The sequence below is a fragment of the Felis catus genome, chromosome C1 (genome assembly GCF_018350175.1).
Source record: "Felis catus isolate Fca126 chromosome C1, F.catus_Fca126_mat1.0, whole genome shotgun sequence".
In the NCBI taxonomy this organism is placed as follows: Eukaryota; Metazoa; Chordata; class Mammalia; order Carnivora; family Felidae; genus Felis; species Felis catus.
The window spans coordinates 176,243,155-176,315,243 of NC_058375.1; the positions used below are offsets into that span (position 1 = coordinate 176,243,155).

General features: G+C 36.5%; 1 protein-coding gene across 2 annotated transcripts; it reads left to right on the top strand.

Moving 5' to 3' along the window:
• Positions 1-21,199: 21,199 nt before the first annotated feature.
• Positions 21,200-52,101, top strand: WDR75 (WD repeat domain 75). Of its 2 annotated transcripts, XM_006935420.4 has the most exons (22): positions 21,200-21,495; positions 27,531-27,660; positions 27,874-28,035; positions 30,421-30,486; positions 31,362-31,452; positions 34,624-34,748; positions 36,313-36,383; positions 37,371-37,490; positions 37,999-38,087; positions 40,001-40,159; positions 40,960-41,019; positions 41,105-41,220; positions 42,260-42,435; positions 43,582-43,739; positions 44,125-44,305; positions 45,135-45,229; positions 46,043-46,138; positions 46,681-46,850; positions 47,385-47,444; positions 50,321-50,467; positions 50,789-50,880; positions 51,764-52,101. In XM_006935420.4, the coding sequence occupies exons 3-22, from the start codon at positions 28,024-28,026 to the stop codon at positions 51,966-51,968; spliced, it is 2,289 nt and encodes a 762-aa protein (XP_006935482.2). In that variant the 5' UTR covers positions 21,200-21,495; positions 27,531-27,660; positions 27,874-28,023; the 3' UTR covers positions 51,969-52,101. The 2 variants fall into 2 exon arrangements, with proteins under 2 accessions (XP_006935482.2, XP_003991012.2); XM_003990963.6 differs by lacking the exons at positions 21,200-21,495; positions 27,874-28,035 and adding an exon at positions 21,810-21,939.
• Positions 52,102-72,089: the final 19,988 nt, after the last annotated feature.

A 72,089-nucleotide genomic window follows, 5' to 3' on the forward strand; every position in this document is an offset into this window, starting at 1 on the left:
ACACATTGAAAGTGATGTCCACCTTCCTCAAAACTTAGTTTTGTAAACTATTGTTACTTGGCATTGTATTTATGTGATCATGATCTAACATTTTAATCGCAAAAGATAAGACTGTTTTTGAAAAATCCAAAAGCCTCCAAGAGCTCAGCAGCTGTGGATGATTAAGAATGTAAATAGGCTCAAGAGACTGATTCCATTTCCAGGTTCTCTGTTTATGAATCACCTACCCAGAGACATAATTTTAATGGCAACAGAATTTCTTTCTAAAGCAACAAATAAATTCACTTTTGGAAACACTGCAGCAAGACACTTCTTTAACTAGTACTGTTGTACTGAACAAAATCAGACTCCATTTTCTTTGCTTTAAGACATTTGTAACAGTTGGCATGTCAGAAAATGAGAGATTCTCTGTTTTTCATTTTCTAGGAAAAGAAAAATATTAAGGTTGTATTTCCAGTCACACTTAAACTTCAGATCTTGTTATGGCAGATGAAAGATCTTTCACTGAGGATGGGTACGGTATTTTTGATGGTGAAACTAGAGTGCATTACTTAAGGCTGATCAAGCCAAGATTCAGTTGAGTGGTTCTATTAACCTGGGCTGTTAACCTGTTAATCTTGACCCTGATTCATGTGCTTGATTTACAGTTCAAGATGAAATCCACTCTGACGTCTGTGTTGTAAAAAACTGTGCTGTGTTCGTCAGCCAGTTATTTAGCACAAGAGGCCCACTCCAGGTCAGAAAGCCATTATTCTTTCTGAGTGAAAGACAATGGGAAGCAAATGCAAATCTAAAGAGAAATAATACTAAGTTATCTGAAGTAAGAGGCTATACCTGAAGCTGAAGCTAAAGGTAATTAAATCTCATTGACATTAATACCCTGCTCATTACAAACCACAGAACTTGGATATATGCAGTTTTGCTTTTTGCCTCTCCGATGGTGTGATGTTGAAAATGTGTCGATAGCATTGCTATGTAAACAGACTTGGAATACTACATTCAGACTTTTAAAAACATCTGTGTCTATCAAAACATCAAGTTATACACCTTAAATATATATAATTTTTGTTAATTATATCCTAATAAAGGTGTTTTAAAAAAAATTTCTGTGACTCCTAATTCTTAATTCTGGTTTGAAGACCACAGCATATAAATTATAAAAAAGAAAGCAACACAGAGAATAAAACTCAGGGAATACAGTGACCTTTGATGGTCATTCTTTAATTGGAATATAATATAAATGTATCAAATAAATACATTTTACAGCTGAAACTTACACAATGTTATGTCAATTAAATCTCAAAAAAATTTAAAAAATAAATTGGAATATAATAAAAATTTAAATACCATGATTCATACATACTAGTTTATCTTTTTATCACTAGCCTTACTTTAAATACCCTTACATTTTATTGATTTCCATAAATCCACTCAATGCTGGGACATATGCCCTAGTCAATCAGAAATGCAAGTCTAATTGCTCAATTAGCATTGTCCTACAACATTGTGTAAGGAATTCAAAGAAACGAGGAATTTTTTTTTTTTACTTCTCCTCAATATGTTGTCTGACAAGTCCTAGAAATAAGAGTTAGATTCTACTTCTAACTGGGAGGTGAGGTGAGAAACCTTAAGAAATTATGAAAATTCAGATTGAAATTACCACTTAAATCCTTACTTTTCAGATTTACTTCATCTGAAAAACAGAACGTGGATGGAACTAGAGTGTGTTATGCTAAGAGAAGTCAGCCAGAGAAAGACAGATACTGTATGATTTCACTCATATGTGGAATTTAAGAAAGAAAACAGATGAACATAGGGGAAGGGAAGGAAAAATAAAATAAAAACAGAGAGGGAGGCAAACCATAAATACAGAGAACACACTGAAGGTTGCTGGAGGGGAGGTGGATGGGGAGATGGGTTGAATGGGGGATGGGCATTGAGGACTGAACTTGGGATGAGCACTGGGTGTTATATGTAAGTGATGAATCACTGGGTTCTACTCCTGAAACCAATACTACATCATATGTTAACTGACTTAAATTTAAACAAATAAAATTCAAAAATAAAAAGAGAATTATCTTAATGCAAAAAATAAAAAGCACAATCTTTATAACACCCCTTTATAAGGCTGAATTTATTTGTGACAAAATTATTAGTGAATTATTTTTTTCAAGTGGCTTTCATGAATGAAATTACTGAAGCTTTACAATTTATTCATGAAATCACTCGAGCAGACGAGAAAACCTGAAGAATATCATGTTAGTTTTCTATCCACTCCCTAACTGCACTTTGCTGAGAACTTTAAAATGGAAAGCTAAGTACTAGGAATTTGTTTGTTTTAGAATTATAATTCAGGCTGAAAAAATAAAGGAGTTAAATGTCAGCATTAAATGGAAGAAAGCAATATGAATGCTTTTTTCTTCATTTAGAAGTATGTTTTATTCTGATCCAATAGAAAGATGGGATATATAAAATACTCTGAAACATCCAACAACATTTTTTTAAACATCCACATTTGCCCCAGCAAATAGCATCAGTCATTTCCATGTAAATAAGACCATGGTAGCAGGACCAAAAGATGTATGGTTTGAGAATAAAACAAATACTAAAATCAAAAGTAGAAAAATTTAACTTATTTTTATAAAATAGGATTGTCAAAAAAACCTACAGCTAATGAAACCCTTTCATCAGTGATCCTAAAAACTAGAGTAAACAACATGGAATTTATTTTTTGAACATGAATTTCTCCACATATACTTTGAACTTGGGTTTTACTTTCTAAGGAAAATATTGTCCATTCTTTGTGAGGAAAACTCTGTTTGTTACATTTAATACATAAATTAAATGATTCCTGTTATATGTAACATATACAAGAGCTATCTTTTAGCTAAGTTGCCCATTAATAAAGGCCATATTACCAATATCAATTACCAATACAGCATTATAATTACACATCTGCATAATTTTTCACTTAAACTTTGCTTCTTAATCTAGTAGCTAAATATCATGAACTTGAATGATTAAATATAAAGACAAATTCAAGGAGACTTTTGGGTTTATGTAACAAAATTATATGAATTACATGGAATTGCATAAATTTTACTCAATTGATGTATTTTACTGATGCGTGTAGAAGGTAACTCACTAACTTTAAGAACATCGGCTCATTATGATATCTATCTAAACTTTTACTATACAGAAAAAGGTCACATACTACCACCCTGAAGTAACATAAATCAAAACATTATTATGAATCAAGAACATATTATAAATTATGTATCAAAAATTTAAAACTATAATCACTAGTTTTTAATTTAAAAAAAGATTTTACATTTATATTTCCAAACTGTTCGACCTAATTCTGGCCTCACCCTGTCTTTCCATTCTCATCACCTAATTACCACATCCCCCACCCCAGTATCTGAAGAAAACCGTAACAGAGTCCAGGTTCCACAAACCCACCCTATAATGCTCACATCATTCTGCTGCTAGAAAATCTGCCTTCCCTTTCACTGCTAAGAGAAATTCTCCTCCATCATTCAATGCCTAGCTCCAATATTATCTCCTCTGTAAAGTCTTCTTTAGTTCCCCAGAATTGTGGGTTGGCTCTTCTGTGCTGCCAGAGACTTTTAATTGTGCATCTTTCTTTAACACCAGGATCTGTCTTTAAGGCTAGCATGGTACCTGGGGTAGGCCCTTAACAAATATCTTTGAAAAAACAAAAGGAGAAAGGGGAAGAGGAAGGAAATAAGATACAAAGAAAGTGAAGAAAAGTCAGATACTACTTCCAGTAACTCTACTTTTGGGTTTTTTTTTTTGTTTTTGTTTTGTTTTGTTTTGTTTTCTGGAAATTTTTGGAATCACCAAGTGTGTGACTTGAACTCTATGAACTATTATCAACATAATTCAGTTTGGGAAGACTTTCAAATATGGTACATTAATATCTCAAAACATAGTAATAAGGTACATAGGTGTTGCAAAACATCTGCCTTTATTACTGCTAATCTTTAGGAAAATCGCAGTTTAGAGTTATTATTTAAATCACAGTATCAGTAAGATCTAGTTTGGTTTGTACTGTTAGAGTGAATAGCTTCCTAATTAAAGAAGAGTTAAACAAAGCTTACAGAGAAGGAAATAGAATCATACGGTTATTAAAGAAGGACTTTAAAGCAGATTCTAACATTTATTTGGGGCAATTGTTTCCCAGGAATGAATTTCTACACACTAATAGGGTCAAAGACACTACATGATTCCCTAGAGGCCCTTTTCTATTCAAAAGAGCTTTCAAAATAAAGTAGGGGTAGAATAAGAGGCAAGGAAACTATTCCTTCGTGCACCAAATGCATTCTCAGAGTACTAACATCTGTTTCAGTTTACATACTTTGAGAATGACTTTATACATGGAATTAAACTTAGGCAACATGCCTAAGAAGCCTGTCTGCAAAAGAACTACATGTACCATCAACAGCTGGAATTTGTATAGGTCCACATTCTACACAGTCTAATATCCTGGGAGTCACCAATGACTCCAGTCTCAAAACCTAAAGGTCAAAGAACAGTCCCTAATGCTCATGAAAATTTTATAGTAGAGAGGGATAAGAAAGTAAAGGAATTTGATTCTAAAACAACATGGCATGTTAGATTTTAAAGAGATGTTTTTGTAAATAAAGAAAAAGATACAAAAAGCTTTTTGAATTTTTTTAAAATTAAGAAATGCTTATTCAATAACATTTCCCTTGTCTTATTAGGCATTAAAAATCTTTTTCCTGTGCTAATAGGACAATTATAATTTCTCATAGACTGAAGTAGAATACAAAACCTGTAAAATTAATGATGTTCCTTTGCTGCCACCATGTGGTACATCTGTATCTTTGCAGTCATAGTTTGAAGTTTGTAAATAATAACTTTTATACCTAGTTCTGAAGTCTTCATCATCAGCTCAAACCGCTGGTATGCAAATATTATCAAAGTTTTAGGAACATAGGGTCGGTTCACAGATAATTTACATACTAATTTATCATCAACCAATAAGTAGGAACTATTTTCTCACAATGTAGGAAGCACTGAATTATGATACCTGGCAGAACAGTATATTGTCTTGATCACAAAAAAGCACACATCTGTTAACATCAAAAAACACTGACAAACCTCTGAAAACTATCAATCATTGGTGAAAGAAACTGAAGACAATATAAACAAATGGGGAAACATTTCATACTCATGGATTAGAAGAGTATAGTTAAACTGTCCATACTATCCAAAGTAATCCACAGATTTATTCCATCCCTTATCAAAATACCAACCACATATTTCACAGTACTACAACAAACAATACTAAAATTTGTATGGAACCACAAAAGACCCAAATAGCCAAAGCAATCTTGAGAAAGAAGAAGAAAACTGTATCACAATCCCAGATTTCAAAATATACTATAAAGCAGGAGTAATCAAAGCAGTATGGTACTGGCACAAAAATAAACATACAGACAAATGAAACAGAACAGAGACCCCAGGAATAAATCCACACTTGTATAGTCAATTTGACAAACGAGGCAAGAATATATAATGAAGAAAAGACAGTCTCTTCAATAAATGGTGCTGGGAAAACTGGATAGATATATGCAAAAGAATGAAAGTGAACCATTTTCTAATACCATACAAAAAATAAACTCAAAATGGATTAAAGACCTAAATGTGAGACCTGAAGCCATAAAAATCCTGGAAGAGAATGTAGGCGGTAATTTCTTTGACACTGCCTGTAGCAACATTTTTCTAAATATATCTTCTAGGTCAAGGGAAACAAAAGCAAACATTAACTATTGGGACTACACCAAAATAAAAAGGTTTTGCACAGCAAATGAAACCATCAACAAAACAAAAAGGCAACCTACTGAATTGCAGAAGATATATTCAAATGATATATCCAATCAGGGGTTAATATCCAAAATATATAAAGAGGTTATACAACTCAATACTTAAAAAAAAAAAAAGCAATCTGATTAAAAAATGAGTAAAGGGTGTGAATATTTTTCCAAAGACATACAGATAGCCAACAGACACATGAAAAGATACTCAACATCACCAATCATCACAGGCAAATCAAAACCACAATGAGATGTCATCTAACACCTCTCAGAATGGCTATTAACAAAAAGATAAGAAATAACAAGTATTGGCAAGAATGTGGAGAAAAAGGAACCCTTGAGCACTGTTGGTGGGAATGTAAATTAGTACAGCCACTGTGAAAATCAGTATGGAGGTTCCCCCAAAATATATATATGATCCAGTAATTTCGCTATTGGGCATTTACCCAAAGAAAATGAAAATGCTAATTCAAAAAGATATATGCACCCTTATGTTTATTGCAGCATTATTTGTAATAGCCAAGACAAGGAAGCAACTAAGTATTCATCAATAGATAAATGGATAAAGAAGATGTGGTGTGTATGAACGTATATATATGTATATATGTATGTGTATATATACATATGTATACACATATACATGTGTGTGTATGTATGTATATATATATATATATATATATATATATATATGAATATTACCCAGCCATAAAAAAGTATAAGATCTTGCCATTTGCAATGACGAGAATGGAACTAGAGTGTATCATGCTAAGCGAAATAAGTCAATCAAATACCATATGATTTCACTCATGTGGAATTTAGGCAACAAAACAGATGGACATACGAGAAGGGGGAAAAAAAGAGAGAGAGAAGCAGACCAAAACAGACTCTTAACGACAGAGAACAAACAGGGTTGGTGGAAGGAGGCTGGGGGGAGGAGGGTGGGTTAAATGGGTGATGGGCATTAAGGAGGGTACTTGTTATGATGAACACTGGGTATCATGTGTAGGTGATGAATCACTACATTCTACTCTTGGACCCAATATTATACTATATGTTGACTAACTAGAATTTAAATAAAAATTTGGAAGCAAAAAGAGAGAGAGAGAGAGAAGAGAGAGAGAGAGCAAACCAAGAAACAGACTCTTAGCTATAGAGAACAAACTGATGGTTACCAGAAGGAAGGTGGGTCAGGGATTGGGTTAAATAAGTGATGGTGATTATGGAGTGCACTTTGATGAGCACCGAGGGATGTGTGGAAGTATTAAAACACTATATTGTACACCTGAAACTAATATTACACTGTATACCAACTAACTGGAATTTAAATCAAAACTTAAAAATAGGGACACCTGGGTGGCTCAATTGGTTAAGCATCCAGCTTCCACTCAGGTCATGATTTCATGGTTCGCGAGTTTGAGCCCCACATCAAGGTCTCTGCTGTCAGCACAGAGCTTGCTTCAGATCCTCTGTCCCCACCTCTGTCTGCCCCTTCCCCCCAAAAAATAAACATTTAAAAAAAGCTTAAAAGTTAAAATTAAAAATGTAAAAGAATACTAAGTTTGGCAATAGGTATTCTATTTCTTGTCATGTTTTGAAAGTACTAATATACTTTACTTAAATATAAAAACAACTCATCTCTAACCTTATAGTAAGCCCATAGACCAAATTAAGATATTCTTCTCTGATATCTCTTCTACACACAAATGACCTCACTATAACTTGCAGCTTCAAAATCCAAATCCCTGTGGCCTTCAATTTCAACTTTTGTATCCCAAATTCCTATGTGGGAGAATCTGATTGGCTCCTTAGCTCAGATACCCTCTCCAATTGTCTGTGTCTTAAAGGGATATCTCTGAGGCAGTAGTTTCCAAAGAGGGTCACTTATAAGATGATGCCTGGGGGTATGAGATTTAAAAATTATAACTTCAATTTACCTTTATTATTTATCTCATCCTCATCTCATCTGGCAAGAAGCTTCCCTGCTTAAAAGCCAAATGTCCCACAAGAGACAATATTTCTTGCACCAAACCCATACGCATTACTTCAGAGTTCACAGGAGGGACATGCTCAGTTACAAGATTGAACACACTCAGAGGAGCATAAAGCGTCCTCATCAGGTATGTATGGCTCATTTATGGTTCCTCCTTAACCAGATGCAATTTATTAATCAGGGGTCATTTTACCATAAGTAATATTGCCTGTAATATAATTGATATCCTATCTTTATATGGTTTCCAGTAGGACAGAGATAGCAAGTTAACTAAAGGTCACATTACTACGGTAGAAGAAGTCAAGGTTTTATTAATCCTTTGCCCACACTCCTCACAATGGGTCCTTTAATGTACTTAACTGGGATTGACAGATTTGATCTGAAGCTCCTCTCAAACAAGGAAACCACAGGCCAGAGAGTGGAATTAGGCACCCTCCTCTCTCCTGCACCACACCCACCTCCTAAATCTCCTGTCCAAAAATGCTCAGGGGACATATTGATTGCCCAGATATATCTCAATGTGCATGGGACTCTTAAGACCCATAGGAAAGAAATTTATCCCTATCTACATACAAATTGATTAAGATATAGATACTCATCTGATGGAATGACTAAAAAGAAGGGGTATAGAACAAAAAAAGGCCACATTATAAGGAGATTCAATTGCACCCCTGAGAGAAAAGATCCCCAGGACTAATAAATATTTTAGGACCTGAGAGTCAGGAGATCATTGGTTTCCAGTACTGTTTCAAACTGTTCTTAACTGCATGCCTATTCATCCTCCAAAAGTGCTTGTGTAGTAAAACGAAAGGATACATTGCTGCAGGTTCATATAATGCTCTTAGGGATGACTGAAAGCATAGAAGACTGTTCCCTACTGGTTGGAGACACAGGCAAACATCAATAGAGCAGCTATATTGCTGGCAGAGGCTCCAGTCATAGGAATCCCAACACCTGTATATACCTTGACAAAAAGTAACCTCACCAAGAACACACAAACTAGTGATACCAAAACATTCCATAAAGGGAAGGAAAACCTGGAAAAGAGGACACTTCCTTTGTGTGAATATATACACTTGAGGACTGTATTTTATAGAGATGACTATTATGTCTCCTGTCTTTTCTACAATATGATGGTACCGCTTCTTCCTTTGAAAAGTCAGTCAACTTCCCCTTTAGTTTAAACTAGGCAGCCTTGTGACTGCTTGCAAGTCTCCAACTCTAATAATGGATTCAATCTATTTCCTTGAAGTTCTAACAGTTTTTGCCTCACATATTTTGATGCTCTGGTGTTAGGCACATACACATTAAAGACTGTTGTCTTCTGGGAGAATTGACCCATTTATCATGATGTAATGCCCCTTTCTTGCTTGTAATTTTCCTTGCTCTGAAGTCTGCTTTGTCTGAAATTAATATAGTTCCTCCAGCTTTCTTCAAAAAGGTGTTAGCATAGCATATCTTTCTTTACTTTTAATCTGTGTCTTTACATTTAAAATAAATCTCTTGGGGCGCCTGGGTGGCGCAGTTGGTTGAGCGTCCGACTTCAGCCAGGTCACGATCTCGCGGTCCGTGAGTTCGAGCCCCGCGTCAGGCTCTGGGCTGATGGCTCAGAGCCTGGAGCCTGTTTCCAATTCTGTGTCTCCCTCTCTCTCTGCCCCTCCCCCATTCATGCTCTGTCTCTCTCTGTCCCCCCCCAAAAAAATGAATAAACTTTGAAAAAAAAATTTAAAATAAATCTCTTATAGAAAACATATAGGTGGGTCTTCTTTTTTTAATCCACTCTGATATTCTGTTTTTAATTGGTGTATTTAGACCATTGATGTTTAAAGTGATTATTGTTATAGCTGAATTAATAGCTACCATAAATTTTTCAGTTTTCTATGTTTCCCTTGTTCTGTTTCTTTTTCTTCCATTTTCTGCCTTCTCGTTTCAATTAAACATTTTAACTGTCTTAGCGTATCAATTCTATATATGTGTATGTATATACGTATATATATATATTACCATTTTAGTGGCTGTCCTTGAGTTTGCAATATACATTTATGACTAATATATGTCCACCTTCAAATAACACAATACCCGTTCACAGGTAGTGCAAATACTTTAAAACAGAATATCCCTAATACCTCCTGCCCTTTCTACCCTCGTGCCATTGTTGTCATTTATTTCATTTATTCATATGTTATAATCATCCAATAATTGTTGCTATTACTATGTTGAACTGTTGTCTGTTAATAAGAAAAATGAAAGATTTTCTATTTCCTTAATTTTTTCCTCCTCTAACACTCCTTTTCTTTACTTAGAGCTGAGTCTGACTATCTCATTGTCCTACTTTCTAAAGAACTTCTTTTAACATTTCTTGCAGGACAGGTCTATTGGAGATAAATTTCCTCAGTTTTTGTCTGAGAAAGTCTTTCTTCTTCACTTTTGAAAGATAATTTCACTGAATAGGAACTCTAAGCTAGTGATTTTTGCTTTCAACATTTTATATATTCCACTCCACTCTCTTCTTGCTTTCATCATTTCTCAAGAGAAGTCCAATGTAATTCTTATCCTTTGTTCTATAGCTAATGTGGTGTGCGTTTTTTTCCCCTTTGGCTTCTTTCAATATCTTCTCTCTGTCCTTAATTTTCCACAGTTTGAAATGATATGTTTAGGCATAAATTTTTGGTACTTATCCAGTCTGGTATCCTTCCAGCTCCCTGGATCTCTTATTTGGTGTTGATCATTAATTCTGAAAAACTTCTCAATCATTATTACTCCAAATAGTTCTTCTTTTTCTATGGCTCTTTCTTCTCCTTCTGGTATTACCATTATACACACAGTTATACCTTTCGTAACTGCATCACAGTTCTTAGATATTCTATTCTATCTTTGCATTATTTTTTCTCTTTACATTTCATCATTGGAAATTTCTACTGACATTTCTTCAAGCTCACTGATTCTTTCTTCAGCAGTGTCCAATCTATTAATGATCATATCAGACATTCTTCACTTCTATTACAGTATTTTTTTTTATTGCTAGAATTTCCTTCTGATTCTTTCTCAGAGTTTCTAGCTGTCTGTTTACACTACATATGTGTCCTTGCATGTTATCCACTTTTTCCATTACAGCCCTTAGCATATAGTTGTTTTAATTTCCAGTCTGATAATTCCAACATCTCTGCTCTCTCTGTGTCTGTTTTTAATGCTTCCACCATTCCTTCAAACTAATTTTTGTCTTTTAATATGCCTCATAATTTTGTTGAAAGACATGATGCACTGGGTAAAAGAAACTGAGGTAAATAGGCTTAAAAAGGTTTTGTGTTTATCTAGCTAGGAGTTTGGCTGTAGTTATTGTTTATAGTAGCTTTAGTTAAGCCGTGTTTATGGCTTTGGTAGCTTTAGCTTTTATTTAGCTTTAGGTGTCAGAGGCTAACATATCCTATGGTATTCTTATTTTTGTCTCCCTTCCTGTATTTGGGTTTCCCTTTGTCTTCAGACTTCCCTAGAGATTTATCCTTATACAGGATCTGAGTCATGCAGTTACTTCAGTTATATACCCATTTTATTATACAGGAGAGCTACTGATGTGGTGGTAAAGTGTGAGGGAAGGGAAGTTTCTACAGTGATATGATCAGATCCCAGTCTTTTAGTGAATCTATTCCCCTACATTGTAACCTTCAGGAGTGCTTCTCAGATTTTTCCATCTTAAGTGAGACAAGAAGGCTAGACAGAATAGAGTTGAGTAGTTCCCTTCCCCCTGGTCAGTGGGAATCCAGTAAAATCCCAATCAGTTAGGCTCTGGTAAGATAGCTATCAAGGGCAGGACTTGTCAAGAAGGAGAGAACGCTCTGGGCCTATTTTAAAAAAGTGTCCTGGACACATGAAGGACTTTTCTTCTCCCATCTTCACTGTAAGAATCTGGTAGAGTTCCTGAAGGCAAAACACATGAAAGTGTGAGGTATTTCTAAGACTACACTCCCATGTGTTTTTTTTTTTTTTAACTCTTAAACTTGTCCACACTGATCCTCCAATAATCTGTCAATTACAGTTCAAATTTTTTTTCTAGTACTGGCTCCAGCAGTGATTACTGCTCTTGGGCATCTGTTCTAGTAAGTCATGATTCTCTCTATCTACCTATATTCAGTTTTGAGAGCAGGGGCAGTACTTTTTCCTGTAACCTCAATTCTTTGAAGGATCTAAGAAGAGTTGCTGAGTTTTGGTTTGTTCAGCTTTTTCTTACTGTGAGGATGAAAGTAATGACTTCTAAGCTCCTTACATGTTGAATTATGACTACTTTGACACAGCAGTGGGGATCCTTAGGACTTCTGATACTAGGTCATAAAAAGTCATGAAGCTATTGATGATTTCCTTGAGATTCTCTCTGCAGGATGTCAGCCATCATGTAAAAATTTCACTACCCTGACACTGCACATTGGAGAGGCCAGGTTATCTAGATTGATAACCCCAGCTAAATTTGCAGCTGACAGCCAGCATCAACTTGCCAACTATGAGTAAGTCATTATGGATGTCCAGTCAAATCAACCCTTCAAAAGACTGCAGCCCAGCAATGTAAGATTACAGCTGCATAACAGACACCAAGTGAAAAGTGCCTAGTCAAGCCTTTCCTGAATTCGCCACCCACCAAATCTGTGAGCAAAATTAAACCGTTTGTTTTATGCCACTATGTTTTGGGGTAATTTGTTACATAGTAGTAATATGAGAACAGACTTTTGAAATACTATTATACATGTGACAATTTATCTTCAGTGTGTCATACTCTTTTACCATGGAATTGATGAAGAGCAAATTAACTAAATGACTTCAATTTTTATGGAGTTTGTTCAAAGAAACTCTAAGTTTGGTCTAAAACTACTTACAACAACCCAACCCCTAATTAATCCCTGGGTCTCTGAATGAATGTATACCAACATGAAATAAGCCACAGAAAATATATAGCCCCTCTAAAGAGCAGTCTGCTAAATGCCCACCTCAGATGTAGCAATGGAGAACAATGAACAAGGTAGATCTTACCATACGCAGAACCAGAGACTATAAGAATTAGTTCGAACCTCACTCAGGTCAAGAAACTTGAATCAAGTATAAACCAAGCATATAGGAATAAGGGAGAAGTTTACAAGTATGGGGGCGTTCTGAGAAACGCAGTGCCTAGGATGTGTGTGTCAGATAAACCTCAAGGTTACTTAAGAGTTCTTAATAAAACAAAACAAAAAAATTGTTATAGCTATACCTTTTGAAAGACTTGACTGATTCTAGAAACTTGTCACTGAATAAGAAATGTACCTAAAGGGTCTGTTGACTGAAATATCAAGAGTTTGTAGGTATTCAGTCATGAGACCAGAAATAACAAGTAAGACCCAGCCTAGAGAGACAATGACAATTACATTATGACTTGTTCCTGAAAGTGAATTAAGATGTCATTAATTATAAGATTCCATTGACTGTAAGACATATCTCAATCAGAGATCTGAAAATGTTTCTTAAACTTCATGAAATATTTCAATGGTTTCAGATACAGAGTTACTATCCATAATCTAATTTAAGCAACTGGTTTCTCTCACAGTCTCAAAGGGAGGGGTTGGAGAAAGACCTGTAGTACTATCCTTGTTGTTTGGCTCAATCTAACTCTGATAAATATTAATTTTCTGCCTTTCTGCTGTCTTCTCTCATTAACCACTTAGAGTAATGAATCCAGCTTTTCCATGTCTTTCCCTCTCAGCATTCAGTTGACCTCAATTTTATCTGCGTTAATCTTTTTCTTACAGAACCTTGCTTAAGGCTGCAAAATACAGGCAATACTCTCCTACCGCTTGACTTAGTATTAGTGCCTTGGTAAATACATAGTCTGATTCTCAAGTAAGAGTTTAACCAAATTTAAAAATGCTCTGAAGTTTATTGTCCACTGTGAAATATCTACTGATCACTGTAGCATTAGTTTTATAAAACTATTATTATTGGATAAAAGCTCCTCTACTAGAGAAACTCTAACTGCACCATTTTATCCCTGATTATAAACGCTTGACTCTTACTTCCTTTTTTTCAGTAAGTTCTTTGAAGTAATAACTTTATTTCCTAACACCCTCCAAAGATGACCAATGACTTTGTTTTGTTTGTATTATTATGAACTCATGACTTCAACCATAACATGTTTCAATCCATTGCAATTATTATTTTTGATACTCAAATTGTCCCAACTCAGTGAGACCCTCTTCAAGTTGTTCCTGAGTCCATTTAACTCAACCTCAGTAGTCTTTGATAGTTCTCTTGCTTTCTGGTATGATAAGAAATCTTGTACATCTCTGTCAGCCATTTCTTTAAGGAGCTTTGTTTCCTTTTAGTAGAAAATGGAAGTTATAAGCCACATCCAGGCTTAGTAACAAAATGCATTTTTTAAAGTTTATTTATTTTTGAGAGAGAGGAGAGGGGAGGGGCAAAGACAGAATGCCAGGCAGGCTCTGCTCTGTCAGCACAGAGCCCAATGCAGGGCTTGACCTCATGAACCCATGAGATCATGTCCTGAGACGAAATCAGGTGCCCAGCCCAACAAAATATGTTTTTAAAAACAAAATAAGTTGTAAGCCCATAATGATGCTTCCAATTCAAATTTAGATCTATCTTCAGATGTTTCTAATAGACACTCAAGGTAAATAACCAGTAAGCAAGGTCTAGACTGTCTCCAAACACGGCAGTACTTTTGTCTTTTAGCATTAGGATCAACTGGGAAGCTTCTATAACCCTAATGCCCAAAAAGAAAGATCTCAAGTCAATAACCTAACTTTACACCTTAAGGAACTATAAAAAAAGAAAAGAAAAGAAAAGAAAAGAAAAGAAAAGAAAAGAAAAGAAAAGAAAAGAAAAGAAAGCTAAATTCAAAGACAGTTGGGAAAAGTTATAATAAAGATAGAATAGAGAGAAAAATCAATGAAACCAAAATTAGTTTCTTTAGAAATATCAACAAAATGTTTCATTGACAAATGTTTAGGCAGACTAAAGAGAGAGAGAGAGAGAGAGAGAGAGAGAGAGAGACATGATGCAAATAACTAAGATCAGAAATAAAAGTGGGGACATTACCACCAGTCTTACAGAAATAAAAAAAAAATTAGAATGGTATGAAGAATTATAAGCAAATAAACTAGGTAACCTAGATGAAATGAGGAAATTCCTGCCAAGTTATGAATTACCAAAACTAACAGAAAAATAAATAGAATATTTCAATAGACCTATAACAAGTAGAGACTGAATCAGCAATCACAAACTTCCCAACAAAGAAAAGTGCAGGGTCAAATTATTTTACTGGTGAATTCTACCAAATATTTAAAAAAATTAAAACAAACCCTTCATAGCTGCCCAGAAAAAAATAGAAGATAAGGAAACAATTCCTAACTCATTCTATTAGGCCAACATTACTCTAATTCGAGAGCCAAAAACACCACAGAAAAGAAAACTATAGGCCAATATTTCTCATTAATGTAGTCATAAACACTCAGCAAACTAGAAATAGAAGGGAATTTCCTCAATAAGATAAAAGGAATTTATGAAAAACCCACAGCTAACATGATGCTCAATAGTGAAAGACTGAAAACCTTCCCCCTCAGATCAGGAATAAGACAAGGATGCCCACTTTGACCACTGCTATTCAGCATTGTATTAGAAGTTCTAGTCAGAACAATCAGGTGAGAAAAAGAAACAAAAAGCATGCAAACTAGAAAAGATGACACGATATAATAAATTTTTAAAAATCCTAAAGAATACACAACAAAAAACTATTAGATCTATAAATGAATTCAGCAAAGTTGCAGGATACAATATCAACACACAAAAATCCATTTTATTTCTATACACTAGCAATTGAGGGGGAATAAGAAGTGACTTAAAGGTAAAAAGTTTCCTTTTGGAGTGACAAAAACATTCTTGATACAGTGATAGTTCTGTAACATTGTGAATATACTAAATGTCACTAATAAAAACTTTATACTATGTGTATTTCACCACACTTAAAAAAAAAAAAAAAAAAAAAAACCAACTCTGATGTCCAGGTGACACTGCAGACCAATTTCATCAGAATCTATGGAGGTTTCATTATTTTCTAAAGCACTCCAGGTACTTCTTATGTATAGCTTATATATAGTAATGAGAATTTAGTAAGAGATTAGTATAAATAGCTAGACTATCCCTTGGGGATATAACAGGCATAAAGTATTAACGCCAGGTACTTAAGTATAGAATTTTGTGTAAGTTCATTTTTATGGGGATAGGGCTTCAGAGTCTACTGAAGAGCTCATTTTGCATAGCTGTCATTAAAATGTGCAATTATTTTAGCTTTATGAAGTTTTTCCCTATTGCTTTGTCTCTTAAATTGAGATCTGAGAGTTAAATTAGAATCTTCAAATTTTGAGATGTCATTTTGATAATCTGAGAAAAAAAAATTATCAGTATAACAACAAAAGTTGTCTTTTACAGTGAAACTCCCCAGTTGAATTATATCTTAATTCTGTAAAAAAATAGAATATTATCTATGTTTCTAGTCTTCATAGACACCCCCATTCTCCCTTCCTTCCTCCTAAACCGAGAGTCAGCATCACTCTTCTGAAAAGGACCAAACAGTAAATACTTTAGGTTTTTCATGACATACAATTTCTGTCACAACTACTCACCTTTGAAACTGTAGTGCAAGAGCAGCCATAGACAATATATTAACAAGGAGGCACGCCTGTGTTCCCAAAACTTTATTTTCAAGAGAGATGACAAGCCACATTTGGCCTACAGGCCACAGTTGGTTGAATGCCATCCTAAATGGTTATTCCATATCTTCTCTCTCCTCAAACCTCCAACAACTCCTTCCCAATCCTTATCTCAATTGATTGTCTTATTTGCTGTTTCACTGAAAAAATAGAAAGCAAACAAAAGAAAATTTTCAAATTCTCCCATAAATACATCTTCCCATCTACCTTCATCTTTATTTCTTTTCATTTCTATGGTTGAAGTGTCAGTGCTCCTGGCAAAGGCCAATCCCTCTACTTAAACACTAGATTCCATCCTTTCTCACCTATTTAAGAAGTGTTCCTGCAATTATTTGCTTACTTTCTTTGATTGTCAGTTTTTCTCTTTCTCCTATGTCTTTTCTATCAGCCTACTATCTGCTATATCTTTACCTTAGAAACAAAGAGAAAAAAAAAAGTGTCTCTTGACCTCACTTTCCCTCTAGCTATTATCATGTTTCTTCCTTTCTCTATACACCAAAACTCCTAGAAGTCCTACTATCTTTAATTTCACTTCTCTTTTCTCTCCTGAACCCACTCAAATCAGATTTTCATTCCCAGCACTCCCATCAAGACTACTCTTATCAACACCCCCAGTGATTTCCATATTGCTAAGTGCAACAGTCAATTCTTTGTCTTCTAGCTATTTAACCTATCAGTCACAGTTGACAAAAAGATCAGTTCTAACTCTTTCTTCATTTGGCTTTCACGGCATCATACCTTCCTGGTTTTGTTCTTAAACTAGCCAATCTTTTTCATTTCCTCTTCATCTTCCTGATCCGTAAATATTAAAGTACCTCGGACTCAGTCCTTGGACCTCTTCCATTTTCTACCTACACACACTCCATTGGTGACCTCAGCCATCCTCATTGCCCCTCCATATAACCTATATCCAAATGACTCCCAAATTTATATCTCTGCACTAAATTCCAACGGGATATTCAGCTGCCTACTCAACATCTCCATTTCAATGTCTTATAAAAAACTCATACCTAGTTCCACACCCCCGCCCCGCCCCCCACCCCAGCAAAAAAAAAAAAAAAAAAAAAAAAAAATCTGTTCTCTCACAGTCTTTCCTTCACAGAACATGGTGATCTCAATATTCAAAATTCTCAGTTCTAACCTCTGGAGTCATCTGTTCTCCCATAGTCTTACATACAACATTTCATCCATCAGAAAACACTATTTGTTTTACCTTCAAAATATACCCAGAATGCAAACATTTCTCACCACTCTTACTGCCCGAGTCTAAGCCACCATTATCTCTCAACTGCACTATTTCAAGACACTCCTAGTAGGGCTTCAAGCTTCAAACCTTTTTTCCATACTGTGGGAGATGCAGGAGAGAAGCATCAAAGGAAAAGACTTCAAATGGGAAGGGCTGGAGAAGGTGCAAGGCCTTAGGACATGTTTACATAGCACTGCAGCTGGCTTACAAGGAACGCCTAGAGCCATTAACAGTGTCCAAGGCCAGATCCTCCTTCACACCTGACCCTTCCTAGTGTTATAGAAACCAATTAACTCAAAATTCAACCTTGAAAAGCTAAACCATTAGATTGATCAACACACTTGCTTAGCTGACTTTATGCATGTAGTCTTTAGCAATTATCCTAATAAAAAGAAGCTTCATTCTAGAGTTGGGCCAGCCTCATTCCGACTCGAGTATGAGGACCTTCACTTAAATGCACTTTGTTTGCAGACTCATCTTTTGCGACTCCGGCCATACTCCCTGCAACATCTCACCAGTCTCTATGTACAAGAATCAGAGTAATTCTATTAAGAAGTTAACCTAGAGAATTTCAGCTCCTGTCAAACTGGAATTACGGTACTCTACTCTATCTCTCCCACTAACTACAGCTAAAAATTCTAAACAAAATACAAAATAAACTAACAGCTGCCTCTGCAAGGTAAACACAAGTGGTAGGGTAGGAAGATGGAAGACTCCAAGGAAGACCTAGTAGCAAGTGACAAGAAATGAAGCAGCTCTCTCTTTCTCCTACCCCCATTTGGGAGTAATGTCCCCTATGAGATGGAGCTCTTTTAATTCTCCTGGATCCACCCCAGATGAGATCCAATAATAAAAGTACAGTTACTCAGCAGCAATGACAATGATGGAGAGAGGGAGATGGCCATATGGCCCCACATATCCTTTGCCCTCACCACCTAACTTCATTACAAGGCCTCACTGTGGAAAAGTATGCAATAAGGTGGGAGGAAAAAGCCTGTGCTTTCTAATCAGAACACCAAGAAAGAAAATCAAGGAAGCCCAAAAATATAGAATATCACAGAAGCAAGAGTTGGAGAGAGGTAACTTTTAAATCATTAATACTGGGCTCACTTCTGAGCTGTGCATGCATGAGACTACGCAGAATTAACATGGCCAAGGCTTGAAGGATTTTAATAGGATCCAGGATCTCTTAACATTACGTCTGAGATAAAATATGAAATTATTCAACACACAAAACCAAAACCAGAAAAATCTCAATAACTCTTAAAGGAAAGGCAATTAACAGGCACCAACACCAAGATGACCCAAATGTTGAAATTATTAGAAAAGACTTTAATTCAGTAATTATAACAATACTCCAAAAAGTAGGCAAAATGCTCTTAAAAGAAATGGAAAGATAGAAATTTTCATGGAAAAAATAGAGGCTGTAAAAAAGAATCAAATGTAAATTAATTCAGAATGGATCACAGACCTAAATATTAACTATAAAACATAAAATTCCTTGTATAAAACATAAGAGAAAATCGTCATGAGTGTGGAATAGGTAAGAAGGTCTTGGGTCCAACAATAAAAGTACGATCCAGAAAAGAAAAAAAACTGATAAACTGCACTTCATGCAAATTTAAAACTTTAGTACCACGAGAGACACTATTAACAGAATGAAAAGACAAGCCGTAGTTCAGAAGAAAATATTCACAATTCACATATTTGACAAGGAAAGTGTATCCAAAATAAATAATCTCAAAACTCAACAGTAAGAAAACAACCACCCAATAAAGCAATGAGTAAAAGATAAAACCCCACATTACAATCTAAATTTCAAATAATGGATTACCTAGCCCTGGCTACCTTTCAATTGTTGCTAATTGCCTAACACCATTTCATCAGTCCTTTTCCCTCATGAGTTCTTAAGAAAACATACTATCTTATAACTCTCTCTTTATGTACCCCCCCAACTTGAGACTACAAAGCAAAGTTAAATGTCTCCCCTTTTTTGGCTGCCATTAGTTATTCCCCCTAGCTTCCCCAATAACACATATCTCAGTTCCACAAAATATTCCTTCAAAATAAAAATGTAGATATCCTTCAATCCTACAATACTTATTCTAGGAATCTCTCCTATAGCAATGCTGTCACAAATTCATGTTCTCTATAGCACTATTTGCCACTTTACAAAATGGAAATGACTAAATATCCACCTTTGGGAAAATGCCTTAATCAATGATGGCACATTTACTCTGTGGAATACTATGCAGTCACTAAAAAGGAGATAAAATCTGTATGCAGTGAAAAGCCTAGAGAGAGGGAAAAAAGAATTATGTAGTGGCTTGTACTGAAGAATAATGTGAAAGTATATGGATACCTAGAAAAATATCAAGAAGCATACACACCAAACTTTTAGCAGTGGAGAGAGATTCATGGGTGGGAGTGATCCTAATCATATTTCTGTACTGAATTATTTTACAGCAAATCTGTATTAACAATGAATTTTTAAAGTACTTTTTAACCTGCATAACTTTAACAAACATATTCATCAGGTTAAACCTAAACCTCCTCAGAGAAAACCATTTTCTCTCATATTAAAGTCTTATTTTCTTTAGCACACAATCTGTCATTAATTTGTAAAACAATTTTATTGTCCCTCCCGTGGAAGGTTAACAGGACAGGGGTCCCATCTGTTTTGCACCGTCCCTCACAATAATTATTATTTGTCTCCAGAAAACTGATAAATTGTAACCTGTCAAGAGGTAACACGTACAGGGCAGACCTGTTCCTGCTAAAATTAAGCTGTCAGGGGGCACCTGGGTGGCTCAGTCGGTCGAATGACTTTGGCTCAGGTCATGATCTCTGGGTTTGAGCCCCATGCCTTGCTCTGCGCTGACAGTGCAGAGCCTGGAACCTGCTTCAAATTCTCTCTCTCTCTCTCTCTCTCTCTGTCCCTCCCCCCGCTCACAATCTCTCTCTCTCTCAAAAATAAGACATTTTTGAAAAAAGACATTTAAAAAAATAAATAAAATTAAGCTGTCAGTGGCTCTTCACTTAGTAGTGGTACAGTGCCGGCAAGGGGATTGATAAATGTGTACTTAATGAGTGAATAAAGGTAAGTATACACCTAATAGACCTGGACCACGAAGAGGATGTACATAGCGTTATAAAAAGGAATGGTGATAGAGGCCTAACCATGCTCCGAGTTCGGGGCCTCCTAACCTACAGGCAAGGTGGACTAATGGAAAAACTAAAACCAAAGCAACAGGCACAAAAAAAAAAAAAAAAAAAAAAAAAAAAAAAAAAAACCCGTAGCCAAACAGGGAGCAGCGGCGTCGGAACTTGGGCCGGAGTGGGAGGGAATGTCAGATCGGTGCGAGCAGCTCCACCGAACAGAAAAACGGATGCACCAGAATTCCGGAGCAGGAGCCAGGTGTCCAAAGGAAAAGGCAAGGCCTTCGGAGTTGCGGAGATTTTGTAGAGACCTATGCTATGCTCGGCGGAAAAGGAGAAAATGACGGCTAATGAAAGGGACAAACAGCTATGCAAATAGTAGAAAGCTACCTTTCCACCCAAGAACTAAGCTGAGCGGTGAAACCAGGTGGCACTTATATGTTGGCGTCATCTCGCAGCGCCCGAATCACTACCGAGAAAGGAAAGGCCTTGGTGAGTGGGAAAGGGAGGCCGTCTGGAGGTCACGTGATACACAATAGGCCACTCTTCCCTTCTGGCGAACGAAGTTGTAGGTAGAATCAAATTAACAGGCTAGAGAGAAACTTATTTGTACTAAGAGTTCAAAGATGTCTAATATAAATTCATTGTCTCACCTTTCCTACCTGTGTTGTAATTTAAAGTTGCCCCCAAAAAAGATGGCGGCACAGGCGCTGGGTCCTACCATAGAGACTGAGGCCTAGAGAAGCCCGTGCACGCCTTTTGTGGGCTGAGATTCGTGCCCTAGCGCCCGGCCTCCGTCAAGGAAGTTCGGGGCTTGCGGGCGGTCGTGAGTTCCTGCGTCTGCGCAAAGATGGTGGAGGAGGAGAGTGTCCGCGTGGTTCGTTGCGGCGGCAGCGAGTTGAACTTTAGGAGAGCTGTGTTCTCTGCGGATTCTAAGTATGGGGACACCGCGCACTGTCAGCCGGGCTGAGGGCCGTGAGTCCCCGGGGAAGGGGAGGAAAGAACTGTCAGGCCAGTCCGGACTCGCCAACCGGCGGTTCTGGGCTCTGGGAAGGGGGCGCGTGCGGGAGTCCCCAGGCCACGCGTAAGGGAACCGTTGCCTGAGTGCTGCTTAGAGGAGTGAGAAACCACTTAGTCCCGTGGCACTGCAGGCTGAGGCTTCTTTACAGGACAGTTTACCTGCAGGTGGTTGAGGGACCGGGGGCGGGCCCACGTGCCTGGAATCAGCTCCGCCGTGGGGCGGCGAGAAAGTCCGGGCAAAGATCTGTACATCACTGCCCTTGCAGTACTGCGAGGAGTGTTTTTTCGGAAAGAGTCGTGACTTTGAATTACTGAAAGATCAAAGATTTCCATTTTCTCCACACTCTTCTTTCCCCTAAAGATGTATTTTGGCAACCTTATTGCAACTATGCGTGATACTGATGTTAGAGTCTGTGCGGAATGATTACGTATGAAAGCCCTGGTCTCTATTCTCGGGAGTTCAGTATAGCTGGAAAACCAAACTACTCCCTGGGTTCAAACCCGGTTCTTACATTTTGTGACCTTTGCAAGTTCTTTATCTTTGCCTCAGTAGTCTCATCCTAAAACAGGAATAATATTTTGTAATCCAATTCCTAGGGTTGTTGAGAGGGTTAAGTGCTTTAATACATATAAATCAGGTAAAACAAGCCTGGTACTTAACGGCTCAGTGTGTGTCAGCTGTCATTGTTCTATTGTCAGTATAATTTACAAATGACATCTCGTAGAAAGAGGTTTTCACATCATTTAAGGACAGCGTGACCCTTAGTTAATTACCCCTTTCTGTCTTAGAAGAGTAACGGTAATATCTTATGAAAGTTTGTATCCCCCACAGTGTCTTGCTTATGGGTGTATGATAGTTGTTGAATGCATGCATGACTGAAGGAGTTTTCATAAATAGCAGTAGAGGCAAGAAAAAAAAAAGAAGAATCCTTGGTCTTTACATGAAAGAGAGCTTTGTTGATATTCGTCTTATAAATCAGGAAGAAACTGAGATTTCAAGGTGTCAAAGTTCTGCTTACAGCTAGGAATCCAGTTTCTTTTTCCAGTGTAGTGCTTCTACAACTTAGGATGAGATGCAGTGTTTCATTTACCAAGTCCTACAATTCGTTTTTAAGTATTGTCAGCTACGTATTATTTATAACAAGCTGACATGACAAAAATTAAGATAATTTTAATATTGATCCTATTTTCAAGATTTTACAGTCTGGTGAGGAAAAAAATAATTAGTAGCAGATGTTGCATACTGTGGTTCCTTGGGAGTTACTAAAGAGAGAGTACTTCAGACTGGTGAGGATGGACAGGTTGCTGAGGAAATGACATTTAGGCTAGGCCTAAATAGGTGAATGGTATTTTGACTAGAGGATATGGATGGAAGGCATTCCAGATAGTGGGCACGGTATAAGCAAGAAGAGTAGAAACCTAAATATATTGAACAGACTGTGGTACAGTTAGCTCATATGACTAGTATATGAAGAGAGCTAGTGAGGTTGAAAAAGGAACGTGAAGCCAGTTCTTGGCTGTTTGGTCCAAAGAGACTATTTTTTTTATTCCCTGGATGGAGGGCGGTGGAAGGTAACATGATTGTGTTTCTTCAAGAATGTTAATCCGAAGACTATGCATAAAACTAAGTAATAAGTGGTGGAGAGTGGCAAGATCAGAGGTATGTTGACTTAGCATACTTGAGGTACACAGATGGCATAGAGAAGGGAGTTATATAGTGAAAGTTTCCCTTCAGTAGTAGGACCTTGCAAGACTAACAGGAGTTTGTTCCACCACTGATATTGGGGGAAGGCATCCAGGCGAAGTGCGCAGCTTGAAGTTGCTGGGGTAGGGTGGGAGGGGTAGGTAGTGTGATGTGTGTAAAGTCAGTATAGTTTGTAGCATAAAGTATAGGGAAGTGGTGGGAGAAGAATCTGGAAGAGTACAGACCATGGCTTAAAAGGCTAATGCAGGCATTCAGACAAGAAATTACTTTGGCCTAAACCAAGATAATATTGAAGATGAAGAGAATAGACAATTTTGGAGTGAATCAGCACTTAGAATTAACGAGATAGCGAGTTCACTTTGGGACCTGTTGAGTTTAAAGTACCTATGAAATGACCAGGTGGACCTAATAAGTAGGTAGAAAATCAGTACTGAAGTTTGGGGAAGTTGGTGAAGATTTAGATGTGGAGTGTTTGGGTTTTGTTTGTGTCTATATAAAAAGTAGTAATTAAAATCAGCTCTCTAGCAAATGAACAGGGTCATAATGAACTCATCAAGGTTTTGGATGTTATCTAAAAGGTACTACAGGTGTTGGCTAATTTATACAAAAAGGAATAAGGTAATTTTGTATTTTGCTTCAAGGAGGTCATCAAGAAAGCTGAGATAGTAAATAAGACTAGAATTGTGGAGTTTCATCTGTTTCCTCTTGTTCATTGGGTCCTCTTGGAACTAAGACAAAAACTCTGTTCTGCCTACTTGAGGGGGTTGTTATAAGAGGCAAGTCGAGAGGTGGGTATATGTGAGAGTAGCTTGTATTCCTGTCTCGTTATTACTGACTCCCAGTCCAGCACTGTTTATATTACATCCTTTTAGCTCCTACAGTTACATGGTGCTAAGCATTAGGTTGCTAAGGTATAGAAAATTTAAAAAGTAGGTCATTCTTGTCTTTTACATTCCTAAATTCCCACAAAGCTTGTGTCCAACTCTTACTCTTTTGCATACCATTCTGTATATTGCTGTAATAATTTTCCTTAAGTGTTACTATCATAACTCTCACCCTTATTCCTAGTCTTGCTCAGAACCCTATTAATCTTCTGTTGCCTTCCTTATCTACAGCTCTTTTCTCTGGCTTTCATGACTTTCCCTGATCTAGCTTGACTCTCCTTACCCAATTATTTCCTGACATAACCCATCATATACACTTTGCTTGTTAGGTCATTTCCTATCTCTTGTAGGTACTGTGTTAATTATTTCCCAGCTTATGTTTATGTTGGTATTCTTTTCCATTCCCAGCTCTTAAATTATGCATCCTTTGGAGCCTCATTTAAATTCTGGTTCCTGTTTGAAAGCATCCCTAACTTCTTCATTTCAGTAAAGTTGATTGAATCATATGTGGCAGGCATTGTGGTCTATGCTTTACATGCATTTCTGTCTGCAGGATTTTAGGTATTCTGATTTTATGAAAGCATTTGAGTGCTCTAAGCATACTGTGTGTTTTAAGGGTGCATTTGCATGTGTTGTTTCCTTTAGTCCTCATAATAACCCTGTGAGAAACCATTACCTGCCTTTTACAGCAGAGAACAGTGATGTTTTAGAGAATTAAATTCTCCCAGCATTCAGCCCATATGTGGTAAAGCTGGCATTCAAACCCATTTGTTTGACTTCTTAAAACTGTGTCCTTTTTCTACCTACTATATTTCTATTGTTATTTATAATAAGTAAACACACCTTTCCTCCCCTCAAAGAGCTTACAGTCTAGTAGGGGAAGGCTTCAATATGCTGTGTGGTCAGTGCTCTTATAGCGCTAAGCCTACCATCTTGTATAAGCACATTAAGAGTGGTGCTGCTCTATGGGGCGCCTGGGTGGCGCAGTCGGTTAAGCGTCCGACTTCAGCCAGGTCACGATCTCGCGGTCCATGAGTTCGAGCCCCGCGTCGGGCTCTGGGCTATGGCTCAGAGCCTGGAGCCTGTTTCCGATTCTGTGTCTCCCTCTCTCTCTGCCCCTCCCCCGTTCATGCTCTGTCTCTCTCTGTCCCAAAAAATAAATAAACGTTGAAAAAAAAAATTTAAAAAAAAAAGAGTGGTGCTGCTCTAGAATGAGAAAATGCAGGAAGGCTTCACGTGTGCTGAATCTGTCTTAAGGAAGTAGTCAGAAAGAAAGAGTAGTCTGTGTAGACAGCGATGTATACAAAAGCAGGGAGAGAGTGTTTCTTTTGGGGGCTTGCTTTCAAATATAAAGCCATTCTCTGTGGAGGAGCAAGGAGAGAGGAAATTCCTTTTCTCCGGGGAAGCATATCAGAATCAGGGAGTTTTCCTGGCACATAGTACCCTTCACCCACCACCATCTCAGGGAATGCCTAGCCAACCTTTTGGTATAATGGGGTGTGTCTGTAGGGAGTGGGAGGGTAGTGGAGTTGTAAACCACTTGACTAGAGGACAGTTTTAAAATGACAAAGTAGCTCCACTTAGATCAGGTCAAATCACCAAAGGCCTTAGGAGTTTAGATCATATCCCAAAGGCAGTGGGAAAACATTGACAAACTGTAATTTAATTTATCTTTAAAGAAGTAATGTCAAATTTGTAAAGTTAATCTGGTGTGAGTGGGAAAGATGAATTGAAGGGCCACACCTGGAGGCTGTAAGAAGCCCTTAGGTCCAGGCTGGTGATGTTAAGACTCTGAATTAAGGTACTCATGGGAATGAAGAGGAGGATCCAGCCAGAGGGGTAACCATATGTCTCAGATGTTTTGTTGCTTGAACTTGCTTAATCTTTTAGACAGTGAAACAAGTCATTTCATGATTGCCTCCTGACACTTGGAATAATGCATCCTGATTTCAGAGAGGTGAACATGTGAAAAAGCGGGTGTCTTAGAATTGATAAAATAGGGTAGTCGTGATCCTGGTCAGCATTAGAAGATTTACTCTTTTGTTATCTTGTAATTTTTTTTATTGGTTCATTTTATCCAGATAGTTTACAAAATCTCTGAGAATTGAGTGGGTTCTGTTCAACAAACTGGATTGGACATTGGGAATCAAAGATAAATTAAGGCATTTGCCCGATGGGAGCTTATGGCCTAATAAGGAAGGAGGATATATTTGTAAACAAGTAATGGCAACACAGTGTGAAAAGTAGTAGGATCAAGTCATGTACAGGTTGCTTTGGGAACACAGAGAAGAGATCTGGCCTGGGGATTCTGTGGTTTGTACCTTCTGTGCTGCATGGAAAAACACCCTATTAGACATGTATAATGTTCTATGTAATAGGCACAGAACATTTTTTATTTTGTAGAGACTAGAAGGTTTGTACTACTATACTACGAGCTCTGTTCTGTGGTTATATCCGTAATGAAAATTGTCAAATATTGCCCCCACTTAACTACTTTTAATAATTTAGTAGCCTCTCCTATTTTGAAGAAAGCCACAAATCCAGAAAGACAAAAACAAAACCAACATTTCGGCAACAAGTGAAAGAACTGTCACAAAGTCTTTGTACTTTGCTATAAAAGAGGCCTTGCCAACTAGAGAGAGCTTTGACTTAGCGTTTGTAAGGTGGTGTCCCCAGTGAACAATGGAGAGCAGGGGGGACATGGGAAGATGCTGTTAGAGTAATGGTGCGTGGTAAGTGAGAACATAGCACACAATTTTTGGTATGTAGTTCTTGAAACTGTTGTTTTTTTTTTTTTTTTTTTGAAACTGTTGGTTTTAAAAGAAACCTCTATTACAAGTGAAAAAGATTTTTCATGAACTTTAAAAAAAAGACTATGCTGTATACAGAATACATGAAATTTATTTTTTTATTTCCAGGTATATCTTCTGTGTCTCTGGTGACTTTGTTAAAGTTCATAGCACAGCTACAGAAGAATGTGTACACATATTGCAAGGGCACAGAAATCTGGTGACTGGAATCCAACTCAACCCCAACAATCATCTACAGGTGTCAAATGATTTATAATTAAATGTAATATTGGCTTTGTTGTTACCAGAAAATTATGATTTGATTTTAGCTGGGAAACTTACCAAGTTACAATTAGAAAAATACATGCATCCCTTGCTTTTCAAAAGTTCATATTGTGCTACTTTGTTTTTATAAAAAAAACAAACAAAAAAAGATGAAAATCAAAAATAGCATTCCGTGTTTATTTTGCAGCAGGGTGATGTAGAGGCAGCACGCACCCCTGGCAGTGAGAGTGGCCCCACCAGGCTCCTTCCCCAGGAACTGCTCAGCATCAAGCTACCAAGCTTTAAGCTATGATCATCTGTGCTTTATCTCAATATATGTTGTACATCCATTAGCAAGATGAATCCCAAGGTATCAGAAGAGCCTAAGAGAGGTTATTCTTTGGATGTGGGAATGCTCAAAATTGTTTGTATAAATTAATGGTAATTGCTTCTTTGTTTTACACCATTTCCACCTTTCTATGAAAGGTTTCATAGAAATACTCTACTTTCAGGTAGCAGCCGAAACCTATATGCTGATTTTTTTGATTCAGGGTACTTTTTAACATTTTTGGTTATTAAAATAGGGTCACAGCCTAGATCTACATTGCCCATGCTGTATTCTGTAAAACCATTTATTCCAGAGAATGCTAATAGATGTTGCTTGAAAGAAAACATTCTTGGCTGTGTGAGTTACTGAAATTGAAGGTTAGGCACAGTTAGATAATTTCTTGGTTGTAGATCTTTTCAAATCCTTTTATATGCATTACAAATATCCAAAAAGGGTGCATACTGTTTGGTGTTTCTCAAGCTTAAATGTCCTTAACCCCTTTGGTTTCTGGAACCCATTTTTCAAAATGCTGGCTAAGAGGTATTGATGTTTTAGATCTTTTCCTTTACAGATGAGGCTCTTTAGTGTTGGTGCAGATGTTATCGTAAGGCCAGTGCTGGACAAGAAGGATTAGTCAGTGGATGGACCAGTTAATTTCAGGGCAAACTTGGGAATCTAATTTAGTCCAGACCTTCCCACTCACCCCACAAAGCAGCTCAGAATTCAGAAATAATGTCATTTTAATTCTGTTCTTAAATTTCAGCAACCACTAAAGACATCTCAAAAATGGTTGACTCGTGCTCTAGTTTGTTTTGTTTTTTTAATTATTTATTTTAGAGAGAGAGAGAAAGAGCATGAATGGGGAAGGGGCAGTGAGAGGGAGAGGGAGAGAGAAAATCCCAAGCAGGGTCCACACCGTCAGTGTAGAGCTCGATGCAGGGCTCAGTCTCTCAAATGATGAGATTGTGACCTGAGCTGAAATCAAGAGTTGGATGCTTAACTGACTGAGCTACCCAGGCACCCCTCTCTTGCTCTAGTTTTTGATCAAGTTCCATTTTTCTAGATTACTTACTGCCAACATGGAAGTTATTGCTTGATACAAGAATGGGTTTATTTGTATCGCCATTCACTGTGTTATCACAAAGAAGTCGGGCCTAATGTAACAGGGATCTTTTCTTTCCAAAATTAAATGAGCTACTACATGAAAGTCAAAGTTAAGTAGCTTTTCTGCAGAGTGCAAGCACAGTTTACTTTCCTTGCTGTCCTCTGGGGGTTTAACAGAACAGTTCATTGTTATGTGTAGCACTTGAATGTTTTTCATAGCCGCAGTATCCTTTCATTAAAACTGGAATTTGTGAAGTCAGTATGACTACGTTTTGTAGGCAAACAAAAACCATGTATCATTGCATAAAAATCTATTCACGTGAGTGAAAGTTAATAAAGTTGGAGAATGCTTTTATTGAAAGGTTTGGTTGAGGTGATGGGGAGTGCAGATTCTCTGGACTTCAGAGTCATAGAATTTGTGTGTTAACCATTGTGTTTTGACAGTGATTGTATGGTTGGTTGGTATGTTTTACTAATCCTTTTTCATGATCCTTTCTTTATATGTAGTAATTTTGATGTATATTTTCTACATGACATAATTCTTTTACTTGAATAGATGATACCATTTTCTGTTCTCTGATTCCATGTCCTCATTGGCAGAAATCTTAAAATTGCCGCTTTCAGAAAACTTAAAATTCTTTATAAATGTTCTAAGTGATGTATTTTCACTGTAATGGTGACAAGTAATCCAGTGTGGCCTTAGTAAAATTAAGTCCACTGGGACAAAGCTAAAAATACATGCTATTAAGGCCTTCTGGTGCTACCAAAGTGTGGTGCACAAACCAGTGCCACAAATGGTTGGTTACCATTCTGCAATGAGATAAGTGTGGAGATTGAATGACCCAGAACTGTAGAGCACTGTGACATTGCCACAGCATTCGAGTGCATGATAACTTAATTGTATTTTACAAAAGTATTGGTCTTTAGTGTGTTGGATTTTTTTTTTTTTTTTTAAAGAGGACATTCTCAGATCATTTGAGAAGCAGTCCTTTAATGTATGTAAGATGAAAGTGGTTTTGCTAATAAGAGAGGACTGGGCTCTAGACAAGCTCTTAAGTATTTTCGTAACTCAAAAACTTACCATCTTCTTGAAGATAGAGGATTGACTTTTTCCCCCTCATTTTAATTAAAACTTGAAATTCCCTCACAGAGCTCTGATTAGGTTTTCTATTTAAAAAAAAAATAGGAGTAAGTGACTCTACTTCTTTAAAGCTAAGGATTTAATGAACAGAAAATGCCATCTGTATTGCTTAATTATTTGTTTAATATCTTAAGTTGTATTTTGTAATAAATCCTGTACTATTTTTATTTTTACCCTTTTAGTTGTATTCTTGTTCCTTTGATGGCACAGTTAAACTGTGGGACTATGTAGATGGCATTTTAATAAAGGTATGTGGATTGATCTTCCATTTTTATCCTTTGGAAAGGAATGGCAACATAATATAATGACAGACACATTGTTTTTTTTTAGAAGGCCTAAGAGCCTTTTAAACAAGTTGTAAAAGTCACACCATAAAAGAAATTTGACTGAAAATTTTAAACTTTCAATGAAAAGATGAGTGATAAAATTGGAAGAAAATATTTACAAGAGATATTATTCCTAAAATACAGAAAATTCCCAAAATCAATAAGGAAAAACTAATAACTCAGTGGGAAAAAAATTGGCATAGGGTAAGACTATGTAACTCCCAGGAAAAAAAATAACAAATAGCCAGTAAATGTGAAGAGGTGTTTAATCTCATAAAAAAACGACACAGCATTTTTCCCTATCAGTTCCAAATTGGAGACTGCAAAAAAAAAAAAAAAAAAAAAAAAAAAAACACACTAGTAATAGGTAAAGTGCAGAGAAACAGATACTTTTGTACATAATCAGAGTACAACTGATAATGAAAAAATAACTACTCCAGCAATCTCACTTGTTAGGAATTTCTTGTTGAAATAATGACATGTATGTGTAGTTATTACTGCATTGTTTACAGAAGAAAGAAATTGAATATCTTGAGGTCAGTTAAAATTTTATATTCATTCATTAGAATACCATAGTACCATTTAAAAGACACATGTGGATCTATATGTATTAATTGAAAATGTATTCAACAAATACATATTGAGTATATTCTATACACCACATACTCTTCTGACGTTGGGATACAGCAGTGAGCAAAATGGGTTAAAAAAAAAAAAAATCCCTGCCCTTTATGGAACCTAAGTTTGGGGGGTGGGGAGGACAGGTGATAAATAATATGGTGCTTTTTATCTTTCAGACTTTCGTAGTAGGGCTTAAACTTCATGCCCTCTTTACTCTACCCAGTGCTGAGGATTCTGTCTTTGTTATAATAAATAAAGAGAAACCAGGTATAGTATAATTAACTTATTTTGTTTTATATAGCATGGGTTTACTGTTTCCATAGTTTTTCAAAAGTTAACATCTTGGTTTTAGTCTGAAGTTAACAATTTTTGGAGCTGGCATTTCAGTTCCTTCTGTTGTTATTGCATTTATTTTGGGGAAGCCTAATACCAGTTCTGAAATACATAGTGAGGGAATGATTACTGAATATATAGTTGTAATAATAGACTGCAGAGCTCAGAGTTCAAAGCTGTGTTTCAGAGGTGGACTAGAGTTTATCTTTGTACTGAACTTAATCTGTCATTCTTAAGTATCGCTATAATTTTACCCATTATTGAACACCCCTTTGACCCTGAATCTGTTCAGAAATGGTATAGAAAACAGCTTGATATTAAGAGCTAATAGTGTGATTAAACTATTAATTACATTTTTATTATCATTGGAACATTATTTCATTGAAATTGCCATGTTTCAGAGCATTTTGTGAATTTCTGGAATATCTTTAGTGGTCACAAATAATTACCCTATAGCAGAGAATTTGATACATCAGAACATTGACATGAGGGATATATCCAAAGAATTTTTCTAATATCAGAATTCAAGAAGGTTGCTGCACCTCTGGTGTTCTCTCTAAAGTATAGCTGTATACAGAATTCGAAGATGAAAGCAGCTTTAAGGTAATTACTGAGCAGTCTGCTACACAGGCTCATGGCTCATTAGCTAAGTGAATCCTTTCCACGGTGTATTTTTGTTGTTTTTGGAGGGTTTTTTGAGGGGAGGATTGGTTTTGTGTGTTGTTTTGGCTGGGAAGAATTGGCAGATTGTTTTCTATCATGGACTTTTATTAAAACTGTGAAAGTTAAATCCGTTTTTAAGATAAAAATCATTTAATGAATGAAGACTGTTAATGATTAATATTTATCTGTCAAAAATGTGAAAGAATAAAAGCAGTAAGTTTAGTTATGTTAGACCATAAACAACCTCTAAAGTATTCCAAAAAATGTTCTGGAAATGGCAACATTTCTTAAAATAATTAAGTCTCCTAGTTGACTATTTTAGATAAAACTCTTCAGTATTTAAGCTCTGTCTTATAGAAAAGTGTGTGGATTCTTAAGGTGTATTCACATCCTTACTAAAAATGTAGGTTCCTAATCTCCCTAACTGACCATTGATTCACTAGTTGTGAGATTTAGTCTAGAAATCTACATTTTTATATTTCCCCGGGTGTTTATACTCATCACTCACAGTTGGTAACCACTCTGTATGCTAACACTGTGATTCTCAATTGCAAGAGTAGTTGCTAATAGTTGTAGCAAAACTTGTTATCCGTATCAGTGAAATCAGCAGTTCTTAACACTGGCTGTACATTAGAATCACTGCAAAGAATTTAAAATTTTAAGATTCTCTGTGGTGGGGCTTGTTTACTTGAAAATTCCCTAGTTTAAGTCCAGTGTGCAAACCAGGGTAGAATACTGATCTAAAGTAAAGACCTTGGCATTCTGTTGAGATGGTCCGTTTTATTCTCTCCAACAGAATAGAATGTGGCACATAGGTTTTCAGTTAGACATTAAATGAATAAATTACATATAGTCAAAAAATGATACTGTAAAAGATGACGTGTAAATAATTTATTTTTAAACCAGAAGCACACTTCAATATGATTTATACAATTTCCTAACAGAGACTGGTTTTGCATTGTGGAGCAAAGATGAAACAAATGAAGAATATTAATTTAAATCTATTCTATGAAATGCTAGTTCAAGCCCGGTTCACAATTTTATCTAACAGCTAACTAGATTTTCATATTCTGAGTCCTCATGATATGGGCCAAGTACTGGAGAGTAACATTAATCCCACCATAAACAGAATTCCAATTAGATTATAGCATTTGGTTTACTCCAAAAGGCATCTGCTAGTCTGATCTAGCAGACAAATCAGTCATAAGATACAAGAAGGTGAAAGATGTTTTAGAGAAAAATATAGCAGGGGAGGGGAATAGGCAACATTGGAGAAATACCTAGTTAAATAAGTGGTCAGGGAAGGTTCTGAGAAGAATAAGACGCATGGTCATATTGGAGAAGTATATTCTACAGCATTTCTGACATGTTTGAGGACGAGGGGGGAGGTTGGATTGGAGTAATCCAAGGAAGAATAGATAATATACATCCTTGTATGCCATTGAAAGGACTTTGGTTTTTATTCTCAGTAGATAAAAAGCCATTGAAGAGTTTTGAGCAGAAAAGTGAAATGTTGTTAATTGTAGTAGATTCACTGGCTTATTGAGAATAGACTAACGGGGGGCAAGGATAGAAGTACAGGGTACAGTTAAGAGGTATGTCTTACCAGTTAGATGATAAGAAATGATTGAGTTCTGGGTATCTTTGGAAGAGACAGCCAACAAGATTTACTAATGGTTTGAATATGGGATATGAGAGAGAATTCAAAGATAACTCAAGGATTTAGTCTAAGCAACTTGGTAAATGGTGGTGCCACTTCCTGCATTCGGCAGAGGGGAAGACTAAGTTAAAAAAAATCAAATGTACAGGGTTTGGGGATGTGAAGTTTGTGATGACTGAGAAGGCTAGAAGAATCAAGAGTTCAAAGCAAATACTAAACAGGCTGGAAAATGGGAAAATGGTAAATCGATGTGTTACAGAATTTCATATTCATTATAATGTCTGAGAGGATAAGGAAATAGCATACATAGTAAAACATAGCTATTTTCCCTTGTGAGTTTTTTAAAAATGGGATATAAAGAGAACAGCATGTCAATATTCTAGAAGAGATTTATCCTATAAATATGTGGCAAGCACATCGCATTTCTGAAAGCTCTCGGCTGGTTTGTTGCCTTTGGCTGCTCAGTTCAGTGATATACTGTATCCATTGTAAAGGTCAGCCTAATACTTTGGAAGACAGAATGCACCAGTAAGCTAAATTGTTTTGTATTTCTATTTAGAGAGAGCATGTATGTATACGAGTTGTGAAATTAGACTGCCATTCAGAACTTGTATATTCAAATGAACAGTGCAGGGTGAAGGTACATTTTGTTCAAGATGGCCTAGAATTATTATCTTGGCATCAAATGTATCTAGAATACTAATTAACAGTTTCCTGTGAATAAGTGCACATGTTCATTTTCTCTAGAGAAGCTTTATATTAATATAGCTTCCTTTGGCTAGATGTATTTCAGCTGGTTTCAGTGAAACTGCCAAAATCATCAAGCCAGGAGATAGAAGCAAAGGAGCTCTCCTTTGTTTTGGATTATATAAACCAGTCACCCAAGTGCATTGCCTTTGGAAATGAGGTAAAATTTTAGTTTCCTATTTTGTACATAAAATCTCTTTTCAGCAATGTTTGCTCTGAGCATTTTATATTCCAGTGATTGAATGTTGCCTTGAGTTATAGTATTTTAGTTAGCGAAGAAGTTTGTTCCGTTGCTTTAGCATGTATTTTTGGTATAGAGTTTTTAGGATCCTTAATGTTGTGTATACCTGTTGCTCTTGTAAATCCTCTAATTGTTCAAAAAATACCAATATTTTGGCATTTGTATTCTTTCTTAGCCTGCCTCATGTAAAAGCTACTCAAATCCTTTCATTTTGGACTGTGTCTTTAGAAAATTATGTCTTCCCGTCCATAATCAGTGTGCCCAGTATAGAAAATTTGCAAGTTAAAAATAAAGTGGAGAAATTAAATCTTACCAGTGATATTTGGGGAATGTCTTTCTAGACTTTTTCCTGAACATTCATAAAATAATTTTTCTCAAACTGAGTTAGGATCTGAAGACTCTTTACCTTTTTTTCACCTGACATTGCAGCATGAATGTATACTTAAATGTTCATCAGAAATAATAACTCTGTTATGTTTATACCATGATTTATTTCGCCTTTCCCTATTACTAACCACTTTTTTATTTTAAAATCAAGTACCACCAAAAGCCCCTAGATGACATTGTGGTGGCATGTTTTCTATAGTCTAAGTTTATAGCATTATTTTGGCATTGTTCTGAAAAGGTTTAATTTCTTATGGTAGAGAAAACGCCGTAACGTTAAAGACTGACAGTACTGAGCATTGGGAATATATGGAACAAAGATAAACATCTGTCCTTACCATGAGCCAGAAGTTACACTCCTTGGTAGAGAAATGAGAACATGACCATAAAGTGACCTGTACAAGAATGATTAGTATTCATAGTAGCTCCAAAGTGGAAACCCTTATTTCAAGAGAATAAATAATTAATGGTGATATGTATTAATTTATTGGAATTCTGCTTCATAATAATAGAAACGAATGACACAGAAAAGAGCATGAATGAATCTCAAAAGGGTGATTTTGAACTAGAGTTCAGACACAAAAGTATATACTGCACCATTCTGTTTATATGATGTTCTGGAACAGACAGAAAGGTAAACTGTGGTGATAGAAATCACTGGTTGCTGGCAGGGGCAGGACCATTGGGAAATGACTAAAAAGAGGAGCAAGGAAGCATTTTTGAGGTGAAGAAAATGTTCTAAATCTTGATTTCTTGATTGTGGTGGTGGTGGTGGTTACATGGATATATACATGTCAGACATTGCATTGTATTGTGTGTAAATTATGCCTTAATGGGAAAATTTCAAGTCATTATTCTTAAAGCTAGAGAGTTTAGTTTTCAGATATAGTATCTAAGTTTGTCTTTTAATTTTCTATGATTATTTTAACAGGAGTATCCTTTCCATAGCTACCTATATCATTTTATATTGATATACTCAATCTGCAAAAAAAAAAAAAAAAAAAAAATTGTTAATTGTATTAACTTTTGTGATGAGAACGTTTCTTCTTAAAGAGTGTTGCCTATTTTTGTGAATGTTATCTTCTCTTTGAAATACCAGGGGGAATATGTTGCTGCAGTACGGGACTTTTACTTGTCTGTTTATTTTTTCAAAAAGAAAACAACATCAAGGTAAGAATTCCTTTTTGATCATTTTATTTACTCAAATTTGTTGCAATTTTATTTCATCTTCATACCTGTGATCCAGAGTTGTGTCTAGTTTCCTGTCGCAAGTGATTGTGAAACCACTAGATTTAGAGGTAGAGTTTTTAACACAACAATGCATGTGGTTAAGAGAATCAGTCATTAGTCACAAACACCTAGGGAGCTTTGTCCAGCCAAAACTCCTTGTCCCCTTAGATTCTGGTCTTCATACACGATGTCAAAATTGGATGTAGTTGGAAAAGGCTACCCCAGGTGGTGATGCTTATTGGCCAGTTTTGGGGCTTTGGAGTAAATATAGGCTTTGAGATACCTGGGTTTAAAATGAGTCAAATTTAGTTTCTGCAGTCTCACTGTACCTCAAATTAGCATATATTTAAAATAGGCATAATACCTATCTAACAGAGTTGTAAAGATGAATAAAATAACATTTAAGGAGACTAGTGCGAAGCACGCATGGTGACTCCTCAAGTGACACTCCCCTCTTCCCTTTTACCCTGTCAGGATTAACATTTGTTTTTCTTTGCAGTATAATAAGGATCCTGATACCTTTGGATACATTAGCCAGTTGTCACTGATATAATTTATTAGGCTTGTTCATACCTAATGTTAAAACTTAGCTTCAATTGACAAGAAATTTGAACAAACTTGGCTCGAGCAAAAGCCACTGAGAAGACTGTCTTGGCTTTATTTCAAAGTCAGTGGCCTCTGTAGCCAAGTTATCATGGTAGAATATTAGTCATGTGAAGTTTATACTGCGTAAGTGTTTGCAAATTCGTGGTTCTTAGACACGGTATATATTTTTTTTTAATCCTGTATTTGTATTCATTGAGTTTTGAGAATTCTCCAGTTTGGTTGACAAGGGACAAACTCCCCCCACCCCCACCCCTTTTTTTTTTTAACTACATCACCACTTACCCAAGAAACTTTAATAAGGGACACTTTTTTTTCTTCTAGGTTTACTTTATCATCATCAAGAAATAAGAAACATGCTAAGAACAATTTCACATGTGTAGCATGTCACCCAAAGGAAGATTGCATAGCAACTGGTCACAAGGATGGCAAAATTCGTCTTTGGTCAGTTGACTCGTGAAGAGTATGGTGAATGTATATATTATATTAGTCCTGCACAACAGAGCTATCCCTGGGTTCGGGAAAAAGGATAGTACCGAAAAGCCATTACTGGTGACAGAGATTAGGCTTTGCTGGTACCCTGTCTCTTGTATTACTGTGCTCTTCATTGCATAGACCTACTATTTTAAAATTTGTAACCTTGAGCTTGTAGGAGGAGTTAATTCCATTTTGTCTCTGATTGCTTTATTGAGGAGAACTTTTTTATCAAGCTTTGAGTGAAAAGGAAAGACTAATAAGAGCATATACCTAATAGGACACCATGATGATCTATTGTTTGTAGAAGTGACTCTGGTTAGAGAGAGAAAATGTAATTTTTACACATTGAGACCTACAAGCTTAATAATATAACTTATTATTTTGGGCATATATTATGTGCATTCTATTTGGCATGCCATTACTTTCCTGACTTAATGCCTTTGGTGAAAATAACAATTTTGGTTTTCTCCAATAGGAGGAATTTTGATGATGATAAGAAATACACATACACATGTTTACATTGGCACCATGATATGGTTATGGATTTGGCTTTTTCAGTGACAGGTAAGTGCAAGTTTAATAATTAAAATAATCTTCTGAAGTATGTGGATCAGTATTCACTGCATTTATAGTTTGAAAGGTGTAGAATTGCCTGCACCAGAGGAATTGTAAACACTTTTCTCTCACCCCTGTGGTTTGAGCTTTTTTCAGCACAATACCATTTATTTTAGGTTTCAGAACCCATCAGAGTATCAAAGTGTATACCTATGATAAAGTCCTTGTTGTTAACTAAAGAACCTATTTAAATCATATTAGTTGTTTAAAATGTATGTCTGCAAGGTTAAGTGCTTGTTCATAAGAATAGCTGTAGTTTATCAGAGCAAATGATTATGCTAGTGCTTTACATGCACTACCTCATTTAATTCTTAAAGCCATGACATAGGCATCGTCTTTCTCCTTTTGCACATAAAGGAAGTGAGATTTGTAGTTGAGAACTAACTTGCCTAAGGTCACACAGCTGCTAAGTGGGATTTGGACCTATGTCTCATTCAAAAATTTATGTTTTCAAATATTGGATGAGTTGTAGCTCATTTACACAAACTCTCATGTAGCTAAAATGGAACACAAGGTCTGAATTATTTAAAATTGTGAATGTGAATGAGGCGATCTACTAGGGTAGAATGTGTGTGTGCATATGTATGTCATGTTCCAGGCAGTGTCATTTCTTCTGCCCTTCATCCTCACTTCTATTTTCTTTGCTGTGGCCTCTACCCTAATCTGGGCCAAGACCAGTTGATACTTATTGTCACCGACTTTTCTTTATTTTGTTACCTTGTCCATCTTGTCTGCCACCTCTCACAGCAGTTAGCAGTCACAGCTATCTGTGGTGGCTTTACTTAAGCCTTGGAACATTTAGGATTAGCCTTTTCAGATGGGTCTTGGGGAAGAAGGAGTAGTTCGGCTAGTTGGCACTCAAAGGGAAGAAAAGAATACAGGGCACCCTACCCTGCACCAAGGCTTTGATATAGGCAGCTAACCTAGGCTTATTAGAGAGTTGAATTCTTGTTTTTATATTATAAGCCCCGTGACTATTTCTAAGAATAGTTAAAATGGTATATGGTTGTCAGTAAAATGTCAGCATTGATCCTGTATATGTATAAGAGAATTAATAGAAAAAGAAAATTAGTTGCCTGTGTAAATGAGCTACAACTTCTAGTTGCTTTGAGAACAGGTTATAAGTTCAGGCAAATATGAACAGTATAAACTGGGCTGGTGCTTTGCACCCAGTCACGCTGTGTGTGAGCACTGAAGTTGCTGAGAAATTTTATCATGGGTGTAGAAGTTTATTTACTTTTTCTACATCTATTAAGATACTCATGATTATTCTCTTTATCCCATAGTAGGAATTGATTACATTTATTTCTCAAGTGTTAAAATAATCTCACATTTTTACAATAAACTCAACTTTGCAATATATTATCCTCTTAACATATCCTTGGATTCAGCTTGCTGATATTTTTGTTGGGGAATTTTCATCGGTCATGAAATTGGCTTGTAATTTTCTTAAAATTTATTAGTTTTAGTAAAGGGTTATGCTGTTCTTGTAAACAAGTTGAGAAATGTTCTCTTTTTTATTACCTGGAAGAACATAAAATTGGTTTATTTCCTAAATGGAAAATTTTGTCATTGAAGCTATCTGGCCCTAGATGATGTTTGTTTCATTTATTTTTTCTCATTGGCAGAACTGGTCAGCAACAAACGAGTCAGATATGGTTGGAAAGGAAAATCCTAGGATCAGTGATTATTAAGTGTGTTATCTTAAGTTTATTAAAAGCTAGGAAGACACTTGTTTGCATATCTTTAAAAATAGTGTGTTTCTCTAACATGGTAAGGAAATTTTAAACGTTGATTATATTTTTCTTTCGATTTTTTCCCCCCAAACACTTCACTTTTCATTTCTGTGGGTGGATGAGAAGGCACCAGTCTGCTGAGTGGTGGTCGTGAATCTGTCCTTGTAGAGTGGCGCGATGCAACAGAGAAGAATAAGGAGTTCCTCCCCCGTTTAGGAGCTACTATTGAACACATTTCAGTCTCACCAGCAGGGGATTTGTTCTGTACTTCTCACTCTGATAATAGTAAGTCTGAATTTGTTGTGAGGAGGTGGGGTTGTATAATGCCTAAATTATAACTCTAGGGATGGAAAATAAGAGATCTAATTAAGAGTAGCATAGGATTTAACGAGGATTTTTTCTTCCATTCTTCCTGTTTTCTCTACCCCCCTTTTTGACTCTGCCACCAGAATCCAACATTTTCAGGATCATTTTTATGAAAATGTAGAGCTAGGTGTATTTGGTTCTTGTCGTACCGCTTCTATTTCGAAACCTTTACATGTGAGATGATGTGGGCATAGAAAGTGAGCATCTGTGCTTTCACAGATGTAATGACATTTTCAAAAAATGCTCATGTGGCCACTCTGCGTTAAGAGTCCTGTGCGTTCTGACGGGGGTGGCGCAGTCTCATACGCCTCCAAAACTTTTTGCGCATTCTCTTACTACGGAGCCTAAATGTAGATCTCAGAGCTCACTGCCTCCTTTCCCTTCAAAAAACATAACTGTGAACAATCTATTAGTGCCGTGACTCGTTTCAAGGTAAATTGTGTCTTTTAGGGTAAGTTTCTGAATTAACACTTGATATATTCATATGCACAACTGATAAAACTTAAAGCCTCCAGAAAAACTCCTTCTCCCCAACTCTAGTATTTTAGCTAAATCACAAAATAAATTCTTGACTTTCTAATAATACTCTGAGTAAATTGAACTTACCAGTTGTTTCGTATTCTGGTGTATTTTAGAATGACATAAATTCAATTGATTTTTTTTTCCTTGAAGTTCTGACCAATCTATGATTTTTTATTTATTTATTTATTTATCCACAGAAATAATAGTCATTCACAGAAACCTTGAGGCTTCCGCAGTAATTCAAGGCCTAGTGAAAGGTATTGCAAAACCCAATGGGTCTGCACATTTTAGAAGTGTGAATATTTGTATGAGTTTAACTGTTATTTGTCACTTCTTTTGCAGACAGTAATATCTTCACCGGTTTGATGGTTGATCCCAGAACTAAAGCTTTGGTTTTAAATGGAAAACCTGGCCATTTGCAGTTTTATTCTCTCCAGCATGATAAGCAGTTGTACAATGTAAGATTTTGATCCATTAATTAGCCTTAAATCTAATGAAAGTTTCCAACAGCATCACTAGGGTCAAGTAACTTATTTAGTAGCTTCTAAAAAAAGACTCTGTGCCTTTGTTTACTTGAACATTATCAGTACTATCTGTGGTTACTTAGTTGAATTGTTTACAGCATGATTCTAATGAGGCCATGGTTACAAATTAAATCTACATGTAAGTCAGCTCTTATGCTGGCTCCGTATTTTTGTTTCAGACTGCATTCTAACTATCTGTCACACACATCTGTGCCTTTGAGTCACAAGAATACAGAAATAAGAATATGAGGGTTGTAAATACAAATATGTCTCTGTGGTAAAGTGTCATAAAATTTTTGGTGTAAAAAGGGATGCTTATTAATCCTGATAAACACAATCCAGACTCCCTACTTCTTTGTGCCCCACGGTACCCTTTATAGATTTAACATAATGGCTATACCCTTGGTCTGTATCACTCCCCTGCCTTTAAACCCTTTAAAGAAAGGAAATTTATTTCTTTGTACATTTCCAGTACAGTGCCTGGAAATAATAGTTACTTGATCCATATTTAGTAAATAGACAAGGGAATGGGATAAAAGAAACAACCATACATAAAATTCTGTCTACTTATAACGTTGCTGTCTTTCTTCACTTCCTAAAAATTGTAGGTTTTATTTTTGCTCTTCTCGTTTTTAATGATACAGAATTTAACCTTGGGATTTTATGTAAAGCTCTTTGTTTATAGAAACAAGAGACAAGCATTATCAACTAAAGGTTCTGTTGTATCATGTGAATGGGTCAGTCATCACTAAAGTTTAAGGTCATTGGAGAGTAATAATAATGCTACTGAACTGGTGCTATATAATGTCCTTAATAATGGCAGTTTTGGTATCCATAACTAATAAATATTTCCTTTTTTTCCTTTAAAAACCTGTTACTATAGATTCTGGAAATTATCTGTAATTCCTTGAAAACTTGAACATGTATGTGTTTACATTAATAAACATTTTGGATTCTTTTTTTAACCCTTCAGTTAGATATTATACAGCAAGAATATATCAATGATTATGGTCTGATCCAAATCGAGCTAACAAAGGCTGCATTTGGCTGCTATGGTAACTGGCTTGCAACAGTGGAACAACGTCAGGAAAAGGAAACAGAGCTTGAATTGCAAATGAAACTGTGGATGTATAATAAGAAAACACAAGGGTAATACTACCTATGTGGCTATTTCAGAATGGAAGATACTTGACTTTTTATTTTATGGTTTCATTTGTCTTCAAAATGTTTCATTTTGATAAATTTTAGATTTAGAGAAATGAGAGAGATGTTATTCTCCAAATAAAGCTTTAAGCTTTCTGCTTTGAGAAAGTATTGGTGTCCTCCAAGTTTTAATGTCATCTCAATGCATAAATGAAGAAACATGAAAAAGTGACACTGCAAGGACATAGTACCTAATTTCAAGCAGATCCAAAATTAGAACCCAAATTTCTTAGTTCCTTTGCTCTTTCATTAACATTATGCTACCTTCTTCGGAAATAATGGCAGTGGTAGGCAGCAGAAGTGTATTGTAGTATAACGTGCGTGTTTTGATTAGATGGGTTCACTAGTTTCATACGTTGATTATAGTAGCCATTTATCAAGTCCTTGGTGTGTGCCAAGAATTAGGCTTAGTGCTTTTGTCCTACCAATCTTCACAGAAATACTCTAAGATAAACTTATTTTCTACATTTTACAGGTGAGGAAACAGGCCCGGAGGGATTAATAGATTGTCACTAGTCATGCTTCTTATAACATGGACTTTTAAAAAATCACAAGACAGTTTTCTCCTGATGTTCTTTTAAGTACACTGTGCTAGCAAAGATTATCTTTCATTCATAGCAGCACCCTGTCAAGCTGGAAACAGGCTTTGAAAAAGTATTTTCTATGACTGTAAATATTGAATACTGACCAGGGAAGTTTGAATAGGTAGTTCTCTTTCTGTATTTTCTTGCCACAAGTAGGGGCTTTCATAGCCGTTCCATTTTTTGCTTATTCTCTCAAAGGTAGATAGTAAGGCATCTGAGTTCTGTACAGTTTTCTTGCAGAGTTAATACAGTAGGCTTTCACCATAAGTTGACTGTATACATAATCATCTCTATATTGTGTAAGTTACATGAAGACAAAGATAATGTGTTAGAACTCTTTATATCTTGTGGCCATTAGAGATAGAACACTCAGTTGTCTGTCTAGATGATAATTGTCAGTTGCCCATTCCTAAAGATGCTCTTATAAGATGTACCATAAGAAATTCTTACATGACAGTATATATCACATTGTTCTGATGTAAAAATAAATTGATTTCCTTTCTGTTAGGTTTGTTCTTAATACAAAGGTTAACATGCCACATGAAGACCACATCACAGCTCTCTGTTTCTGTAATGCAGAAAAATTTGAAAACCCCACCTTGGTTACATCTAGTAAAGATGGTCACTTCAAAGTATGGATATTAACAGATGATTCTGATATATACAGTAAGTTAATTAAATAAGGTATATCAATGCATAATTTAAAAAATGTTTTAAAATATTTCTCTTTCATGAATTGTATCCATTCTGGAAGAACATTTTCTACCTTATTTAATGCTGTGGGTCTTGATTAATTAAGTGCTGATTGTTTTTGTTAGGGTACAGTTAAAAAAAAAAAAGGCAGTTCCTTCACTGTTCCACTAGAGGGAGGTCAGGATCTCCAGGAATGGGCATAAATTTCAAACCAATCAATGCTTCGTAGCATTTCTAAAGTTTCAGGGAGGTGGTTTTTTTGTTGTGCTTCTTTTGTAATCCTTATTGCTTATAACTACCTTAAAGTATTATCTAGCATTTATACCATTTCTGAATTATATGATATGTGTTTTCACAGAAAAAGCCGTTGGCTGGACTTGTGACTTTGTGGGTAGTTATCACAAATACCAAGCAACTAACTGTTGTTTCTCTGAAGATGGCTCTTTACTAGCAGTCAGTTTTGAGGAAATAGTTACAATATGGGATTCAGAGACATGGGAACTTAAATGTACATTTTGTCAACGAGCTGGGAAAATAAGGTAAATAATTTGGGGAGTATATCATTTTTTTTTTCTTTAACTTAAATGGGTCTTTCCACATAAACATTATTGGTAATTTATGCTTCTGCTAAAGGTAGTCTGTGGGTCAGTGAGAGTCAGCAGCAAACCAAAGTGGTGGGAAGCTAAAAATTCTGGGTATGTGAACCATTTGCTGTGATTTTACCCCTTTCTGAAATCCAGATTAACATTTTAACTCTTGACCTACAGAAATTTTTTCTTTATAATAAATACTTTTCATGGTTGTGCTACATAATGGAAGCTGATAACCCTCAGTGGATCCAAACAATGCTTATCTTCTGTTTTCCCATAAAAACAATGTCGTACTGAAACTTTGTTGCATCTAAGAAGGGCAGAAGAAAAAGCATCAGTTATCTGCGATTTTACTTCAGGCAACTGGCATTTGAGGACAGACTTGCAGATGGCTAACAAAATAGTTTTTAATTCCCAACATATTTTGCTTTGTAAAACGTCCTTCAGAATTCATATTGTTTCTTCCTCTACGTTAAACAAGCATAAAAAAGGGTTTTGTTAAATACCTTTGTACATTTCACGTGTTGTCTATAGTATGTGTCAATTATACTGTGCAGCATATTAGAGAAAATGATCATAAACCTGTTTGTAAAGAAACAAAAGAGCTAAGTAAACCGTTCCTTTTGCTCTCTTTAGCCCCTTTTTTCTGCGGGATAGTTGTAAACAAAAATATGTGTCTATCTAAAAATCTGCATTGTGTAAAATTATACTAGAAGTCTGCAATCCCAAACTCGGTGTGCTGGAACTGACAGATAACTTCCTTGTGGTTTTAATATAGGCACCTTTGCTTTGGGAGATTGACTTGTTCAAAGTATCTTCTTGGTGCTACTGAAAATGGCATTCTTTGCTGTTGGAATCTGCTCAGTTGTGCATGTAAGATCTTGTTTTACTATAAAGTGATTTGGCAAAGCATATAATAAGTGGCCATCAAACTTCGGCATTTTAGGACTTCTGGGTCGTATCTTCGTGTCTCTATCCAGAGAGTGTATAATTTGTCACATGTCATGTGATATCACCAAATTTTGGAGGGCTAGGCCTATAATAGACATACATTATTTATAAACTGCCTAGTTGGCCATAAATTGATTTCCATTATCCTGGCCTTTCTCTACTATGTATAATTTTCTGTTGCCTTCCATGATATCTGTCCTCATAACAATTTGAGGAATGTTTCTGCTAATTTGTAATGTGCATTATCCCTGACAGTATCCCTGACAGCTTTAATTTGTACCCTTTCACAAGCCTCCTAGTAAGTGTGGACTTACTTATTTTTACTCATTTCATTCATTGGTATTTTACTCAGTTGAGTATGTTTGGAAGGCATGGTGGTTGCTTAGTAATGAGCATATGTGATAGTCTCTTTTTATATTCTCTACAGTGATTCTGGTTAACATTTTGCCCACGTTTAGCAGCTATGGTAAAGCACTGAAATAATAACCATGTCATAGTATGTGGAAGGAGTACTTTGTTTTTCCACTTCCTGCCCCTAGCTTTAGTGCAGCCTTCCACAGACATTTTCAGTTTGTTTCCATGTGTTATTTGGAAATATAAAATCCCTCTTCTTAAGAATAATAGAATTGATTGTCCCAGTAAAAATTGAGTATGTACTTTAAATAACAGGCTTAAAAAAGCTTTTGGTAAATCTCAGAAGTAAATTGCTCTTTTTCTGCTCCCCCCCTTCCCCAGTGGAATGGAGTGCAAAGTTAAATGTTAGAGTTATGGAACCTGATCCTAATTCAGAGAATATTGCTGCAATCTCTCGGTCTTCAGTGGGTTCAGACTGTAAGTACACACCATACTTTGATAACACGAGTAAATCTCTTACCAAAATTTTCTTTTTAACGTCTTTAATATAATTTGAGTTAGACTTGCCTTTAAATCCAATGTTTGTTTTAGGCCATTTGGCCTGAGGTGTGCTATTGCCCTTTCTTGAGTTAAAGTTTCTTGATTTTGCCCCTCTGAAGCATTTCAGGAAGCTTTAATCATTCTTCCTCTATCCTCTTGAAACACTTCTACAGATCCCTATTCTAGTACCTACAACAAAATAGTGCAATAATATCTTGGTGTCTGCCTTCTGCAGTAGGACCTGGTCTCTGGAACGGGGATTCTTCTTCCTCTTTTTTTATCTTCATATCCTCATTCCTAACCTTCTTGGCACGTAGCAGGCACCCAGTAGATATTTGTTGAATCAGAGCCTAAAATAATCATGACCTGGGCCATTTACTCAATGGGGTAAGTCCCAGGATTAGTGTGATCTGCCAACCTGAGGCTGGAACTGACCTTTGCCGGCAAAATGTTATTGTCTGTTTGTTTTTTCCCTCTAGTGTTTGTATTTAAACCTAGTGAGCCAAGGCCATTGTATATTCAAAAGAATATCTCCAGAGAGGAAGTCCAGTGGGGAGTGTTTGTTCCACGAGATGTCCCTGAATCATTCACCTCAGAAGCTTACCAATGGCTGAACAGATCCCAGTTTTACTTCCTAACAAAATCACAGGTAACCATCCCACCTCAAAAAGGGAACCACTTTATATATATAATTTTCATCTGATTTGATATTTGAGAGTAATAGCCCATAACTGGTGGAACAGTTTCATTAAAAGATTACCTCCCAAAAGAAGGAATCCATTATGCTTCTTCACACAGCAGTCTTATTAGTGTAAGTATATTAGCACCACTTTACCCCGTACCTTTGAGATTCTTCTAAGTAGTGTCTGTATTATCTCCATGACTGTGGAAAGGCAGAAGACAACTAAAATCCTTTGAATGGTAGCTATTAGCGTGGTTGATATATATATTTTTTAAATACAAGTGTGGCTTCTGGTTGATCCATCAGTTGAATTCTATTTCATTACTAGTCAGTTCTTAAATAAGGTTTCTCAGAACAATCTTAACTGTCACAGCAGTTTGTGACTAAATGTTTGAAGTTTTCTATTTGGGCAGATAAACATATCAATATGAAATATTGACCTCCTTTTTTAACTCTACAACAAATTTTTATTTAGCTTTTGCATCATTAATCTCTTTTCAGAGTTTATTGACATTCAGTACAAAGTCTCCAGAAGAGAAACTCACACCAACAAGCAAACAGGTATGTTTTAGCCACTAATGGTGCAGACTACATTGCCTCCCTACACAGATAACCTTATCTGTTTGAATTCAGCTATGAGAAGAATGTTCCACCTGCCCTAATGTGGAATTAAACATATACTTGTAAGCTACTTGGCCTCTTTTGAGATTATATTTACTTTACAAATTAAAACTACATTTTAGAAATATCAAAAATATATGCTTGTGATTTAAAGAGTCAAATAGCTATACAAGACTCTCAGGAAAACTTGTTAACATCACTGCCATCACCCACAAAGATCATCACTTTCAACTCTTCTAGCTGGAGTTTTTATTTGCCTCTCTCTCTCTAAGAAACATGTCTATGTTGCTAATTCTTTATTTTTCAGATTAAGTTATTATCTCTTAACTGATCAAGTTGTTACTCTTTTTCACACCACCACTTCCCTCATGTACATAACATACACACCTTTCCTGTTCCCCAGTTTTCTCAGTATAGACAAATCAGGTCAGTATTCATTATAACCAATAGCAATTCACAGCTGAGTCATGTAGTAACCAACAGATTATTTTTCTTTTATTTGCAACTTTGTTTTCTCTAGGATTAATGATTATCTTCTTATTTGTATAGTTTTCTATTTGCTCAAGTTGTATAAATATTCTCTCAGAATTTTCAGATATATTAAGTATTCTTTCAAATCTTGAGTATTTCCCAGGAGCCTGTGATTTGCTTCAGTCTGGACTGATTGCTCTATAAACTTATAAACTTGCTACACAGTAGTTGTCATAGGATCTACATTCACCATCATTTGGGGAATCATTTTACCTCTACTCTAGTAGATCTTATAGCTTTCCCCTTTCTTTGGTCACCCCTTTGCTTTGATGAAGCACATTCTGTTAGTGCATGGGAGGCAAATTTAAGACCTTGGATGTTTGGGAATGTTTCTGTTCTCTCCCACTTGAGTGGTTGGTTGAGTTATAAAGTAATAGGTTGAAAATCATTTTCTCTTAGAGCTTTGGCGGTATTGTCCTATTTTATAGCTTTGGGTGTTACTGGAAGTCTAATACCATTCTTATTCCTATTCCTTTGTCTGTAAACTAGCTTTGTTTTCCTCTGAAAACTCCTTGAATTTGTTCAACAATTTATTGTTGAATATCTATAGGCCAGGAATTGTTCTAGATGATTGGAGTACACCAGTAAGCAAAACACTCAAGTCTCTAAAGTTAATGGTGTTTACACTCTAGCAGCAAGATACAACAAGCATGAAATAAGTAAAATATGTAGTACTTTAAGAAGTGGTAAGAGGGTGCTGGGGTGGCTCAGTCAGTTTGGTGTCCAGCTCTTGATTCCGGCTCAGCTTATGGGATCATGGGATCGAGCCCCACATCAGGCTCTCCTCTGAATATGGAGCCTACTTAAGAGTCTCTTTCTCTCTCTCTACTTCTCCCCCCCGCCATTAAAAAAAGCGATAATTATGGATGGAGGAAAAGAGGAAATGGGTGTGTGGTGCAGCTTGCCATTTTATGTAGGGCAGAGTAGGACTTGATGAATAAGAGACTTTGGCTTTTCCTCCAAGTAAAATGTGGAACCCCGTGGAGAGTTCTGCTTTTTTTAATGTTTTCTTATTTTTGAGAGAGAGAGAGAACCTTGGAGAGAGAGGGAGACGAGATCCAAAGCTGGATCTGCACTGTTCACGCAGTTTGATGCAGAACTCAAACTCCTGAACCTTGAGATCATGACCTGAGTAAAGTCAGATTCTTAACCAACAGAGCCACTCAGGTTCCCCGCCCCTTCAAGAGTTTTAATCCAAGAAACGACTAAGAAAGAATTCCTTCTTTGCCTTCAATTTGTCTATTTGTTACTTAGTGCTGGACCTTCTCGAATGGTGCTTTAATATTCTTATTTTTTTTACCTGTTTTCTTTCTACTTTCAGGGAGATTGCTTCATCTTTATCATCTTATCTGCTTTTTTCTCTTTCGCATACTCCCACATCCTTCATATGTGTGTTTTCCATCTGTTTTGGTGTCTTTCATTTCAGAGATTTTCATCAGAGTCTGATGATTTCTTGGCTGTTTTTATTTAAAAGTGATCAAAAAAGTCATTTGGAAGGTCTTTGCCTAAGTAGAACTTCTCTGCTGGCCTCCACCATCTGGCTATTTTTGAGAAAGTCTCCAAAGTCATTATTTTTAGGTCTTTTTATGATTGCCCAGATAAAATTCTTCTAAGTTCTTGCCTAGAGGATATCAACCTGGAAGCACGTTCTGTGAAGTACAACTGCCTGCAGCTGTGACGACACTGCCACCAGCCGCCACCAGCCCCCACCAGGCAGTTCAGTTTAAAGTCACACTTTTGTTCCACTCTCCCAAGAATGTACTTGCAGCCCTCTGCTGGGGCTCAAAAGAAGATCTAGGAATCTGAGTCCTCTCTAAGCAGACATTCAGCCTGGCTCCCTGGTTATTTATTAGCACCAATTCCTGGGCCTTTGCAGGATTCCACAATATAAATCAGAATGCTTCCCAGCCAGCTTAGGATTCTTTCTCGGGTCTACTAAATTACTTATCACTCTTGAACCTGCTTTCCACCTTCCAACATGTTATTTACCCATTTTCTTTCTCCTGTGGGTTTATGTCCTTTTGAAAACCCATTTGCTGTCATTTGTCATTGGGGGAGAAGCAGTGGTATGTATTTTGTTCTGTCAAGTGTCCACTGTTAGCTTTCCCCATAGTAAGTGGGCTGCTAGACCTCAGTTGCTTTACCTATAAAGTGTAAGAATCATGCTAGATAGTTTTTAAAGTTCTTTCCATCCTTGACATTTTACAACTCTGTAGTACTTTTTTATGGAGTCAAAGGCAATTCTTTTTATTGAAGAAATTTCCCTTTGTCTTAAATCTTTATAGCTACTAGCAGAAGAAAGTCTTCCAACAACCCCATTTTATTTCATATTGGGAAAGCACAGGGAACAGCAGGATGAAAAAATAAATGAAGCTTTCGAGAGTGAACTGGTACAACTACCCTTAACAGAAAATATACCTGCGATTAGTGAGGTAAGTGATTCACAACATGAAACAGATTAAATACATTAAAGCACCTTATAGTTTTTATACAGTTTATAACATAATTTTTGAATAATTATTTGTATACTGTGCAGTTTTAATACCTAAACCAAATAACATAAATTTGCAATTCCAGATTATTGTGGTCTGACCTGACAGGAGGGGAGAGATTATTGTTCGCTTAAGTATAGGAAGGCGGGAATAAATTTTTTTTTTGGTTTGGTTTTTCTGTGGAGAAACCCTGTTACATTCAGCTGGTGGCATTAAATCATTTTAAATGAAACTCTATTTTTCTTGTTTTCTTTACTCTAGCTTCTTCATACTCCAGCCCATGTATTGCCATCTGCTTCCTTCCTGTGCTCCAAGTTTGTAAGCTCATTGCTGCTGTCTAAGGAGACCAAGAGGTAAAGCAGTTTTTAAAATATGTTTAGATATTGTTTTGGGAAACAAAATGGTTATGTTAGCCTTTATTAGAATGTTCTTTCACTTTGAGGCTTCAACATGTATGGGTTAGGACACTGACCTGCACAGTCAAAAATCTGTTTGTAACTTTTGAGTCCTATAAAACTTAACTACTAATTACTGGTGCTTGGAAGTCTTACCATTAACAGTCAATTAACACACATTTTATGTGTTGTATACTGTATTCTTACAGTAAGATAAGCCAGAGAAAAGAAATTAGGAAAATCATGAGAGAATACATTTGCAGTATTGTACTGCATAAAAAAAAAAAAATCCATGTGTAAATGGATCTGCAGTCCAAACCCATGTTGTCCAAGGGTCAACTGTATTTCTCTTTATTTAAGCTTTAACATGTAGTTAAAGAATATATGACGATTAAGCCAAGTAAATAAAATACATTGAAAATAATTTTCAGGAAGACCTCATGTGTGTACAGTTTAAGGATTTGATCTATGATTAAAAATTACACACCTGTTTTTTATAATAACCGTAATTTATTAAAAAAAAATTTCATGTTTGTTTGAAAGAGAGTAGGGGAGGCATAGAGAGAGAGAACCCCGAGCAGGCTATGTGCTATCAGTGTAGAACCCAACCTGGTGCTCAGTCTCATGAACCGTGAGATCATGACCTAAGCCCAAGAGTCAGATGCTTAACTAACTGAGCCACCCAGGCGCCCTAACCCATCATTTTTAAAGTGCACTTAATAAGGTTTTTCATTTACTTTCCCTGTATGGTTATATTTCTACATAGGTGTCTTAAATTAGAAACTTATTGTTTAGTTAGAAAAATGTTTAAATTGTTTGTTTTATTCTGTTGTAATGAAAGTGGTGAAGAAATTCCTGAAGATGTAGATATGGAAGAAGGAAAAGAAAGTGATGATTCAGATGAAGAAAATGATTTTACTGAAAAGATCCAGGATACAAATAACACAGACTTGGGAGAAGACCTTCTACATCAGTTGTCAAAATCTGAAGAAAAAGAACTAAGAAAATTCAGGAAAGTAGACTACAGCTGGATAACTGTCCTTTGAGCCTTGGAGGTGGGGGAAGGTTCTTGCACTTTGTGTTTTTTTATTGTACATTGATACTCCAAAAACATCTAATGTTATTTCTCTTCTTAAAATATTAAATATGAACAGGATTTACTTTTTAAATAACTGGTAATTCAAAGCTGTCTTTGCATCATTCTTAATGTTCCTGGGTGCATTCACATAGACACCATCTCCTTTTTATTTTGAGTAACATCAGCCTTAAAAAAAGCTAGTTTTCTCACAGGTGATTATAGCATATGTCCCCTTATTTGCAATTTGGAGATATAAATAGTCGAAAATCAAAAGATTTTGTTGATGATACTATTGTTAAATTTAACATCAAAACTCATTTGATAACCAAATAGGACCTGAACAGATGTGATGTTTCTGTAGTCCTGCTTCATACCTTTTGGTGTATTTATTTCTCATAGAGAAATGTGGAGCAATTATTTGATTATGTGGTGTTCCACAGACCCCACTAAGGGTATTAAATAATATGGGCTGCCTACAATCTGAAAAATTCTAAATTCAAATCATTTGGCTCTGAGCCTTTTGACTAAAAGCTTATCTACTCACAATTTTTAGGAAAGCCTTGGAAAATAAGAAGAGCTGATATTACTTTGTCAGTGTTTTGGCTATGTGTACTGAGCCAAAGAACAACTACGTTTTTTCTGTTTTGTTTTTTTAGTGTTTATTCTTGCGAGAGAGAGCATGAGCGGGAGAGGGGCAGAGAGAGAGGAAAACACAGAATCCAAAGCAGGCCCCAGGCTCTGAGCTGTCAGCACAGAGCCCGACGTGGGGCTCAAATTCACAAACCGTGAAATCATGACCTGAAGTCAGACGCTTAGCCAACTGAGCCACCCAGGTGCCCTAAGAACAACTACTTTTTAACCAAAAGTCCCACTGCTAATAGAGGAGAATGCAAGTCTCTGTTTTATATTAAAGTACTGAAGTGACTACTTCCTAACCATTTAGCATTTTGAGTTTTCCCAGTCTATCCGTATTAAATTGACGTTAAAAAATTAACACAAAAACAGTAAAATACACAGCTCTCCAGTCCAAGATCATGACATAGGATGACCCGGAACTCCACTTCTCCACAGACACACCAAATCTATACATATTTCTGGTGCAATTCCTGAGGACTAACTGAACAGCTTCTGCACAACAAAAGATAAACCACATACACAACAGCCAAAGAGACAGAGACACAGTAATGGAGAGAACATCTACTCCCCACACTGCAAACTGCAGTGGAGGAATAGTACTGAGGAATTGCATGCAAACAGTTTTGTCTGCCCTGGAGCACAGGAAAAAAGCCATGGTTTAAAAGAGCAACTAGAATAGAAAGTGTTCAGCCCTAGAACTCTGTCAACCAGTAGGAGAGCTGCTTCCCTCACTCCAAGTGAGGGCTTGGTGAGTGTCATGGTTTATATTCTCCCTCCATATTGATAGCATGGATGGGAGCAAGGTCAGAGCACCCTAACCAGCTTAGCACTTTAATGAGTCCCAGATCCATAGCCCCCATCACCTCCAGTTATCCCACCAAGGTGGCCCTAGTGTGATACTGAATACCCCTGGTCAGTACTCCTGTAACTGCAGGCATCTTACCAAGGTGACACAGGTACAAAGTACTTGGAACACTCCAGGCCCAGCCATCCCACCAGGGCATCCCCAGCTCATGCCAAAGTCAACAGGCATTCACAGTTTACACAAAAGATGACCATACACAGGACCATTGCTTCAAGTTTAGAAGTAGCTGATCCACTTAATTCATAGAAACAAACACAAAATGAAGCAAAATGAGACAGTGGAATATGATCCAAATGAAAGAACAAGATGAAACCTCAGAGAAGTGAAATAGTGATAGGCAATAATCTGATAGAATTTGAAGTGATGATCATAAAGATGCTCACCAGACTGGAGAGAAGAGTGGAAGAACTCAACTTCGACAAAGAGAAAATCCAGAAAACCAATTCGATTTGAATGCATTAACTAAAATGAAAAATAGATGGAATTAACAGATTAGCAAATGCAGAAGAACAGATCAGCCATCTGGAAGACAGGCTAATGGAAAGCACTCAAGCTAAACAGGAAAAAAAAATGGCAAAATGAGGATAGGTTAAGGAACATGTTGGACAACATCAAACCAAAAACATTCACATTCTTGGGGGCCCCAGAAGAAAAGAGAAAGAGAAAACTTATTTGAAGAAACAATAGCTGAAAACTCCCTAACCTGAAGAAGTCTGGTTCAGGAAGCACAAAGAGTTCCAAATAAAATGAATCCAAAGAGGTCCATACCAAGACACATAATTAAAATGTGAAAGATTAAAACAATTTTAAAAGCAGTGAGAGAGAAGCAAATAGTTAAGTACAAGGGAAACCCCATAAGGATAAAAGCTGATTTTTCAGAACCTGCAGCTCAGAAGGGAGTGGCATGCCATAATTAAAGTGCTGAAAGGGAAAAAAAACCTATAACCAAGTATACTCTACCTAGGGAGGCTATTCAAAATAGGAGAGGTGTAAAAAACAAAATTTAAAAGTTCAAGGAATTCATCACCACTAAACAGGCCTTAAATGTTAAGGGGTGCCTGCACAGCTCAGTTAAGTGACTCTTGATTTTGGTTCAGGTCATGATCTCACAGCCATAAGGTCAGGCTCTGTGCTGAGCATGGAGTCTGCTTGGGATTCTCTCTGCCCCTCTCCTGCTCACACATGCACTCTCTCAAAATAAATATTTTTTTTAATGTTAAAGGGACTCCTTTAAGTGAAAAAGAACATAATTAGAAATAGGAAAATCAGGAATAAAGATATAAAATATACATAAAACATGGAGTAAAAATGTTCTTCTAGAATGTGTTCGAACTTAAGTGATTATCAACTTAATGTAGACTGCTATATATTTAGGATGTTATAGATGAACCTCATAGTAACCACAAACCCAAAACCTGTAATAGACACAAAAAAGTAGAACGCCAACCATAACACTAAAAATCATCAATCACAAGGAAACAAGCAGGAGAAGAAAGGAACAAAGAAGTACTAAGAAAACCAGAAAACAACAATGACAATAAGTACATACCTATTAATTACTTTAAATGGTCTAAATTTGTCAATCCAAATACAGGGTTGGGGTGGGGGGACATATTTATGTGTTACCTGCAAGAGACTTCTATCAAACCTAAGGATATACACAGACCAAAAGTGAATAGGTAGAAAAATACTTCATGCAAATGGAAATTAAAAAATAAAACTGGGGTAGCAATATTTATATCGGACAAAGTAGACTTTAAAACAAAGACTATGACAAGAGACAAGGACATTACCTAATGATAAAAGGATCAATCCAACAAAAGATACACTTGTAAATATGCACCCAACACTGGAGCAACTAAATACATAAAGCAAATAACAGACATAAATGGAGAAATTGACAGCAATAAAAGAGTAGGGAATATTAACACCCCAGTTACATCAATGGATAGTTCATCCAGGCAGAAAATAAGGAAATGGTGTCTTTGAATATGTTAGACCAAATGGATATAACAGATACGTACAGAACATACCATCCAAAAACATCAGAACATTATTTTTTAATTTTTTTTTAACGTGTATTTTTGAGACAGAGACAGAACATGAACATGAATGGGGGAGGGTCAGAGAGAGAGGGAGACACAGACTCTGAAACAGGCTCCAGGCTCTGAGCAGTCAGCACAGAGCCTGACACGGGGCTTGAACTCACAGACCGCAAGATCATGACCTGAGCGGAAGTCGGATGCTTAACTGAGCCACCCAGGCGTCCCAGAACATATTATTTTCAAGTGCACTTAGAACATTCTCCAGGATAGTTCACATGTTAAGCCACAAAACACTTTAATCAATTTAAGTTTGGAGTCCTGTAACACACCTTTTCCAACCACAATGGTAAACTAAAAATCCTCTCCCCGCCAAAAAAAAAAAAAAAAAAAAAAAACTAAAAAACAAACGAAGCTAAACACGTTTCTAAATAACCAATGGATTGAGGAAATCAGAAAGTACAAGGGAGGCAAGTGAAAATGAAAACAACTGTCCAAAATCCTTGGGACACAGTGAAAGTTCGAAGGGAAATTTACAGCAATACAGACCTACCTCAAAAAAAAAAAAATCTCAATCTATCCTTATACCTAAAGGAAGTAGAAAAACAAAGTGTAGTAGAAAACAGGAAATAATGATCAAAGCAGAAATACATGAAATACAACAAAATAGAAAATACCAATGAAACCAAGAGCTGATTCAGAATATAAAATTGATAAACCTTTAACCAGACTCCTCAAGAAAAAAAGAGGACACAAAATCAGAAACAAGAAAGACATAACCACCAACACCACAAAAATACAAAGGATTATAAGAGACTACTGTGAAAAGTTATATGCCAATAAATCAGACAATCTAGAAGAAATGAATTCCTAGAACCAATTTTCCAAAATTGAATCAGGAAGAAATAGAAAACCTGAAACCTAATTACTAGTTACAAATTGAATTTGTGACCAGAAAGCTTCCAAAAAAGTCCAGGGTTCCAAAATGAATTCTACCAAGCATTTAAAGAGCAGTTAACGTCTATTCTCAAACCATTCCAAAGAGAAGAGGAAAGAAAGATTCCAGAATAATTCTCCAAGGTCATCATTATCCTGATACCAAAACCAGAAAAAGACATTACAAAAAGAAAGCTACACGCCAACATCTCTGATGAACATAGGTGCAGAAATTCTCAACAAAATATTAGCAAACTTGATTTAAAATGCATTAAGAGTATTCACCACAATTGAGTTTATGGCCGATGTAAGGAAAATTCAGTATTCACAAATCAATCAATGGGATACACCACATTATCAAAATGAAGGATAAAAATATAATCTCCATAGTTGCAGAAAAAGTATTTGACAAAATTCAACATCCATTCATGAAATATCTCAACAAAGTGGGTATGGAGGGAACATACCTAAACATAATTAAGGCCATATATGGAAAACAGTGAAGATCATACTCTGGTGAAAAACAGCTTTTTTCCTAAGAACAGGAATAAGATAAGGATGTCCACTCTCACCACTTTTATTCAACATTGTATTAGAAGTCCTAGCCACAGCAACCAGACAAGAAAAAGAAAAGGCATTCAAATGGGTAAGGAAGAGGTTAAACTATCACTATTTGCAGATGACACAGTACTATGCATAGAACCTAAAGACTTCACCACAAAACTTTTAGAAATAATAAATGAATTTAGTAATGTTGCAGGATAAAAAATACACATATATCAGCTGTGTTTTTATACACTACCAATAAAGTAGCAGAAAGAACTTGAGAAAACAATCCCATTTACAGTTGCACCAAAAATAAAATTCCTAGGAATAAACTAACCAAGGAGGTGAAAGACCTGTACTCTGAAAACCATAAAACACTTATGAAAGAGATTGAAGACAACACAAATAAATGGAAAGACATTCCATGCACATGGAATAGCAGAATATTAAAATGTGCACGCTATCCAAAGAAATCTACAGATTTAACCCAGTCCCTATCAAAGTACCAACAGCATTTTTCACAGAATTTGACTAAATGATAAGATTTATATGGAAGCTCAAGAGACCCCAAATAGCCAAAACAATCTTGAGAAAGAACACATGGAGGTATCACATTCCCAGATTTCAAGATATACTACAAAGCTGTAATAATCAAAACAATATGGAACTGGCACAAAAATAAGACACATAGATCAATGGAACAGAGTAGAGAGCCCAGAAAAAAAAAACCATGCTTATATGGCCAATTAATCTATAACAAAGGAGGCAAGAATATACAAATTGTTGTCAGAGGGAAGGAGGTTGGGGGAATGGGTGAAATGGGTGAAGGGGAGTGGGAGATACATGCTTTTAGTTATAGAATAAGTCATGATGAGGATAAAAGGTGCCACTTAGGGAGTATAATCACTGATAATGTAAGGTTTGTATGGTGACAGATGATTGCTTATGGTGAGCATAAGGTAATGTATAGAGTTGTCACATCACCATGTTATTCCCTTGAAACTAATGTAGCATTATGTGTCGTCAGAACAGTCAAGCAGACAAATTATAAGAGCACATTTCGAAGAATGTTAACAGAATTGCTATACATGGCTTTTTAGTGTGTTTGAATCAGTATCCAAGTAAGGCCTATACAGTTTTTTTAACTAACAGCTAGATTGAGATATAACTCACACACTATACAACTTATTTAAAGTGTACATTCGGGAGTTTTTTAGAATATTCACAGGGTTGTACACCATCACCACAATTTCAGAACATTTTCATCACCCCAAAACTGGGTACATTAGCAATCACTTCCCATTTCTCCCAACCTGCCCGACCCCACACCCTCGGCAACCATTAATACTTCTGTGTTTATAGACTTGTATATCTGGACATTTCATATAAATGGAATCCTATCATATATGTGGTCTTTCTTGGCTGATTTCTTCCACTTAGCATTCATGCCATAGCATTTTTTTCATTTTTTTCATTTTTCATTTTTCATTTTTTTCATTTCACCTGGGTATATACCCAAGGGTGGAATTGCTAGGTTACTCGGTAAGCCTGTGTTTAACTTTTTGAAGAATCACAAGACTCACAAATCTATTTTATATTATTTACATTCTGTGGAGCATTCATTCTTCCATAATCTAGTCCATTGAATTTAGGTCCATTTGCAGGGTTAATTTTGAGGTCAGATTTTGAGGTTTATTCTGATCCCAGGAGGATTCTTTTTAGCTGTCTCTTTTCCTGATTCTCGTAAACTATTTGGTTTATGTTTTAGTTTATTGCACTCATGGAGCTACTTACAAACCCTCTTTTAATTGTGTACCACCAAAATCTCCATTGTTTGCAGGGACACCCTTAGATTTGAACTTTACTCAAATAATGTCAGAGCTCTCTATTCTTATGGACTGCCTTTTTTGTAGACACAATGGCCTCTTCTCTCATAGTGACACCCTGCTTTACAAACTGGGAGAGACAATAACCTTGACTTTGCTTATCTCTGGAATCTGCCCAAAGCAAGCTGGGGTAAAGATGACCAGGATTCCAGTATTCCCAGCCTGCTCTCCAGCCTAGGGAATGGGACATATCGGCATAGTTACAAATAAATTTATTATTTTGCTATATTCAGACACTAACATGGTACTTCCAAGTTTAAGAAATACTTATTTTTGCAGTTATATATAAAAGATTGCAGAGTTTCGAATCACATAAAGTAAATTTGGAACATGTATTTTAAAAATAATGATTATACAATCTGAATAGTTGGTTTGTAAGTGTGGATTTCATTACTTTTTCTAAAAAGTTGATCACTCTAACACTAAAACATGACAACACTGTTGTGAATAATTATTCTAATTAATCCTCCTCTAATATTAAAAAAAAAAGTTTATTTTTCCAAAGGCATTTCTACAAATAAAAGGAAAATGGCCACTCTAGTCATTAAAATCTGGACCTACCCAGCAGATTTATAGTTCTGGCCCTTAGGGGTTTTTTTCCCCCCACACAGAAAACTAGTGCCATCATAATAAGTGAACTAATAAAGGTTATTCACATTCTCTCCTCCCTCATTGTATCTAATTTATCTGTCCAGCATGAACCCATTACTTGGTGCTTTCATGAGAGCAGGAAGTAGACAATCCACCCCACTGTGGGATGGACAACATGTTAACCACTTACTACATGCCACGCATTTCACACACATCACACTTTCTCCACGACAACTCCATATGTCAGGTAGTCACCCCAATTTGCCAAATGAGGAAACTGACTCCAGAGACAGGAAGTAAGTTGTATCTAAATCACTGGCCTCTCAAGAAGTGGAGCAAAGACACACACCCTTCCCCATCAAATCCCAAATCCTGTGCTCTTTCTAGAACAGCACATTGTGTCCCAGACACTTAAGACAGCTAGTTAGCATTACAAATGAATCTGTAACTTTGGAGGAATTGTGATAAGAAACCAACAGAATAGAGAGCTCAGATTTAGACTGTCCTAGCCCCAGACAAGAACTAGCTAGCTTGCTTTGTGACCTGGCTGAAGTCCTTTAATCTGAACTTTAGCTTCCTCATCTGTAAAATGAAGCCCTCCCTGCCTATACAAATGGTTTTGATTATCTGACTAGTGCTATTATGTTCCAAATATAGGAAAAGTATATAAAATTTAGATATTGTATCACACAAGGTACTTGATTATATGCAAATTTTTAACAAAAAGTCTAAGCTAACTGAACACCTACATATTAATTAGAATAAGCTCATTATTTTTTTATTTTTTTAAATGTTTGTTTACTTTTGAGAGAGAGACAGAAATGGAGCGTGAGCATGGGAGAGGCAGAGAGAGATAGAGACAGAATTGAAGCAGGCTCCAGGCTCTGAGCTGTCAGCACAGAGCCTGACACGGGGATTCAACCCACAAACCATGAGACCATGACCCGAGCCTAGGTCGGATACTTAACCGACTGAGCCCCCCAGGCACCCTAGAATAAGCTCATTGTTATTGTGCTGGAACGATGTTCCTCTTTGTTGTTTTCCTTCTCATAGACTAGCAACCAGTAAAGAAACTATAAAATATGTTATAATGTTGTAATAATGTGTCTTAAATAATTCCAGTTCTTTATACTATGACTATAATGGAGTCTTTAACAGAAAGAAACCTATTATGTTAAGCATAACCATTTGGTTAAAATTAACTAAGGCACTGATTTTTCTATGAGGCTGCTTTATCTGAACTATAACTTCTGAAAATTGTGCTTTCTTCTGTTAGCTGCATTTCTTGGCAGCCATGAAAATGGCAAAATTGTCTTAACAACACCAAAGTCAAGATACTGTAACATCACACAATCCTAAATGAAAGAGTAAAAGATAAGACCCAGAAAGGACTTAGGATCCCAGGTAGATTACTTATCATTGAGATTAAGGAGAAATAAAAGTGAAGTGAAAGTAACTAGAAGTTGATAGTAGTATACCACAGAGGGGATAATGTGAGTAGAGTAGAATCGACCAGAGAGATGCAATCAATGACTGAACTGTTAAAATTGCTTTTGCTTTTCTAAAACCACGAGCAAACCACGTATTCTCTGAATCACAGTTCCTTCATCTAAATTGCATAATTAAATAAAATTATCTCTTCCAGCTCTGATACTCTGTGACCACAAAACTAAGAGCCAGAGTGGTATATTACAGCACCCATTCCCACCGCATGCCCCCCAAATGCCAAGAATCTGATCTTACAAGTACTAAGTTTGTGGTATCTGTATATAAATATATAGAGCTATAGCTATCTTAGTTTTGCATCTTCAGGCATAACATACCTCTGCCTTGGAAACTCCTTGAGAGATCAGAGCACTTAGTTCACAAAATGAAATAATCAGACATGAAAGTGCACCAGTTCCTCCCATTGTTGTGTGGAGTTTTGATAATCCTTGCTACACAGTGGTTGCCTACTTTAACGGAAGGACGAATATAAGTGCTCTGAAAACAATCACTTTAAATGTAAATATTGATATTATATTCTAGCTCACATAGGAAGGTAAATTTAAACTTCTTGTTCCCTCAGAAATGCCTGTTTGCAGTTCTGAAATATGAGTCCACTAGCCAATCTTTATCTGGTGAGCAGTATCTCATGCCAGAAAGATCATTGGTCTAGGAGTCAGAAGACTACTAGTTCCAGCCCTGCCTCTTTCTAGGTATGTGCTTGTATTAAGTTTATTTGAGGACCTAATTTTTTACCTGTAAACTAAGAGGGCTGTGTTTCATTAGATGGTCCTCTAAGGCTTTTTTTCCCCCCTCTCAAATTATGCTCTCAAACATATCCAGAATTCTTTTAGTCCTACTCAAAAAAAAAAAAACAAAAAAAACATATATATATATATATATATGTGTGTGTGTGTGTGTGTGTGTGTGTGTGTGTGTGTGTGTGGCTTTGCTGATTTAATTACAGCCTCCTTTGGTGCTAGAGACAAGAGCAAACAAGCAGCTTAAAAGATTATTTCATTTCTGAATAAGAAAGAAGATCCTGTACCTACTTAGGCTTGAGATGCACTCGACCTGAATCTCTGCAGACCTTACCCAAGAGAACAGATTAGAATTAGAACTCCTTTTTTAAAATATATACATATATATATATAATTTTTATATTTTTAAATATAATTTATTGTCAAATTAGCTAATATACAGTGTATACAGTGTGCTCCTAGCTTTGGGAGTAGATTCCCATGATTCATTGCTTACATACAATACCCAGTGCTCATCCCAACAAGTGCCCTCCTCAATGCCCATCACCCATTTTCCCCTCTTCCCTGTGCCCCCCCTCAATCAACCCTCAGTTTGTACTCTGTATTTAAGAGTCTCAAGGGTTTGCCTCCCTCTCTGTTTGAAACTATTTTTTCCCCTTCTCTTCCTCCATGGTCTTCTGTTAAGTTTCTCAAGTTCCACATATGAATGAAAACATATCTGTCTTTCTCTGACTGACTTATTTCACTTAGAATAATACCTTCCAGTTCCAACCACTTTGTTGCAAATGGCAGGATTTCATTCTTTCTCATTGCCAAGTAGTATTCCATTGTGTGTATAAACCACAATTTCTTTATCCATTCATCATCCATTGATGGACATTTGGGCTCTTTCCATAATTTGGCTATTATTGAAAGGGCTGCTATAAACATTGGGGTACATGTGCCCCTATGAATCAGCACTCCTGTATCCTTTGGATAAACAGAATTAGAGATCCTCATTAGTAATTTCCACAGAAACTGAACAAAAGCAAAAAATGGAATGAGGAAGCAGACTGTATGACACACAAGCAGCACCTATATTTGTTGAATGAAGGAGACCATAAGGTAAAGATGATGAAAAACTGTAGGCTTACAGTTTTTCTCTTATCTAATCAAATCTATTTCCCAGGCTCCAAGTACTCCCAGAAATCAATGAGGAGTTATATATTCTGCAACATAGGCAACACAGTCCATGAATTTTAGTCTGTCAATGGGGTAGCTAGAAATTCAAGAAACTTGAATACAGATTGGGTTTTTCAATCTTAGAATATAGGGCTGCACTGGATATTTGAGGCTGCTCTCCACTCCCCACATTCCTCGGTACCAAGAGAAGGGGTTGGCTTACTTTGTGTTCCACACTGACAAAAACCATTGCTGCTTCATCCTTGTATACCAGCATCCTTTGAGTTGATGAGGGACTAATTCTCACTCCCACCCTCTTGGTTTTATCCCATTCTTTCCAGTCTGCTTGAGACTTTACTTCAGCAATCATTACCCCTTACTCTTCTAATTTTCACTTTCTCCTTTCCCCTTGATAGGAACATGCTTACATGAAGTACCTTCAACGTTTAAAACAAAATCCCACAGCTTACATGGTGTTACCTAGGAATCTTGTTGGCATTCTTTTCCTTTCACCCCCAACTGTGTTTACTTACTTTTTCTCTTATTTTGTTTTGTGTTAAGCCACATGTATTTCTGTAAGTGATATTAAATCTTTTTGGATACAGACCTGAATACAGGACACGCAAATATTCATGTATCCTAACAGGTATCAATATCCGACTTGTCAACCTAGATCTAGCAAAGTGAGCTCCAAATGAAAGTTTGAAAACTGAATGAGCAAATGAATATCTTCACTTATCAAGTAGCATGCAATTAAAACAACAAATTAAAGTGAGATTTTTGTTTTAGAACTGGCCTTTTTCTACAAAAATTGTGGATTGAAAGATCTCGGTTAACCTTATTTCTCTGGTAATCTGATCTTTCCAGTAACCAATTCTGAAACAAAAACCTTTCTCAGGCAGGCAGAGGGGAAGGTAGTGTGTGTGTGGCTGCAAACCGGTCTCAACAAGCAAAGATGGGAGTCTCACTGGAAATTAGGACCATCTGAATCTCCTGAGGCTCCACTCATCTCCCAGCCTCATAGGATCATTGTGAGCATTAAATACAATCATGTATGATAAAGCTCTTCACAAAAATATAAGTTTTTACATAAACGTTAAGCAAACTAGTTGGCAGATTTAGCCACTCTAGCTAACATGTATTGCCTTGAAAGTGGAAGGATTTCACTTTCACTTAAAGATGAATCACAGCAAGACTCAGATCTATCCTGAGGCTAATTCTTGATGTTTATCTGATATAATACAAACATTGTTTGATACAATACAAACATATTGTATCTGTTTTATAAATTGGTTCCTTTAAGACAAAGAAAAATACAAAGTATAAGCTCTAAAATGGAAAAGATTTGATAATCAGTAATAGAAACCACTCCTCCGATTCCTGAGCTATATGTAGCACAGAGTGAGGTAGAATTTTGACATGAATCCAATTTATGTCATGGAGGTCTAGATCTGCTTTTAGCATATCCCTTTTGCTCTTCCCAAAACACATATTCAAGATGAAAAGTAGAATCAGCAGCAGGCTTATAGGACTTTGGTGCATTGTGACTTACCATATAGTTTATTGTCCATAGTATTGACCATTTATATGGTACTGCTGCAAAAAAATGTTTAATCTAAATTCAACCATGAGAAAACAGACAAGTGCAAATTGAGGGACATTTTGCAAACCAACTGATGTGGAGTAAAAAATGGCAGTTTGGAATGAAAATAAAGTTAGGGAACTATTATAGACTAAAGGAGACAATAGGTATAACAACTGATTGCAATGTGTTATTCTTGGTTGGATACTGAATTGGAGGAGAGGAAAAAGCCATCAAGGACATTTTGGAGACACCTGGAGAAATTTGCATATATACAAATTTTAGTTATAGGATTATATCAATGTTAAACTTCCTGAAGGTGATAAGTGAATGTAGTCGTGCCCTTATTCTCAGAAAATATATGATGAAATATTTAGGTGTGAAGTGTGATATAAACCATTAAAAATTCACAGGTAATATAAATGTTTTGTTAAATAAAGATGCATAGATGGCTCAGTTGGTTAACTGCCCGACTCTTGATTTCGGCTCAGGTCATGATCTCACAGTTCGTGGGTTCGAGCCCTGCATCGGGCTCCATGCTGACAATGCGGGTCCTGCTTGGGATTCTGTCTCCCTCTCTCTCTGCCCCTCCCCTGCTCATTCTCTATATTTCTCTCTCAAAAAAAATAGATAAACATTAAAAAATTAAAAAATAATAAAAAATAAATAAGGATGCATAGAGATGATAGTAGCAAATGTAGCAAAATGTTAACCACTGGTAAATCTAAGTAAAGGGTACACGGATATTTAATGCTCTCTTGCAAATTTTCTATAGGCTGAAGGTTTTCCAAATAAAATTTTTTTTAATTTCAAAAAATTTTATAAAAATTCTATTTCTGCTATCTCTATTACTGCAGGACTAAGTGCTTTGCAACCTGTTTAGCTATCTGATGACAGGTTTGTCATCAGAACTGCCCAGATTCCTCACCTGATATGCCTCTTGATGACTTCCTTCTTTCCTCCTAAACTATTAACTACCCTCAACTTTCCCAGCTACAACCTCCTCTCAAGCAATTTATCTAGCTTCAACTTTGATAACACCCCTCCTTGCTTATCCTTTTACTCTCTGCTCCTTTATCCTCCTTTGTGTTTATCTCGCCTTTCTATTCTATTGCCTTTGAACCAGTTTTTGTCCTCCAAGTTGAATTCTAAGATCTTTACCATTTCCTTGCCTCCTGCATTCAAGGCAGTAAGCACTCCTGCTCAAATGGTTCCCACTATGTGACATAATCTGTTCTGTCTTTCTACACTGTCTCCCCTATAATGGGGGAGATTTTTGGAATTCCTGCTAACTTAATATACCTAAATCCATTTCACTCTACCCTCCAGGGTATCCAATGTGTAACACTCCTCTCATCCCCCCAATTCATAACCTTGGTAGAAAAAATCCTAGTGACTTTATAAGACAACCTAAAGAAAACGTTGAACATTACATTGAACACTACAAAATATACCAATATGTTCAGGTCCCTTAAATAAAGGAGCAGAGAGATGTATGACTGGCTATAGAGATCAAACTACCCAGAAAATAGAACTTTAATTGGTATGTCCAATAATTGGGAGTATCTTGAACCAAGAATAATTGCTATTCCATATTTTGTCTTTGTCTCCTAACACTTTCAAAGGCCTCTTTTAATGGGAAATTAAGTCACCTTGAATATCTCTACATCTTTTGGAAGAACTCTAGCATGAGCAATCTGTATGTCAGTTACTAGGAGTCCATATTTCCGATTCAGGATGTTATGGAATCTACTGCCAGGATGCTCTTGGAGTGCAAAGAAAGTATAGCTCAACCCCTGACTCAGTCAGAGTGGCTCTACTGAATTGCTTGAAAAACTCACTTAAAATTCCATGGCATCCATTTCCTCATCAGTAAAGTGGAAGGAGACTGTCATCTCTGAGGTGACTTCCAGCTCTGATAGTCCTTGACTGCAAGAGTACTATATAATATCTTTTGCAATTAAGATAGTAAAAATAATTTTAAAAGGTGTTTACTCATGATAGATTTTGACTAATCAAAATTAGTATGATTCATGTATGATTCATACATGAAGCATTATATCTGTTCTCAATTGAATTACTGTAATGAGAAAAAAAATGTTACTTTAAATCTATTTGTATAGCCATGTAATATAATGTTTGGGAGAATAGACTCTGGAAACAGAGGCCTTTGGCTGAAGTCCGTGACTCACCAGCTGTGTGACCCTGAGCCAATCTTACCCTCTCTTTAAGGACAATTTCCACTTGAATAAAGCAGGGATACTTTTTTTAAAAGATGGCAATATTTTGATAGCAATAATACATTGTTGAATATGTTAATAGACTAGGGAAGCCTTCTATGGTGTGCAGAATTCCTTATAAAATTAAGAAAGAAGCAAGATTTGGCAACTATCTCTGCCCATGCCACAATGACACTGGCCCTGGTCCTGCTCACTGGGTTTTTACATCTAGATGTGTGTGCATGTTTGGGGAAAGTGGGTGGAGGGACAGTCAGACATGAAACAACTCATTGCAGAAATAATTCCAATTTTCTTAAGGGCCCCACAGGTACAATAATGACTAAACAATGAGAATAAAACCTACCATTTATTTAGGGCTCACCATGTGCCATCTAATCCTCACCTTAGGATTCAGTTACACATTCAAATGTAGTCTTGTTATCTCTCTTTTGCAGGTAGGACTGAGGCCCAGAAAGGTTAGGTGAGTTGCTTGGAGTCACAGTGCTAGTAAGTCACAGAATGGAGGTTTGAGATACATTTGAGGCTCCTAGAGCCAAATGGACCAGCACCCTTATCCACTGCAGTTCCCACAGCCAGCTAACACAGCACCCCTCTGGAGGATCCTCCCTCTGACCAGGCTGGGTCGGCGCTGGGGCCTCTGCCTCTCCTAGCTAGCTGTGCTGTGGTCGAATGGTCACTACCTCTGCCCCATCTCCACACTATGGAGGCCCTTTGGTCTCCCTCTTACCTCTTCTCAAACTTGTCATAGCCTTAGCTGGTGTGCAAATCCTGGGCATCCTCCTGGCTCTTCCTAAGATAGTTCTTCTCTGGAGGACCTATTGCTGCTGAGGGGAGGAGCCTCCCTAGACCTGAGGGGACACACACTCAAATTTCCCTCTGGCCTCTGGAACTCCTCTACCCCTACCCAGGGGTGTAGCTCCTAGAAGAGCAGCAGATAAGTTACCAAAGAAACCTCATCTTCAAGTTTTGTGACCCCTCACTCCTGTGTCCTCTTTAACTTGTTACCACGTGCCTTCTGGGAGTGGAGATCTCTGGCCCTCCCCAGGTCCCAGCTGTGCTGTAATCTCCTACCCTTTCAATTCTCCCTCACTGCAGGCTCTGCCCCATACTCAAAGTTTTTTCCTAAACTAGGTGTGGGACTGGGTGAGACATATACAGTTCAGGCCACATCTTGCCCATCATTCCCCTGCACTAGAAATTCAGTATTATTTTATAATTATGCCAAAACCATTGGGTTTTAAATATTTATCTTTATTATTTCATGCTGAATATGCACATAAGGTATTCTGGATCAGAGACAGAGTTCATGTCAATTACCTTCCAGTGAATAATAAGTATACTAGCCTCACCCCCCTCCAAGGGTATCAAAAAGAGAGCAAAGTCAAATGTCTTACACAAATATCTGGATGTTCCATAGGTGAGTGGTGATGAAAAGTGTAGAATGCAGCTGTCTCCTGCCTTCCTGAAATACTCTTCTTAGAAATGTAATCAGTCTGAGTGAATAAAATATCTCCAAGGGCCTTATAGCCCCATGTATCTTAGATTTTATGACCTAGAGGTGTTGCCAACGTCTGGGCTTCATACCTTATCTTCATATGGAGATAGATAGCACTGCCATCGGTTTATCTGCACACTGTGGCCTAACTTAGGGACTTGGTCTGTTGTGTAACCATTTGGCTCTCTCAGGGATATAAAAGAAATTTTATTATCATTTCAGATAAGAGCGATTAACCAGACAAATACATACAGATCTAATTCTTATGGTATGTGAAGAGTGCCAATAAGCTAGGGATTTCTACTGGAGCAAAACAAAATCCAGGGAAGTTTTATTTACCTGAAAAGACCCACAATGTTTTAAATATACCAAAAGTGCCTGGAAATTTCTGGTGCCCCAAAATTCATTTCACTTAACAAGTTTTTGGGTTTATACTTTGTGAAAAGGTAAGATGCAGTCCCTGTCCCTAAGTTGCAACGGTGCATACGGTCTATTTGCTATAGGCCAGTGGGATCTGAAACTGCAGTTTATAGTTTTAGAGCAGGCCCATCATCATCACATATAGGCAAGCTTCATGTTAAATAGAGAAGATTCTAACCAGATGTCCTGCCCCAGAACAACCACATACAAATTGCTGCCTCACTCTGTCAGTGCACACATCTGTTCTGAGGACATGCACTATTAATAGAGATTTACCTATCCAGACCCCTCTGCAGTTTACCAAATACAATGCCCATTGAATACCTCACTGGTATCTGTAACTATACAGTAGGCAGAAGGATGGTTAGTATAGGCCAAAAGAAGTTAAGTAACTTATTCAAAGTCATATGATGAATAAATGATACAACTCAAATTCTAATTCATATTTTTATTACAAAGCCAGAATCCTTTTCACTAAATAAGTTCTGTATAAGTTTATGTAAGCACCCAATACTGCCGATGTCATGTCAATTATTGTAATAGTTGCTGTATCTTTCATTCAACTTCTTAGGATATGAGGATGTTAAAGATTCTTAAACCAGTCTAGTTGAACAAATTGTGTAAGGATGCACTGAAGCCCCACTTGTTGCCATATGGCATAAACTGAATACTGGGAAATGGCAGCAGCAGGTAGGCTAATTGAGTACGTGACAATCTAAGATGACATTTTTTAATCTCTCCCATCCTCACCCCCACAGCACCCAACAACCATTGATCTTTTTACTGTCTCCATAGTTTTTTCTTTTCCAGAATGTCATGCAGTTGGAATCATACAGTATGTAGCCTTTTCAGATTGTCTCCTTTTACTTAGTAATGTGTCTGTAAGGTATCTCCATGCTTTATTATGGCTTGATAGTTCATTTATTTTTAGTGCTGAATACTATGCCATTGTCTGGGAATACCACAGTTTATTTATCTATTCACCTACTAAAGATACCTTGGTTGCTTCCACGTTTGGCAATTATGAATAAAGTTGTTATAAACATCTGTGTGCAGGTTTTGGGTAGACATAAGTTTTCAGCTCCTTTGGATAAATACCAAGAAGTTCAATTGCTTGATCATATGGTAAAAGTATGTTTAGTTTTGTAAGAAACTACCAAACTGACTTCCCAAAGTATCTGTACTATTTTGCATTCCCAGTAGTAATGAATGAGAGTTCTATCATTCCACATCCTCACCAACATTTTGTGCTATCAGTATTCCAGATTTTAGCCACTCTAACAAGAATGCAGTGGTCTCTCATAGTTTTAGTTTGAATTTCCCTGATGACTTATTATGTGAAACATCTTTTCATATGCTTATCTTTCATCTGAATATCTTCTTTGATGAGGTGTCTGTTTAGGTTTTTGGCTCATTTTTTAATCAGGTTGTTTTCTTTGGTTGACTTTTAAGAGTTATTTTATATTTTGGATAACAGTCATTTATAAAATAGGTCTTTTGCAAATATTTTGCTCCCAGACTATGGCTTTCTCATTCTCTTGGCATCGTCTTTCCCAGAGCATGAGTTTTTAATTTTAATAAAGTCTAATTTGTCAAATATTTTTTTTTATGGATTGTGCCTTTGGTGTTATATCTAAGTAGTCATTACTATACCCAAGGTCATCTAGGTTTTCACCTATGTGATCTTCTAGGAGTTTTATAGTTTGGCATTTCGCACTTAAGACTGTGATCTGTTTTGAGTTAATTTTGTGAAGGGTATAAGGTCTGTCTAGATTCATCTTTTTTGTATGTGGAAATCCAATTGTTCCAGCACCATTTGTCAAAAAGACTATCTCCTTTGTCAAGAATCAGCTAACATCTATTTTTTGGCTCTCTATTCTGTTCTACTGGTCTATATGTCTGTTCTTTAACCAATATCACACAGTCTTAATGTAGCTTTTTTTTTTTTAACGTTTATTTGTTTTTGAGACAGAGAAAGACAGAGCATGAACGGGGGAGGGTCAGAGAGAGGGAGACACAGAATCCGAAACAGGCTCCAGGCTCCAAGCTGTCAGCACAGAGCCTGACGCGGGGCTCGAACTCACAGACTATGAGATCGTGACCTGAGGCAAAGTCGGCCACTCAACCGACTGAGCCACCCAGGCGCCCCTTAATGTAGCTTTATAGTAAGTCTTGAAGTTGGGTAGTGCCGATCCTCCAATTTTGTTTTCCTTGTATATTGTGTGGGCTATTCTGGATCATTGCCTCTCCATATACACGTTAGATTGAGGACGTTGATAATCACAAAATAAGTAGCTGGGATTTTGACTGGGACTGCATTGAATTAACAGATCAAATTGAGAAGAATGCACTTCATAGCTTGTAGTTTTCTTCATATAAATCTTGTGCATACTTTGTTACATTTATATCTAATTACTTCATTTTTTGAATACTAATATAAATGGTATTATGTAAATTTGAAGTTACATTTCAAATTCAACTTGTCCTCTGCTGGTATATAGGAAAAGAGTTGACTTTTGTACATTAACCTTGGACACTGCAACCTTGCTATAATTGATTATTAGTTCCAAGAGTTTTTTGTTGATTCTTTCAGATCTTCTACATAGACAGTTATGTCATCTGTGAACAAAGGCAGTTTTATTTCTCCCTTTCCCATCTGTACATATTTCCTTTTCTTGTCATGTTGCATTTGCTAGAACTTCTAGTACAGTGTTGAAAAGGAATGGTTTAAGGGAACATCCTCATCCTTGCCTTGCACCTGATCTTAGTGGGAAAGTTTCAAGTTTCTCACCATTAAGCATGATGTTAGCTGTTGGGTTTTGTTGTTGTTGTTGTTGTTGTTAGTTTTGGGTTTTTGGGTTTTATTTTTTTTTTTTTAGTATTCTTTATCAAGTTGAGGAAGGTTTCCCTAGTCCTAATTTACTGAGTTTATATCATTAATTAGTGTTAGATTTTGTCACATGCTTTTTCTGTATCTATTAATACAATCATTAGATTGTTCTTTTTTAACCTATTGATGTGATGGATTACATCAATTGATTTTCTTTTTTAATATATGAAATTTATTGTCAAATTGGTTTCCATACAACACCCAGTGCTCATCCTAAAAGATGCCCTCTTCAATGCCCATCACCTACACTTCCCTCCCTCCCACCCCCCCATCAACCCTCAGTTCTCAGTTTTTAAGAGTCGCTTATGCTTTGGCTCTCCATCAATTGATTTTCAAATGTTGAAACCACCTTGCATACCTGAGACAAATCTCACTTGGTGATGGTGTATAATTCTTTTTATACATCACTGGATTTGATTTGCTAATATTGTGTTGCAGATTTTTACCTCGATGTTCATAAGAGATATTCACCTGTAGTTTTATTTTCTTGCAATTTATTTGTTTCAGTGTTAGAGTAATGCTGGCCTCATAGAATGAGTTATGAAGTGTTCCC

Excerpts from the sequence above, each read along its gene's own strand:
- WDR75 (XM_003990963.6), top strand. The coding sequence starts at position 21,854 with ATGGTGGAGGAGGAGAGTGTCCGCGTGGTTCGTTGCGGCGGCAGCGAG. Across the intron at positions 45,230-46,042 it reads GAATCTGCTCAGTTGTGCAT|TGGAATGGAGTGCAAAGTTA; the intron begins GTAAGATCTTGT and ends CCCCTTCCCCAG. Across the intron at positions 50,468-50,788 it reads ATATACCTGCGATTAGTGAG|CTTCTTCATACTCCAGCCCA; the intron begins GTAAGTGATTCA and ends TCTTTACTCTAG.